The following is a 72,089-nucleotide window of genomic DNA, read 5'->3' on the forward strand; positions in this document are numbered from 1 at the left end:
TAGACATGACATACAATATACTTACAAAATTATAGTAAAGTTGTAGTATAATTGTATGTAAATTGTATTATGTTGTAGTTATATATATATTTTTTATTTGAATGTTATATGGAAGTTGAAAAATAGTTGTATAATGTATGAATCGTTGTATAAAATTTGTATTTAAGTTATCAATACAATCTCTTTACATAAAGTTATTGATAAATATATCTAAATTGTATTAAAAGAGAAAGTTTTGATTAGAATTTTAGAGCGGAAGAAACACACACCACATATAAAATATATACAAATTAGATACAAAATATACAAAAAGACATTGTATAAAATTTGTATGGATATTGTATTTAAGTTGTATGATATTGTAGATGTATTTTAACTGGATAAAAATAATATATGAAAGTTGTAGATAAGTTGTAACTAAGTGAATACTATATAATTAGTTATATGAAATTTATTTTTTGTATGTATGTTGTTGTAGATATATCAATTTGTATTAAATTTGTACGAAATTTATTTTTAAATTTGTATATTATTGTACCATCAAATTGTATAATATTAATTGTAAGTACGATATATCCATTTTAATGCTGATTTAAATAGGTTTCGTTAATTTGTGATAGATTAGTGTATTGGGTAAGTTAATCAATCAAGTGAAGCAGAATACTTTACTAGCCCCACGCGATAGTTACTAACCTCGTAATATTTTTGGACAAATTTTGATACATATCAACAACTTTATGCAAAAAGATAGTATTGATAACTTAAATACAAATTTTATACAACGATTCATATATTATACAACTATTTTTTAACTTTCATACAACATTCAAATAAAAAAATATATATAACTACAACATAATATAATAATACTACAACTTTACTACAATTTCGTAAGTATATGGTATGTCATGTGTTCTTCTTCTTCTTCGAGTTTCAATCTGAAATTTAGCCAAAATCAAGTCTAATCCTCACTAAATACTCTCAAAATTGAGATATAAACTCCAAATAATATTCTCAATTATTTTGCAACAATATTCAATCCAAACAAATAATGGTTTTTGAAAACCCAAATTCGAATTCAAAGCTTCAAAACTTTTTAATGTATGTCAATGGTGGAGAGTCAAACACCTGAATACTAAAAACTCTTTACTGCTTATCGTCAATGGGGATTTTCATCCAACTCATTTCATCCAACTTTGGACATTAGTACAATGCTTCAACAGAGCCATTCAATGACAAAACCAATCACCTTCAAAGAGTTCAATACCAAATTTCGCTTATCACTTGTACATACAATTTCTTGAAATATTTGGAGATGTGGTAAATATTCTCATCAATGTCTTCTTTCTTTTTTCAATTTTTTCTATATTTCTTGAAAGGGGAACAGGCTGCTAGTCAAAATCTATTAGTAGATTTTATCTCATATGGTTCTCGCGGTCCTATGTTTGATTGAATTTAGAAAGGAAAATGCTTATTGAAAGAGGTGCGAAAAGAAAATAGGAAATAATGTAACTAAATCCCATAATTTAAGGCATTAATAATGGATTGTATATAATTTGTAAGTAGTCCTTATTTAGGGCGGGTAATATACAAAGTTAGGATAATTTTGGTAAATAAGTTTCAAAGATTGTATATGAAGGAAAAATCCCTAAAGAAAAAACCAAAGCCACACAAAAGCTAAAGCCCACATCTTGGATCATCAAAGCAAACCTAACCATGCCCTTTCATAAATCAAGCCCAAACCAATGACTAGAAGGTCCGAAACATCAGCCCAAATCAATTTACGTTTTCATTTGGAATAGTTCAAATCTACAACTCCCTCCTCTATTTGTGCAATTTGAACTTTCATCATCTTTTATTAAAATAAAACTGGAAAAGAAAGAAAGTGAAAAGTTCATGATTAAATTAGTTGATTTAAATTTGCATCCTACAACCTCGTTGTAGATTTAAATCATAATCTCAAAAGTAATAAGTTATGCTCGATCTGGAGCTCTCCTTCTATCTTAAGATGAAATGTATATTCTCTCATTTTTAATGTCCTATATGTCTTTCTTCCACCAGATGAAAAGGATGTGTATAGAAAAAGGAGGGAAAAAAAAATAATGGACACATCAAAATCTAAATCTTTGTGTATTTTATTTGGGTTTTTTTTCACTTTTAGTCCGCGCCAGAAACTATTTACATTTGATAGCCGAAAAAGTGTATAAATTTTGTATAATTTTTGTATATAACATACATAATGTATATATATATACAAAAAAATATACCAAAAATATATATATATATATATATTCGACTATTATTTTAAGAGTAATTATACAATGTAATTTTCTTTTTTATTTTTGGGGTGTTTCTGGTCTGGCCTAATTATATGGAGTATGATGTACTAAAAGAGTAGCAGATCTCAAACAGATTTCATAAAACTTAAGTGGTTGTTACCTGTAAAAGTGCTACTAGTGAACTGGCCTGTTGAATTATTTAATATTTTTTGTTTGGTGTACTTGTTTTATGGTGATTATATAAAATTAAAAAAAATTCTGCTATACTAACTCCAACTTTTGTCATATTTGAAGCACCTCTTGATCACCGACCATACGCCTACCTATCACTTAATTTATTCACCTTATAATAAAGTCTGAGGTCTAGAGGTGAATGCAGTATTAGTGTTTAGAACGAGTATGATTTTATTAGAAGTATATATTTAGGTTTTTTAGGAAATTTATACAGTATGGTTGTCCTTCAGTAATAGCCGATGAATATATATTTTTTGTATGTTAATATATAATATACATATGTAATACATATTTTATACAAAAACAATATATATTTTTTGTATATTTGAATAGAGACTCTAATTATTTTTTATCGACCGACTAAATATGGTAAAAGTCCTTTTTGGATATGTGTGTAGTTCAAACCAAAAACAATGGATTCAGTTGGGTTGTTGCAAACTCAAAGGGACTCTTCCCAGTCGCCTCGCTGCGTTGCAAATTGTAAGAGAATTGAGTTATGTCTAGTAGCTTAGCCCAGTCTCTTTGATTGGCATTGACATAATGCCTCAAATAGCATTCAAGCAAGGCATTAATCCTTTCCGTTTGTCCATCTGTTTGCGGATGAAAACTTATTGAGAAGAGCAATTGAGTTCCCAACAAGCTGAACAATTCTTCTAGAAGGCACCGGTTGCATAACTCATTCTAGACCCACCTCTGATCTTAGAAACTATACACAGTCTTTTGTTCAACTAAAATATAAAATTTTGTTTTCATACATGAATGTTTTTTTTTTGTTCCTATGACACTCATTTTAGGTATTCCAAATATAAAGTCATAAAAACTTGAGTGTATTGCAGATTTGTATCAAACAATCACTGTTACCCTTAGCCCCACGGTGGGCGCCAAACTGTTTACCCGAAAAATCGGATAACGTTAGATTTATGTATGGTTCTAAGGATATGCGATACAATTTGATATAAATCGTGTAGATAAATAGAAATATGTGTATTCTTGACTATGAGAATGAGAATAGTGAGCAAAAAGAATGAATAAGATAAAGTAAAGCAAGCACAATGAGATATCTTTCAATATGAGAAGTGATCTTTTGTTACAGTGTATGAGCTGCCCATATGTTTACAAGGATTCCCCCTTTTATAGTAGATGGATCCTACTTTATTTATAATAAAACAAAACATATAGTGGAGGACCCATGATGAATTGTCTCTTCCTCGATTTTCGCCAAGATTCTCTCCCTTAGTGCAGTTATAACGGCTCTTGTCTGCGAGCTCGATACTGGCTCGAACTCGTTATTGGGTCGAGCCCTCGGCTTTGGCTTGAGTTTGACCTTCAGGATGGGTGTAGCGTATTTCCGACCACCCTCACGTTGCCTTGCGGGTCGATTTGGTCATAGGCTCGATAATAGTATCGAGCCGACTCCTCGATCAGTCTTCGGAACTCGAGGCTCGTTTGTACTGTCTTCGGGACTCATCCCAAAATCCACTCCGGTTGCTTACCATTCGAACTCGATCGAATGTAGGAAGGCCGAAATCTATTTCGACCGTATATAGATAGTCCCCTCGTTTCTCGAAAAAGGATGTGGTGAGAAACGATATGATTTTTCAATAGCTCGATCAGATATATACTGACGTTTTCATCGATCCCGACTATGACGTATGTGATAGTTGTTCCATCAGTTCGGTTTTACCAAGGCATTTAATGTGTCAGACGATGGTCGGTCACCTCTGATATTGAACCGTGATTGCTTCAATCTATAAATAGCCTTTCCTTCCACCATTCATCACTTTTACGTCTTCAATCTTCTAAAATTTCCAAGTTCTTTTTCGTCTTTTCTGAGTTTTCTGTCTGTAAATCTGTGAGTTTTACTGCAAACTCTTTCTTAGAACACCAAATACTTCCGTTCTTTGTTCACGAAATTTTAAATGGCAAAAACGTCTAAAACGGTTCCGCAAAAAGAGACAGCTTCTTCATCTCGACCTGCTGGTGGCGAGGATGTGGAATAGCCCCGCCCTGAGGAATTCGTTCCGGTAGGGTGTTTGACTGTAGGCGATTTTAAAATTGAAAAGCCTTCTCCGATACCGGGTCAGTGTGAGCCGATGTCGAGGTACCAATGTTCAATTACCGAAAAAGTTCTTGATAAAGTCATACAAGAATGCAACTGGATAATAAACTCGTAGTAATCCCATCGCCTGATGAATCAATTACTACCCACGTCGAAGGGTTCTTAAGTGTTTACACTTATCTTTTCACGTTGGGTCCCCTAGACCCTATCATCGTTGCCTTTTGTAAGAGGTACGATGTGACCCTCGGCCAAATCCACCATTTTCCTTTTGGAGGATAGTGATTCTTCTTCGATTTTTCTCGAGCAAGGTCGAGGGGCGTATCTTCACCCTCGATCATCTTATGCGCCTTTATAGTCCCCGACTTTATCGATGAGGGTTGATCAAGCTTGCTCGCCGAGCAACCAAAGCGCCATTCTCGAACATAGACGAGACCCGGGATCGGGGTTGGATGAGCCGTTTTGTTCGAATCAAAACCTCGGACCTGATCCCTGCCGGTGACTTGCCATTTCCCGAGAAATAGAATATGACCCGTGAGTAAACGTTTCTCTTTGCCCGTCTTGATTTTGTGATTGCCTTCTATTTTGTTGATCCATTTTTCCTTATCACAGCTGTAGCTCGAATGCCGGAACCGATCCCGGATCTTAGACAATGGGTCGAAAGTCTGGTGTTGTAGAGACCGTACTCCGAGCGTGCTTGGGTCGAATTATCAAAGGGTCGATGAGAGGCCCGCAGTCATGGTAAATCTTTTTGTCGACTTGTCTCTTCATCGGTTTGTGTGGTAAATCTCCCTCTTCCCTTTTTAGGACTTGGGAAAGATGTAGTCATGAGGCCCCCATCTGGTGGAGAATAAGTTCCTGTCCTGAAGCAGATAAAAGAAAGGAAGAGAAAAGACGTATCGGGTTCCCCGAGCTCGGAAAAGAAGAAACCGGCTAAGAGATCCCGAAAGCTGAAGGGGGGGTCTGGTGTTATGTCTTCGAAAATGGTCCGCCATTTAAGGGATGAGCCCGAAGAAGGAGATGAGAATTTAGTGTGCGTACGGGCTAATGTTGTGATTCAACAGTCTTCCAATTTGGTGGAAGCATATCATGGAACCTTGTCCATAATCCCAGAACAAGAAAAAGCCGAGATTATCCCTTCTCGAGCTAAGATGATTGAAAGGGATACCGAGGGTGGATCTTCTCGGGCAGTAGAAGATATTTCAAGGGATGGGTTCGGGATAGTTGACATTGGCGGATCCCCTCAGATTTCGGATGCCATGATTTGAGAGGTCGTCATGTTGGAGGATCGGTCCTATGAGGGTATTTAGGAGTCAGCCGATATCCATGGTTTTCTGGAGAGGTTTGATTCATGTGCCTTGGAGGAGGTTACCGATTTTGGTGGAATGCCGGTACCCAAAAAAGCGTCGTGGTCGATTTCTACCGAGCCTTCGTCGATTCATAAACTGGTGGACCGATTTTCGGCCCCGAGTATCGATCCCGACCGAAGGCGGAAGATAGTGCTCTCCGTACCTGCGGATACCCGAATTTTTTCTTCCCCTGTGGGGATTGCCAGTTACCTTCGGCCCTTGGTGACCGAAGAAGATCAATCAGTGATGAATGCGGTAGGGCTCGCCTGTCTCTTCAACGAGACCCAACATGCTTTGAATCGGGTAACTCTGATGGCGTTTTCGCCGCTTCTTTTACGCATAGAGTTGTAGGTAATTCTAATGTTTCTCCTTTTGTTTGCAGGCTTCGGTGTTACATCACGAGGCCTTTATTCGAATCTGGGAGGAGCATGATGGCGAGGTTCGGAGCCTCACTGAGAAGAGTGGACGGCTTAACTCACAGGTAGATGTTACTTGCCGAGGCAGAAGAATTTAAAAAGTGTGTGGATATCCTTGCCTCGAAAAAGGAAACCGTCGAAGCTCAGTTGGAGCTGTCTGATGCCCAACTTCGATTTGCGAAATAAAATGCTTTGGGGCTAATCGAAAAGATGAAAGAGCTTCGGCATCGGTTGGATTTGGCCACTTCAGATAAAGCAAATTTGGCCAAAGAACTTGAAGTGGCCAGATGTGAGGTGATCGAGGCCAATAAAAGAGCTAATGCCAAAGTGGCTCAGTTCAGAATCGATGTCGAGGTTAACCAAGACAAAGCTGAGAGCATGGTCGAACATGCAAAATGGCAAGCTCGGAGAGAGGCTCTCGAGGAGGTCAGAGCTCAGGGCTTCGATATTGGGGCCGAGATTGAAGTCGCCAAGGCGGAGGAGAACAAAGCTCAGAGGTTGGCCTTTCCTGAGGAGGACTCCGATGACTCGGGGGAGTCTGAAGATGAGGACGATGCCGAGAATACGGCCTCCGATGAAGATTGAGTCATTTAGGGCCTTAGGTCTTTTGCTGCGTTCTTTTGATACCGCTTTCGATTTTTGTATAAAGAACTTCCTTTGGGTAGAGTAGCCACCTCTGTACAAAAAATTTGTAAAAATAAATCTTTCTTCCTTTTGAAGCAAAATAGCCTTTCAAACTAAATAGATAGTTTGAATTTTAATCTCTGTTGCCTTCGGGCCTTGTGGGTAGTTCCCTTTGCTTTATCGGGCTCGAACATCCTTCAGCTTAAATAGTCAAGTGTTCGTTTGAATCCTAAGAAATGAGTAGTTTTGCTCGAAATAATGTAGCCCGTAGGCGTAATGGTCGAGTGAGTGCTTGCTCGAATTCAAAATAAAAGTATCCCGTAGGCTTAGTAGTCGAGTGAATGATTCAAACTTGAAATAATATAACCCGTAGGCGTAATGGTCAAAGTAGCTCGTAGGCTTAATGGTCGAGTGAGTGATTGTTCGAACTCGAAATAAAAGTAGCCCGTAGGCTTAGTAGTCGAGTGAATGATTCAAACTCGAAATAAAAGTAGCCCGCATGCTTAGTAGTCGAGTGAATGATTCGAACTCGAAATAATGTAGCCCGTAGGCGTAATAGTCAAAGTAGCCCGTAGGCTTAGTAGTCGAGTGAATGACTCAAACTCTAAATAAAAGTAGCCCATAGGCTTAGTAGTTGAGTGAATGATTCAAACTCGAAATAATGTAGCCCGTAGGCATAATAGTCAAAGTGGCCCGTAGTCTTAGTAGTTGAGTGAATGATTCGAACTCGAAATAAAAGTAGCCCGTAGGCTTAGTGGTTGAGTGAGCGCTTGCTCGAACTCGATCCTGTTTGCATAATAAACCTTGAACATAGAATATCGGTAAAGAATAGGGTTTTCTTTGCAAGTCATTATACATGTGTTCATGTTTTGCGTCAGGGCTCGGGCCAACTACATAAGCATGGTTTGTTTTGACCATTTGGCTCTTACAACGTTTCCTGTTGAGACACTGTTGTCATGAAATAACGAAGTAACTTCCTGTGCACCGAACTTGATAATCATCACAAATGCGTTTAATGATAAAGCCCCCAGTATACAAGGTTGATTTTAAAGAGGCCTCACATACTCAACAATAGTATCGTTTCCACTATATGGTTGGTATCGATCTCTGGTCGACTTTTGCTTTTTCGTAACGGGCCTAGAAATCAACTGGTCATCTTCGACTCTTATTTTGGATTGATATCGATTGTGCACATCGGTCCAAATAATAGCTGGGTACTCGATCAGATTTTGCTTCAGCCGCCGTGAAACCATCGAGCTCCGCTCATTTAGACCTCGAGTGAAAGCTTGAACAGCCCAATCGTCAGTGACTGGTGGCAGATCCATTCGTTCCATTTGAAAACGAGTTAAGAACTCCCTTAGCATCTCGTTATCCTTTTGTATTACCTTGAACATGTCCGACTTTCTGGTTTCGACCTTCATGGCTCCGGCATGTGCTTTTACGAAGTAATCTGCAAGCATAGCAAAAAGAATCAATAGAGTTAGAGTAAATTATGATACCATATCATTTCCCCCTTTGACAGGGTTTCACCGAATTTTTTCAATAATACAGATACGATCTCATAATCTTCCAGATCATTGCCCTTGATGGCATACGTGTAAGAAGTGACGTGCTCGTTGGGGTCGGTCGTTTCGTTATATTTGGGTATTTCGGGCATACAGAATTTTCTGGGGATTGGTTTTGGGGTTGCACTTGAGGGAAAAGGATTTTGAATAAATTTTTTCAAATCTAGCCCTTTTATCATTGGTGGAGCTCCCAGGATATGATCGACCCTGGAATTATATGTTTCTACTTTTTTATCGTTGGCTTCGACTCGTTTTGTGAGTTCCTCGAGCAATTTAGTAATTTCGGGAGTAGTCCTCGATTCTTGCTCATTTGACTTCACTATGGTTGGTTCCGTTATGTGGGTGATTTCTCGAAGCGGATTGGGATCCGACCTGCTTTGTACCTGAGTTTGGCTCTGCAACTGAGCTATCGCTATTTGCTGGGCTTGTAACATCTCGAAGATCATCCGTAAGCTGACTCCGATCTCCTCCACGTTATGCGTGTCTCGAGCTACAGATTGAGTACCGCCCTAAATGTTTTTTTCCGGTTCGGAACGTTGGTTCGCCTCAAGAGCCACTTATGAATTGACATCTAGCGGTACATCGACTCGAGCTTCGGTGACATTGTTAATTCCCCTTCCGGCCCTGGGTGTCAAGTTGTTAGTTTCATCTTTAAGGCCGACTTCGTGGTCGATAGGTAAAGCCATCAATCGAGGGTTTGCCATTGTTGATTTGAAGTTGTAAACTTGAGTGTATTGCAGATTTGTATCAAACAACCACTGTTACCCTTAGCCCCACGGTGGGCGCCAAACTGTATACCCGAAAAATCGGACAACGTTAGATTTGTGTATGGTTCTAAGGATATGCGATACAATTTGATATAAATCGTGTAGATAAATAGAAATATGTGTATTCTTGACTATGGGAATGAGAATAATGAGCAAAAAGAATGAATAAGATAAAGTAAAGCAAGCACAAGGAAATATCTTTCAATATGAGAAGTGATCTATTGTTACAGTGTATGAGCTGCCCGTATGTTTATAAGGATTCCCCCTTTTATAGTAGAGGGATCCTACTTTATTTACAATAAAATAAAATATATAGTGGAGGACCCATGATGAATTGTTTCTTCCTCGATTCCCGCCAAGATTCTCTCTTAGTGCAGTTGTAACGGCTCTTGTCTGCGAGCTCGATACTGGCTCGAACTCGTTATTAGGTCGAGCCCTCGACTTTGGCTTGAGTTCGACCTTCGGGGTGGGTGTAGCGTATTTCCGACCACCCTCACGTTGCCTTGCGGGTCGATTTGGTCATGGGCTCGATAATAGTATCGAGCCGGCTCCTCGATCAGTTTTCAGAACTCGAGGCTCGTTTATATTGTCTTCGGGACTCATCCCAAAATCCCACTCCGATTGCTTACCATTCGAATTCGATCGAACGTAGGAAGGCCGAAATCTATTTCTACCGTATACATGACTAATAATGATTAGAAACCAAGTTACATAACAAGTAAATTGCAATTTCTCCACCTAACTCAAATAACTTGGTAAATATCTTGAAAGAAATATGTCATCTAACACTATATACATTTTTTAAAAAAAAGCAGCGACAGTTAATAAATTTCACGTTATTTTTCTTGTTTTTCGATCCTAATTAGTGCACCACATTGAAGCAAATTGCTTCTATAGTTGAGAGTATGATCTTGAAAGAAATATCTTATCTGCGGCCACATTTAAAGCTCAAGTAAGTCTTTTAAGTGTGTCTACTTTCTAGTTTCTTCCTTAAAAATACTTGAGATTTTAGTAAATTGTATTTTATACTTTGTTATCTAAATGATAGTAATGACTAATCAATTTTAGTCCAATTAAAAGTTTGAAGGATACATAAAATAATCCTTAATAAGAAAATATGTGGATAGGGGTGTTCATAAAAACCCGAAAAAACGAACCAAATCGAAAACCGACAAAAAAAAAAACGATACTTTTTAGGTTTGGTTTGGTTTTGGTTTTGAATTTTAAAAATCGATCAAATTTGGTTTGGGCTTGATTTTAATAAAAAAATAATCGAAAAAAACCGAACCAAACCGACTATATATATATATATATATATATATATATATATATATATATATATATATATATATATATATATATATATATATATATATAAAGTCTCTAAAATGTTATGGTACATATTAATCATTTGTATTTTAAGTCTAATTCTTTGCCTTTACATTCTAGTTTGATTGGTAGTTTGCTTTTGCTAAGTACAAGAATTATTTCATGTTAAAAATAATCGATTTTTAATTGAGTACTTAAATTATTCATCACTATTTGATTCAATTATCATCAATATATATGATAGATTTCTCATAGTCGCCGGAATATGTGTTTGGTAGTGTATGTCTTATATTTAAGAAAAAATCGAAAAAACCGAAAAACCGAATCCCTAAAAAATCGACTTAATTGGTTTGATTTGGTTCCAACATTTAAAAAATCGAATTACTTGGTTTGGTTTCTTTTTACAAAAAAATAAATCCATACCGAACCATGAATCAAATGTGGAGAGGGTGAACTAAAGAGGACCATCATAAATCAAATGTGTGGGTATTTGATGCGTCCTTTTTCTATCATTCAGTAATAGCAACAGCATTGAAAATGGTCTGATTTAGACCCCATATCCTTTCCGGCGAATCGTCGGTTTCGAGATTGCTAGACACGCGCCGACATCTGGGTTCCTCTTTTAGCTGTACTGACAAAGGTTTTATTAGCATAGATCTAGGGAGTTATACAATCTGCTCATCTCACTGCCACGTGGCAGTCAGAAACTTTATTCTTTAGACTGATTAAAAAGAAAGAAAAACATTTACTAATATTGAACAATAGCAATAATTCGAAAGAAAAAAGATGCAACTGATGAGTTTTCATAATACGAAATTATTGTTACGAATCAATGATTATTCAAACAAGACGCAAAGAATTGCCAGTTGTCAAGTGAAATTTTGTTGAAGCTGTGAAGTGCAGCGAATCCCCCTCCCCCAACCTAACTATACTTTGTGAGGGTTCACTCTATACATATATAAAGAGAGAAGACGAAAAAAGGGTTGGTTTTGTTTGATTTAATAGAGAGAGAAGATGGAGGAAGAAGGGAAGAGAGAAGAGGAGGTGGTAATTGGATCAAGGTTGACAATGGAGAAAGTAGCTGCTGCTAAGCAATTTATTGAGAATCACTACAAGACCCACATCAACACTATTCAACAACGCAAACAGAGGTAAGGTTACTTCTTTTTAAGAAGCATCTTTTGTTTATTTCATTAATTTGATGGTCTTGTTTATTTCTGCTTGTTTTTCATTGGCTTCTGATGTGCTTCGAAGCTGGAATTAGATAAAAACAACAGTTATAGGTTTTTTGTGGGATTCATCATTCTTTCTTGTTTGGACCAATTTGACTTAATTTAGTTATACTCAGTTGGATCAGCTGGTTGAACTGAGGGAGTATTTTTGTGATAAATAATTGGGGCATTTCGGTGGTCACCTGTGACGAGGTTGATGATGCATTAATTATGAGTAGTGTAATGAAACGGGTCCAAATGAAGATGAACGGAGTAACGGACATTGAGGATTCATTTAGTCGATCCAACTAGGATTGAGGCACAGTTATTGTTGTAGTACTATGTGTGAAGGTATCACTCGTCTCCGGCTCTTTAGTACCGGGTTCATTTGAACCCAGTACTTTCAACACGGAACATAAAAATATGCGTAAAAGTGTACTAAAATTGCAACAAATAGTTGATAACTTTAACAATATAATGAATTCAATGCTAAAAATCTTAAAGGTGGAACCCATAAAGTTTAAATCCTGAATCTGCCTCTGCTTGAGTTAAGAAGCTTACACTATGATGGTCACATTATCGTTCTCCAGGATAAGCATTTGGTTTCGATGTCACTGGGAAGCATTGAAATCTGTATACTGAAAGCCCCACTTTTAAGCTGGGTGTTTGTGGATCTCATAGTTCTAAAGATTCCGATTTGAGTAGTTTGTTTTCTTTGGTCAGAGGACCAGCTGGCAAAGTGGCAAAATCACAAATGCCAACTTCGGAACCCGTTAGAGAGAGCAGTTTTGTGCCTTCTTTCCCATGGGTATGGAAGTTTGTAATAAAATCTGAAAATCTATCAGTTTAAATTGTAGAGCTTGTCAAGAGTTAATAGGGCGCAAATTTGGTTCATGTAAGCGTAATATGTCCAACCTCAAAAGTTAAGATATAAATGGTGATTACAATTTTATCCAACAAGGAATGTAGCTTAATGTAATTTTCGAAGGATATAAAAGGTGATCAGCATTTTCTTTCCCATGGGTATGCCAGTTATAAAAGATTGGGCGCTATTTGTAGAAAATCATGTATTCTACGATATTATTTACTTATCTTACATTTTTATTTTTTTCTGATTGGTAAATAATGTAGTAAATAGATATCAGCATCAAGTGAGTGCTGAGGAATATGTACAATATAGCATCGGTACAGGTTTTGTAATTTGGTAAAAAAATCCAACATGACTTCTACATCGTTAAAAGAAGCCATATTTACTTTTGTTCCGTCTTGTATGCAGGGTTTTTCTCAATCACATTACTTAATCAAAAAATAAACAGATAGCAATTTAAACTTTAAGAAAAAAATTTACTTGATCTTTTTCTAGAGTTCACTTGTGAATCTCGACTTTTTTTTGACTATATTTCACTAAGAATAATAACATCTCAATGTGACTGATTGAAAAATAAAGAAAAAGAAAGAATAGCATCTCAGTATGCCACTTACTCCCCTTCAGCCTCTCCCGCTAAAAAAGGAGAGAGAAGTAAAAGGCGCTTAGCATGCTGTGTGTACTGGCATATTAATTTTTAAGAATACATTATAAATATACTATATGTTCCTATTAAAAAAAATTTATATATGTATGTGTGTGTATGCATATTATATGTACATATATATATAATACACACACATAAACATGCAATTAGGATGTGTAAGTACCACTATGAATGTTAATTTCCTGTAATTATGTAATCTTGATACTCCTTCCTATTTATAATATGTACATCACTATTTAAACACACAATAGCTTGAGGGTATAATTGAGGTAAGCTTCTCTAGATCTCTTCCTCATCTCTTATTTGTTATAATATTGTTTAAAAATAGGCGTTGGATTCTAGAAAGAAAGTTAGCATCTTCGGATGTGCCTAAAGAAGAGCAAATGCATCTGATCAAAGATCTAGAGCAAAAGGAGACAGAGTATATGAGACTAAGGAGGCACAAAATATGCGTGGATGATTTTGAACTTCTTACAATTATTGGCAGAGGAGCCTATGGCGAGGTCAGTATTATCCCTTTAAGGTCTGTTTTTTGTTTTGTTCTGGTTGCAAGTAAATGATTTTGTTTCATAATTTTCTGGTTCCATTTCTACTGTATTTGCATTATGTTCATGCAAATGCTTGGATATGGACAAATTGATAGTAGAAAGTAGTAATCTATTCCTTCCATTTATGACACTTTGTATTTTGGTAAATGCCAAAAGGTTTGACATTTCTATTTATAATATTTTTTTATGCAACTTTCACAGATTGCAATAGTTCACATTGTCCCTTCGGGTTCCTTTGGGGACATCCGACAAAAAAAGTTCAAATTCATTTAATATTTTAATCTTATTTATAATGATTTCTTTATCAAACAAATTTTTCTCAGCTTGTACAGTATTAATCTCCATCACCCTTGACATAGTACAAAAGTCAAAATAAATATTTTAAATTTCGTACTCTGCAAAATTCATCTAATAAAATTGATGGAGGGAGTAGAAAGTACATTCTATTTTGAGCCCTCACTTTAGACTCTTCTCCTGGTATACCATACAAATCTTGAGGAATAGTACAAGGCCATATATCAAGAAGGTTTCTCATTTTATAAGCCTACCAGGTGTGTAAGATGGTGATCCTGATCCCTAATTTGGTTGGTCTAATTTTTTTTTTTTTTTTTAAAAATTGTGAACAATTGAACATAAGAGTACCATGTTAAGATGTTGAGTAGACGCCAGCTTCTGCATTTGATTTATTGGGCGCGCAGCCTTCATTTTTATTATACCAATCAAGTCTTCCCTGGTCTCCAGCCTTTGATAACTCATTCCAACTGCCTAGGTGTGTCAGATGCAACACTTGAACCCAGAAGTTGTCTGAACCTATTCAGTTTGATATGCGAATTATAAACTAAGTTAACTTTTTTGTATGGATTTCACTTTTTTTGAAATGCAATTAGGTCTACTTCCCATGGGTGCCGCTGAACAAGTTATAAAACACAAACCACATATAATTTCTCATATGCTGAATCAAGCCTCTCATGTGCCGAATCAAAACAAACTCAAAGCATTGGACTTTAAATAAAGATTAATGCCGTGTAGTTGGTCTGTTTAGGACCAAAAAAGTTAGAAACCAGGTCTGTCCCTCCCAAGAACACCAGAACAAAAGGAAAAGTTAATTGAAGCAAAATACAGAAAACATTAGTTAATAAGATTATGCATTTACTTATCATAAGGCAGATAGAAATTTAAAAGTTTGATCACCAAGCGTGGGTCGAATGTCCCAGTACATAAAAGATTGAAATGCAAGTATGACCTTTAAGAAGATTCCAGGTGCTTACAAAGATGAACTTATGTCTTTATGAGGAGAATCAACCTAGAGGGAACTGGGACCAAGAACACCAATTATAATTAGAGAAACAACCTTGCAGATCACGAAATATGGATCTGGCTTCAGATTGAGATTAGGGTTTTGGATTAACTTGGTCAAGATCTTGGAGAACCCTCTTGATAGTAGGTTCAGCAGGGAAACCCGAAAAGAACGATAATTTAGATTATTTGTGGTCTCTGTGTAGGAAGAAGTGAGAGGACATTAAATTTTTGTTACTCTATTGTTCTATTGCATATAGGATACTGTGAGTATTGTGGAACATGTTTGGAGTTGACTGGGTCACAACCAGTAAGATAGACGCTTGAGATGGAAATCTACAAGGAAGAAGCAGGGAAGAAGAGCCTTAGTTGTAACTCCTTTGGATCTCATGTGGATGCAAAGGAATAGGGATTGTTATGTGGTGAATAATGTTCTATGGATTATCTGCTTTAAAGGCATTTTTGTCTTTAGATACTTTTATCTCTATATTGCTAATAGACAATTTTTTTTTTAATGTGGTGTTCGGGCCAGCTTGTGCGCACTCAACCATCCACGTGGTACTTACTACGTCTCATCAACACAGGATGTATTCTCACTTATCCAAAAAAATCTCTATATTGCTAATACATGTATTTGTATCCACATTTTATCCCGATAAAATAGTACATAAATTCCTGCATAACTTAATGCGGGTATTATTTAAGACCAACCAAAAACGGTCCAATGGAGAAACATGAGGATTCATATAGCCGGCCCCAAGTTGTTTGAGACTAAGGCATAGTAGTTGTTGTTATGACCAATCAAATGCTGCATAACTTATGGAGAGATTATTTTTCTGAATCGTTCTAGCAAAAAATAGTTTTGCAAGATTTTATGCTGGGATATCTTTTCAACCCCTCCAACCAAATGGCCTCTAAGGCTATGTATTGTTGTCTCCTCGTATCGTTTTAGGGAATCCTCATCCGATGAGCTAGTTTTTTGGTGTTTGGGCCCAAGGTCCATTTTCTTTAACGCGTTTCTTGTAAGATGTCGCATATTGAAGTACAGACAAAAATCAGCCTAAAGCCTAGCCAGAACAAAGATTGCATGGAATTTCCAAAAATCAGAGAGATCTCTTTTAAAAAGGCTGCTGTTCAACAGAGTGCACAAGAACGAAGTTTGAATGGATTAATTGCACCTCATGTCCCAGAAAGAACTATCTATTCTATTTTAGGGAAGAGTGGAGACTATAATGACTAGCACCTGTTGGACCATGAAGATTTTCTCTATCTGATCCAATACCTATGTTACCAATGCTCTCAGTTGGCTTCCATTGTTCAAGTTCAGTCAGTATTTTATTATCTTTGGAGGAGAAAATCAGGATTGTCTATCTTATTCTTTACCAATATCTTCCTCTTCCATGTACGTGGTTGTGTTGCTATAATTGAACGTATCTTTTTACTGATCATTCCTGATTCTAGAATGTGGATACTTGTGTTCTGCAGGTAAGATTATGCAGGGAGAAGAAATCTGGCAACATTTATGCCATGAAGAAGTTAAAGAAATCTGAAATGCTCATCAAAGGACAGGTGAGAAGAGGAATATTGCCTCCATTATTTTTCCATTGAGTTGTCATTATACGCCTAGTTTAGCAATTTTCCTGCTACTCTTTAGTAGAGTATGTTATTATGATGCTAAGAAACCTCAGAGTTGAACCCTCAGGGGTTGGCCTGGTGGCAATTGACTTGAGCCTTGGGGTTTGCTCCCTTTCAAGGTCTCAAGTTCGAAACCCACTGGGTGCAAACAATTTCTGAGGGCCATCGGACTGGGTAAAACCTGAATTAACCGTGGTGCACTTGCGGGAAACTCCTTGCCGAGGGCCTGTGCACCCCCGGGATTAGTCGGGGCTCAAACAGACTCGGACACCCGGTGCAAATCAAAAAAAAAAAAGAAACCTCAGAGCTGGAAATTGACTGCCTATATGCATTGACATACCACTGGTGATGGTGATATACTGCCAAGCTGTTTTGCCCAATTCAGCATATATCCTGCCGCTCTTACTTTTTATTTATGTTTTCTATGTCCATTATTTCTAAATTTCATCTCTATTTCCTTTTCTACTTGCTCGCTATTTTTCTTTTTCCTTTCCCTTGGGAGGATGGGGGGAATGGCAATGGGTTGTCTTTGGGTGATCGAAGAACATTTTCAGAGGATCTTGCATTTTGATTGTAATGACCTTAACATTTGGTGCACCACTCGAATAAAATAAGATGAAAGAAAAGCCGAATATTACTTTGATGCAATGACTTCTCCTTACAGGAATTACTTAATTTGCTTTCTAAAAGACCTGCTTTTGAAGGAAGATAGGTCTTATTTTCTTCTATGTTTAGCTGCTATTGCACAATAAATACCTTCAAGTAACTAGTCGTATAAATTAGATAACATTTACTCCTACTATCCCTTTTATACAGTTTTATTATTTCCTGGAAAGTAAGACTTTTTCTTCAACTATGAGTCTCGGAACATTATTAAAAAAATTTAATTTCTTGAATGTCATTTATAGAACTTTTTTTTATGCAATGATTTCTCCTTACATGAATTACTTAATTTGTTTTCTGAAAGACCTGCTTTTGAAGGAAGATAGGTCTTATTTTCTTCTATGTTTAGCTGCTATTGCACAATAAATACCTTCAAGTAATTAGTCGTAAATTAGATAACATTTACTCTTACTATCCCATTTTATACAGTTCTTATTATTACTTGGAAAGTAAGACTTTTTCTTCAACTATGAGTCTCGGGAACATTATTAAAAAAAATTAATTTCTTGAATGTCATTTATAGAACTTCTTCTCAAGTTTCCGAATATGTAAATTTAATTTCCAAAAGGTGGAGAAATTGATATCCAAAATCAGCCCAAAAGATTACATAGTTTAACCTTTGTATTCTGAATCTTATCATTCATTTTTGAGACATATTAAGAGGTTTTACTTCTTGGGATATCCCGCAGTAACATTCTAGTCCAGTTACTGTCACCTTTCATCTTTAAACATATTAATCTTTTTATTTTTATATTCTGCAAAGATCTAAGAATGTTCAAAGAAGACTTTTTATGAAAAGCTTTTGACTATTGACGAGGTCGCTTTTCCTCATACTAATGTGTGGATCCTTGGGATACCGAGGAAGGTATGTTGCCTCACTTAGCTAGCAGCAAAGGGGTGATTTTGATGGCCGAGAACTTGAGGAAGAGGAAGGGCACTTATGTTTGTGCATTATGTATAAGGAGTCAGGGGAAGATGTATAGCACCTTCTTCTACATTGTCGGGTTGCCTCGAGGTTATGGTGGGAAATCCTAACATAGTTTGGAACCTATTGGGTGATGCCAGGTACTGCGAAGGGTTTAATGTTCAGTTGAAGCTGTGGAGGAATAAGGAGAAGACACAAGGCTTGGAGTGTTGCCCTGCTTGCAATCATGTAGGTTGTTTGGAGAGAAAGAAATAGGAGAGCTTTTGAGGGCATAGAGATGAATTTTGTACATTTGAGGGATATCCTTTTATCCCTTATTTCCTTTTGGTGCACCCATGAGATTCCTTGTAGTCTAGAAGATTGGGTGACTTTCTTAGAGAACCATCTCTTTTTGTAGGTTTACTACTTTTTGGTATACCTCTTGTATAGGGGCTTTTGCCGTTTCTATTAATGAAATTTATTTACCTTATCACAAAAAAGACCAAACTAACGAGCAGACTCTAGAGCTAATAATTTTGTTCTGACAAACTCCCATTTAACCTACAATCTCTTAGTATTAATGAGGATTTAATTAAGTGTGGTTTACGAAAAGCAAGGATCCATATATGCAGTACCGACTAGTTGAGATTAAGGTTTAGTTATTGTTGTTACACTTGCGCATGTCCAGAAAGGGACAATTGCGAGATTAAGAGAACTTCCCGTGTCAGGAAAATCTGTATTTTGACTTAAAAGACAAATTGATTACCAATATTAGAGTGATATGTTCACCAAGGGTGTGGTCTAGTGGTCAATAAAGCGGGTGGACAACCATGCGGTCTCAAGTTCAAATTCCAACAAAGACAAAAAAACCTAGGTGATATCTTCCCTTGTATCTAAGCCTTAGTGAGCAGAGATGACGGATATCAGTGCTGTTGGGAGTAGCAGGTACCCGGTGGAATAGTCGAGGTACGGGCAAGCTGGCCCAAATACCACTGTCATAAAAGAAAAATATTGGAGCGATATGAATGGTAATAGAGCAGATATATAAAGGATTGTCACGGACCTCGACTAGTTTGGGGTTGACGACACATAGTTGGTTAATTGATTCTGCCATGCAACCTTCCCTTGAACACCTTAACATCAAAACATGTAAAAGGGAGTAAAGAAGGCTTCTTAATAAATCCCGGAGTGACAGTGTTTTAGTACTCTGCTCTGATTCAAATTTCATCACTGGACGTGCAAAAAGACCAGTTTGAGAATCATTCCAAATGCATGTGATAGCTAGTTCTTATATCCTGCATGGTGCATGATTGCTTGAGCTGTTGTGTAACCATACTTTCAAGTATTTCTGCATTGTTCTTTTGCTAGGTAGAAATGGCTGAAATTATACAGTACATTTCATAGTTACGTTATCTCATTAACTTTCACTAAGATTTTGAATTTAGAACAGAAATTAGGAATACTTCAAAATTGGAATTTAACAATAAAAAAAATACTTCAAAATTGGAATTTTCCTCATTATGCTCAATTTTCTAGGTTTCTTTGTGATTTAAAGCTAAAGGTTTTCCCCTTAGTCCTCCATAATTGTATCCTAATACCCTATCTCTTCACTATGAGAAACAAGGTTCGTCTCATTAGGTGTTTTATTTATTCATCTATCTTAACATGTGATGCTAGATTATATTATCAATTTATCACCCCATTTGCTCCAACTTTAGTGGATAGGATTATTTTGGCCACTTGTGCTTTTGGGATGGACAGGTTGTCTAGTGGATTAGTCGAGGTGCTTGTTGGCTTGACCAAACAACGAACATCGAAATAAAAAACTAATCACTAGAAACAGTTATAGATCTCTTGTTCAATTTTCTTTATCTTTTAAATATGAGTGTATCATGGGAATTTTCAGAGAATTCATAGCATGCTCTTTAGGGCTATATCTTATTTGCATGTTTAATGGGGAGACTGGTCTTTCTCCTCATTTTCCCGGACAGCTTTTATTTTGAAACTTAACCGAGTTAACCTTTTTCGGGAGCCCCTTCTCATGTAGCTTCTGCAATGATTCTTTCGATAAAGAACCTTATTGCCTTAGAGAACAGAAATGATCGAGTATCATACCAAGTTCATTTATTCCCCTTATGAAATGAAATGATCGAGTATCATACCAAGTTCATTTATTCCCCTTATGAAATGAAATGATCGAATGGCATATTAAGACTGTTTTTACTGGCTCCAGTGTATGAATGATTAAGACTTTTGGTTGGTGTACTGCAGAGCTTAACATAGCCCATGCATTCTCTATTTAATAGGAAGTTGGAGGGGCGGGGTCTGTGTCATGTTTGCATGTAACATCTTCTTCTTTATGATGTGTTCAAATGTAATATGTCCCCAAATGCGTATTCCCTGTGACAAATTGATTTTTGCAGGTGGAGCATGTGAGAGCGGAAAGAAATTTATTGGCGGAAGTGGCCAGCCATTGCATTGTAAAATTATACTACTCATTCCAAGATGCTGAATATCTTTATCTTATCATGGAGTATCTTCCTGGCGGTGACATGATGACTCTGCTCATTAGAGAAGACACATTGTCTGAAAGTGTAGCTAAATTTTATATTGCGCAGACTGTCCTAGCTATAGAGTCCATTCACAAGCATAATTACATTCACAGGTATATGCTTGCATCAACTTCCGATTTGTGAAAGTTATTGTTGTGAGATGATTTAGACGTGAGATAATTTATTTGTATGTTATTGGATGCAAATATGCAATAGATTTCTTGAGGCATATTTCTTTTGACGGGGAGACTGTTTGGTGTTCATATTTTCCATTCTCTTTTTCAGAGATATCAAACCTGACAACCTTCTTTTGGACAAAAATGGTCACATGAAGCTCTCTGATTTTGGTCTCTGTAAGCCTCTTGATTGTAGAACTTTATCCACGTTGAAAGAAAATGAAACTATGGATGATGAGAATAGAGATGATCCTATGGATATAGATAGCAGCTTCCCAGATTCCCGTGACGGAAGTAAGTGGAAAAGTCCCCGTGAACAACTTCATCATTGGCAGATGAACAGGAGGAAATTGGTATGTTATATTACTGATATATGTTTTTTTTTCCTTTGGGTTGTGTGAGGATTGTGTCATAAGGCTTACAGTTATACTGTTATTGATGCAAAAATTGGAAGCAAACGCTCCTAAAATGAGAGAGTTTCCCCAAGAGCACACTTGATTAGTGAAGGCGCCGTCAGCTTTGTTGTTACTATACTCATTATTGCTGACACAGAAACTCAATAAAAGGAAACTATTTATTGCAGACACTAGGACCTTCCAAATCATGAAAGATACTCTGATTTGGTCATTTTATTTTCCTACTTCAAGTCAAATAATCTGTTTTAGCATAATTTCTGTCACCATTTAACTTGCGTGTCAAATCCACCATTTCGCACTGCAACTTCAAACCTATTTTTAACTTCAAATTCGGGCTAATACCAGAATAATACCAAAACTATTTTAGAGTACAATAGACCATTCTGAGACCGAAAATTTGAAAGAACTTATTTCGGAGTTCAATTTAAATCTTTTGAACTAATCGAGAACAAGAACGACAAGAATAGTGGTAGACGCACACCACGGATTCAAACTTTTTGGGTGAACCAACTCTGATATCTAAGTGGAGAAAGGTAGAGGAATTGGTCCATGATCCATCGAGTGTTGAAGCTATAAGTAGGTGATTTCATGGTTATCAACAAAATACAACGCAAGGTGGCAACACAGTTGTAGTGGAATTGGTTGGTGTACAATGGATGATGTCGGGTATAGTGAAGGAAGCTTGTTTCAACTTGGCCTGTGAAAGAAGGAAGAGAAAACGCAAAGCATAGGATGTTGCCCCACTAGCTCTTATGTGGGCCCTGCTGGCGTAGAGAATAATTTTGTGTATATGAAGAATAACCTCTTATTTCTAGTTTCCCCTTTATCACCCATTAGGTTCCAGTCTGTATAGAAAACTGGATACTTTGTAGAGAACCATATTTTGTTGTAGGCTATCAACTTGGTGGCATATTCTTGTATACAGAGATTTCCCATATAAATAATATTATTTTACCTTGTAAAAAGTAAAATGGACCAAAAAGTGAATAATTGAATTAGTTCACAAAAATTTGACAGCCAAATTTGCCCAAAGATGTCGAAATCATAGGACATCAATTGTGAAGCAGGGAGTCTCTTCTATTTCATTTAAACAATAAAAGATCTATGTTTTAACAAAGGTTTGGTTAATGGTACTCCAGCTGAAATAATATCCATTTGAATACGATTCGAATCTATTGTTATGCCCTTTGAAACCTAACTATTTGATGTGTGTAAGATGCAATTTGCTGCATTATAATTGAACTAGGTTTTGTCGTGCTCCCAAACATATGCACTTATACAAAGCCAGATCATGGCAGGAACCAGAAGTTGTATGGGCTTGTATTTCTGTCCATGGAATAATGCTTTTCTTGCATATGACAATAACTGTCATATAACCGAAATATTCGCTTTTGTAGACCACCATAGTTCTTTGTTATTCAGCAGTATTAAATTTTATATGTACTTGAAACTAATTTTTGCCTTCATTATCTAAAAGGCATTTTCAACAGTCGGTACGCCAGACTATATTGCTCCTGAGGTACTATTGAAGAAGGGATATGGGATGGAATGCGATTGGTTAGTGTTTATTCTGAAATTATACTAAGCTTTTTTGCGATAGATCACCAAGATATCTTGGATTCTCTGCTCATACATGTCAGTGCTGTGCATGACTCTATTTGACAAATATCTATAGTGAGACCCTGTTCAATTGGTGCATAAATCTGACAAGAGGACTTTACCGATCATTTAACTAATTGATGGATTTCCCTCCCAATAAATTGCCTACTATGCTTCTCTCTTCATTAGTTTGCTTTCCAACATATGTGGTGGCATGTATTTACTGATAATGATAATTAAAAACAGTATTCTCTATGTTTTATTTTATAAAATACTCTTTCCTTTTCAGTCTGCTCCATAAAGATTGACATACTTCTATATTTGGAAGTCTCCATAATAAAATGAAGCAGTGGCAGAAAATATTTGTGGTACCTCTATGTCCATCTTAACAAAATTCAATCTAGCAAATACCAATTAGCGGCGAACGATGAAATATAGCCAAAAAAAAAAAAAAGACCTACTAGACGAGGAGTGGAATGGTTAAATAACCTCACTAACTGAGAAAGCAGTCTAAGGTTATCTGTTTTTTATGGGCAGCTTGCTTATGTTGGGGAAGGCGAAGGAGAAGTAGGGAGGAACAAGGACATCAGTGTAAGTAGGGGAGGGTGCTGCATCAGGTAATGGGAATAGGAGAGGGATGGGAGAAGAAGGAAAGATTTTGGTGCAGGTGCAAAGGGGGCTAGCGGAAGAGTTCACTGTGGGAGGAGAGAGCACGTTAAGTTGAAGGGAAAGGGAATAGAGAGTTTCTAGATGCTGGGCCATGGAAGGGGTAAGGAAGAAGGGAGTTGAAAAATCAGTGAAGGGTTTGTCCTTCGTCCTTTTATGTTAAGTGTATAACTGTCAATTCAGTGCTTAACCTACCTACCTCCCCCCTCATACCTTAACCACTCTGGGGATGATATAGGGGCTGGAATTGGCAGATAGTTTGGGCTTGGCAGGATATCTGATACTACCACATCCAGTCCCTCATCTGGCTATCAGTGAAGTTTGGGATTCCGTGGAACTTCACTGATAGCCAGACCATTTCCACAGATGTAGTCCCTATGTTTTCACTTTAGTTTGATGAGTACTGCAGGAAATGCTTTTGTTTTCTAACCCATTGTATAGTATCTACTCGTTATTTTCTATAAATAAATAAAAAATGTACCATGCTGTGCTTTATCTGTTTCTCATCTTTTATCTGCTATACTGCATGCAGGTGGTCCCTTGGTGCAATTTTGTACGAAATGCTCATTGGTTACCCTCCATTCTACGCTGATGATCCAATAACTACTTGCAGAAAGGTAGCATCTTTGCTTCTGTATTTTTACTTCTTGCATTTCTTCATGTATGTTTTTTTCCTCTTTGGATGATAAGGATATCTGCTGCTGCTGAGATAACAAAAAGTGCCCTGCTGCTTTCACTGTTAAAATCTTTGGAGATTAAGAGAAAAGTTTAATGCTAAGAACTTGTTGCAAAATGTCCACAGAGAAAGAACTAGAATTCGTATATGTAATTTCGTCCAAGTAAGAACCAACTTTCGTTTTTGTGTTATGGAAGACAACTTGCACAGTTGATACCTGAGACCTTTCCACTTGGTACTTAACCGCATAGATTAGCCTGTGTTGTTTGGGTCAAATGGTTCAATTTTTCTACCTTTTTGCCCTAGAAGTCTCAGCAGATGTATTGCATTCACACTGATATGCTTGCCACTGCTACAATCAATGTTTACTATGAGATGTGTAGCATTAGTGACACCCATTTCTGTATTATCCACAATGTACTGGTTGCCTTCATGTTGAAACTAACCTTCTTTTAGGATTCTCCTGTTAATCGCCAAATCTATCAGATTTTGACTCCATGTGTGTGCTTGCCAGATAGTTCACTGGAGAAATCAGCTAAAATTTCCTGAAGAGGCCAAACTCTCCCACGAGGCAAAGGATCTTATCTGCAGGTTACTATGTGATGTTGAACATAGACTGGGCACTGGAGGTTCAAACCAAATAAAGGTACTATTTAAATCATTTACATTCAATTGCTTTCACTGGAACTTTCATGTTTGCTCTGTTAAATTTATTCCAAGTGGTTGGTATCAGGCTCATCCTTGGTTCAAGCATATTGTATGGGATAAGCTGTATGAAATGGAAGCAGCCTTCAAGCCAGAAGTTAATGGAGAGCTGGACACCCAGAATTTTATGAAGTTTGATGAGGTATTTCACAAAAGTCAAGACTCATTTTTTTTAATTAGGAAAAGTCATTACCAGTGATGTACACCCTTTTAATCCTTTTAAATCTCTAATATGTATTTTTAACACCTATAGTATTTTTCTTATATGCTTTTATCAGTACTATTTTTCTTATTTTACTTGTGCATTACTGTCCCACCATCTGCATTAACTCACAAAATGGACGACAACATGTGTTTTCTTTTCACTGTCTGCTTAGAATATTGGTAATGTGTGAATTGCCTCATCCAAAAGGTTAAGTTTTCTGCATCACACCCTCTCACATGCGGGTTTGATTCTTTTTCTTGGTCAGAGTACGTAAAAATATTTTTTTGATTGGCGTTGGTGAAACTTGAATAAGGATATGTGCTTCCTATGTAACCATGTGAAGTGTGCAGACCCCCTCATCTGAGAGATCTATTCCTTTATGTAGGTTGCCCTTCAGAAGATACAAGTCACATAGTAGGCATTGCGTATAACCTTTTACAATGGCAGCTTCTTGAAGCGCTATTTTTTCTCAAACAAATAACACCAACCCATGATTGGTTATTCTCGTACTCAGCGGCGTGTGTTTCCTCAATTGTGCATTCTTTTTTTTTCTTGATTTGGATAGATACGTCTTTTGTCGACGAGTTGCTGAAGTTTGAACTCGATAGCTATGGGCATGCACTGAAGTTAGGTTTAAAAGGGGCAAAGACACGGGAAATGTGTGATTCTGCAGAAATGAAGGAGTTAGGAAAACAATAAGAGAGATTGATGCTAAAGAATTGGTACTGGTTTCAGATAAACAATTTTCCAGAGTTCTCCATGAATAATAGATATAAAAAATGTGTGTTAGAAGGGAAGGTCCTCTGAAACCAAGAATGATTCTCAGAATCAATTTGCCTCTCTACTTTGGTGCAACTTCATTTTCACAGAGACAGGCACATTTCCACATTTCTACATATTTTTCTTTACTCGAAAATTAGTTGGCAGACTCTCTCTCTCTCTCTCTCTCTCTGTATATATACTACAACAACAAACCCAGTGTAATTAATCTCATAAATGGGGTCTGGGGTCTCTCTTTATATATATAAATATATATATAATTTATTTTTTACTTTCTTATTGGCCCTTTTTCAATCCTAATTTCATCTGATAGCCACAGTTCTCTCGTTCGAATGTCAACAACTTGTCGACTACCTTGAATATTATCCATTCAACCCCAGAATTAATGAACAGTACAGTTGAGGGAACACACTAAGTTGTGTACAACAATAACCATCATGGGATTTTTACTATTTGTTCGAGTAAGATAACGCTCTTCAAGAAACCGTCATTGCAACAGCTTGCAATCATATCTACTGTTTGACTTGTATCTTTAGATAGGCAACCTAATAGAAAGGAACCGACATGCCATTTTCTTTGGGTGTACTTTTTTTCTTAGGCCAAGCACACAGAATTTTGTTGATGTGTAATATTCAGACTCAAATCTAGGATCTCTGTTTACTTTGGTACAGTGTTGAAGTGTGAATCGCATCATTTCTCGAGGTTTAAATTATTAGAGAGGGTGCACTTTTGTTTATTTATTTATATCTGCAACACGTCCCCTAATGACCATATAATGGAAAAATTCTTCTCTTCTTCCGTTCTCTTTTCACAAAGAAACTGGAGGGGTTTCTTATAAAGCAATTTGTTTCCTTCCTAGTCATCTCACTTTTTAAAGTTAGTCATTAAGAGATGCTTTGTATGACTCCATGAGTAGCTTATTCTTTTCTACTAGTTAACTTTATGCCGAAATCTGAATGTTATTCTTACTGCTATACGTGTGTTAGGTTAGTCAAGCTTTCTCCTTATTTCTGTTTCTAGTCAAACTTTGTCAACTCGATGGTGCGCATGAACTATAGTTCTGGCATCTTTTAAAGGCAACTCCTGGTGAGGATTTTGGGTTTGATTTACCTATTTGCAGGAATATGCTTGATTCACAGTTTATGCTTCCATAACTAAAGTTGGATTATTATACTTTGTCTCCGATCTTATTCTAGTTCAAATATAGTCTTCTAGTGGTTTATTTATCTTGTACATGTCTTTCTCCTTGTAAGTAACTTTGTTCTTGCCTTCTGGACTTCTTCTTAGATGGTTACTACATCATCAGCAAGATCCGGTTCGGGACCTTCTCGGAAGGTTAGTAACCAAGTGTTTCTTTTCTGTATCTATTTCAGCACCTTATGAATATGGTAGAATGTTATGGCCAATAATCTGATAAAGTATGTGCATCCTTAACCCACCACTTGCCTGAAATTCTGCAGCAACGAGCAAAAGAGTGAAGCTTAGAAGGGTTTACTACTCAGAATATACTATCGAATCGTGTTTTGGTTCCATTTTAAAAAAAAAACTATCTGAATATGTTTTCATCAACTCTTATCCAAAATATATATGCAAGCTATGTTGAATATTGCAAACAATTGCTCTTAAATTATGCATATATACTGCTGAGGCCTGTAGATTTTTTATATATTTTCTATATCTTTCTTTTTTTGAGAAGGATATATCTTTTTTCTTCTTTAGTAATAGATATATAGATCCAATTGACACCACATAATTGCATACAGACATTGGGTAAAACTTATCCGTCTGGACATGTATAACATGCTTTATGAATCGTCAGTAAAGTAGATCTTTTTACTCATATCTCTACTACCAAAAAGAAAAGAAAAAAAGTGAAGTGGATCTTTTATTTTGATCTTTTTGTTTTGTTTCTTATACATCAGCTTGCATTAGTCCTCCTAAAAGTCATGACATTTCGCATTCAGAATACATGTCCATTTCCTGGGATTCCTGTCCTTACATGATAAAATAATGAAACAAAGCTAGATGCAATTTAAAAGTGGATATAAAAGTGTCTGTGCAAGTGTTATAGAAACGCGGGTTTGAGCATAACTTTGCAAGTGTTCTGAAAGGATGGTAATTTTTCCTTAAGTGTTCCTGGTGCAGCCTGCATGATTTGTGGTACATCTAGAAATTTATGTGTCAGTAGTCCCATTTATCTTAGTATTCTTGTACCTAACCAATAAGAAGATTACCAATATTTCAAGTTAAAATAATCGATGCAAAATAAGGTCCTACTAATTTTTCTTTGCAGCCTCTGGAAGTTAGTTATCTGACTTTGGGTTTCATGTTTATAGATGTTATTAACTCCCAAAGATTTAAGTTTTGTGGGCTATACATACAAAAACTTCGACGCTGTCAAGGCACTACGCAACTCTCCTGGTAAGTCATTTGTTCCCCTTTCAAGGCCTTCTACCACTGAGTAATATACTCTAGTTTTCATGTTTCTGTTTGCTTTATGAAATGGAAAAAGTTGGTTGTATCCTTGTCTACTTCTAACTGCAGAGAGTGATGTCATCCTTATTTCATTTTTTCCCAGATCTTACAAGGGACACATCACCTAGACGACCATCTATTGATTCCATATTCAGTAAGTGTTATGACCTTGAATGTTGTTTAATACCGAACTTGTTTTTCTACTAGTCTAATTAATATGTCTGCAGGTGATTCTACGGACTATCCTGCAAGAAAAGGAAGAGCTGGAGATCTAGATACGGAGATGATAACATCTACTGGTAATGCAATATCTCCATGATATTGCCAATGTTTAATTGGAAAAGAAAAGGGAACTACAAGGGGAGGTAGTATACACCTGTTTTATTTGATCAGGTTGCTCACCCCTTCATCAGCATTCAAGATGGTTCCCTCTGCATTTTGCAGAAATATCGTGCAAGTGTACAGTAGTGTTTGAGAAACTTCGTTGATTTGTAGGACATGGAAAACTGTTTGTATGGAAGATTTGTGCAATAGAAACTTAGGCTGATTGGTGTATATTGCCCTGGCTGCCCAGGTTGGCAATCAAATGCTTTCTCTTGTGGCAGATTCTGGTCATATAAATTTTAATTAATGGGAATAAGCATAAAGTCTTCGACTTTTGGGGTCAATCATACTGTTTTTTATTTGTTTTTTTTCATATACTGGCAAAACTCTGCATCTGCCTGTGAGGTTTCAACTTAGTATTTTCATGTTTTCATCTGTAGCAGACCAGAAAATATTGATATCCTGTTCCATCTTCTCTCTTGGTTATTCCTTCTCCCTTTCTTGTGAGGCTTTTCCATTATTGAGGACCGTGATATGCTAGACCTTTATTGCAGAAGCATTGAGACATGGCAAAGTAGCTTCCTTGAGAGCATTTCCAAAGTCCAAAACATAGTATTGCATGCAAAAGATAACATGCCATCATTATTTTTATATGTATATATAAAAGTGGTATCTAGATCATCTTGTGACCACTTCGACTACTCCACCCAATACCAAGTACAAACTAAAGGTGTCAAACGGGTGGACCGGGCCGGGCCAGGTTCAGAAAAAAAGTGACCGGCCGGTCACCAATCCGGGCAGGGTTCCGGGTTCGACAAACCGGGCTTAACTGGTCCGGCCCCATACGGTCAAAAATGGAACCGGAACAGTTCCGGGCCTACCAGTCCGGGCCGGGTTTGTATATATATATATATAATAACGAAAGTAAAAATATAAAATAAAAAAACAATCTTATAAAAAGAGTGTTTGAATAAAGGATGCAAAGACTTTAAAATTCTTATATTTGAATATTTCATTAAGAATTTAAGATAATATAAATACAATGAAGATGGAAAAAAATCGCACTTATAATTTGAAAGTTCTTTTTTTATTTCAAACTTGCAAATTAAAGTTTACATTTAAAAACTAAATTAACGAAAAAAGAGTAAATTCAAAGTTTAATTATTAAATATTATTAGAAGTTCAAAGGTTTTGCATTGCCTTAGTAAGTTCTTCATAATCAATATGAACTTCTTGGCCATCTTCTGGAGTGTTAAATTCAGATGGGTGACCATGTGTTAATATATCTCCAAGTTTCTCGTCTTCCGGTTTATCAACATCTTCACGTCCCTGATTTCTTCGTTCTGATCTAATCCAATCTCTGAAACATACTAAAACTTCCAAAGCATTGCATCCCAATGAGTGACGGGTGTCTCCTAGTTGTTGTCTTGCTTGACTAAATGCACTCTCTGATGCAACAGTTGAAATTGACTCATTCAGCACGTCACGAGCCATAGCGGAAAGAACAGGAAATTGCTTTTCATTGTCATGCCACCATCCCAACGGTGAAAATTCCTTATTGCGAGGCTCTGATTGCTTTTGCAAGTAGAATTGAAGTTCATCAATGTTCCTGCTACTGGTTTGAGTGGAAGGAAACGTAGCCCAAATATTATAACCATCAAGACTTTCATCTTCATTCATATTAGCAGATGCAGTAGTAGTACAATGCATAGTGGGATTAACATTGCCTATATTAATATTAGCACCATCAATTATATTTGCATAATAATTATATAATTGTTGTAGATAATTATTTAGCTTGTTCATACAACAATATATATTTGGGGTTTCAGTTGGTCCAATCTCCATTTAACTATATAAAGCATTGATTAATTGATGACAATTAGACATCTTTATAGAAGGATTTAAAACAGAACCAATTAAGTAAATCGGAGGAATTCGAAAAATCGGAGGAATTGGAAAGAAATATTTTTTGAATTTGGCTTGCATTTTTTCAACAGCATCCTTATATTTTTCTTTCTTCTTAAATTCAGAGAGTAGAAAAGAAATTTCAGCTATATGTACTAAAGCCATAGTAACAGTAAGGTAATATGCTCTAGAAAACTCAACAGTAGCTGTATAAAATTTATGTAAAAATTGAACAACATCATTAATGGCCTCCCAAGTATTAGTTGTTAACATACGGTTTGGATCAGTACAATGCGCATTAGCAACCTTATTACAAACTCTTTTTGCAACATTAAACATATTGTGAAAATTTAACTACTAACAAAAATTAAATATGCAAATAAAATAGTAAATAAGAGAAAGAGTTGGAGGGAGTGCACCGAATTCCGAAATAACTTGAACACTTGATGATTTTCGCAACTCCAATGTTACCACGAAGAAACGTCAATTGTTCAAAGTTCAAAGTTCAAACTTCAAATAATACGATAAATTAAATTCCCAAAAAAAATGAGAGCCAAATACTTGATTGCAATTTAGGTGAAGAATGAGAGAATCACAATTGAGATTGAGTTTGAGAAATGAGAGATGAGTGAAGAAATGAAGAAGAGGGGGAGTGTATTTATAGTTTTTCAAATGGCTAAATTACTAATTACTAAAAGTGTTATTTTTATAAAATAATTGCCCAAAAAAGGGTCATTCTTGCAATAATTCCGTTGGGCAACGGTCAAATTTGAAGCTGACCGTTGCCAACGGTCAAATTCGATTTTAAAAATAAAATAAAATAAAATATCAAAAATAGTCGTTGAATCGGGTCGGGCCGGTTAATCGGTTCAACAGAGAATTTATTAAACCGGTTTAGATCGGTCCGGTTAACCGATTTTTTTTTTTACGGACCAACCCCTAACCCAGCCCACCCGACCCCCTAACTACCAAACCGGGCCGGGCCGGGTTAATACCGGTCCGGTCCAGTACAAACTACTTCCTACTACCATATGCATCGGATTGTAGCCCATAAAGAGTTGGAAAAAATTACCCGCCTCTCTTTATCAGCCTGCACTAGATATTGAACATTAACCCAAGTTTTTCACCACTTTATTGATGGCTAAGCCACATTCTTGGGCTGTTAAAATGCTGTCCTCGTAATTCCCATTCATCCAATGCCTTCTAAGAATCTGGCTCGTGTCTATTGAACCTTTGGTAGGTAAACAGGGAACTAAAAGGAATGGTTTGTAAAGTCAAGAATGTAAAAGAATTGTTTTCTTTCATTTAAGACGAAGAGAAACAAAGCGCTCCTTTGCTTCAACGTTAAAATTCCCTGCAGATTCACCTCCTGAAACAAAGTTTTAAAAGGCCATTCAGAAAATAATTAATTCACCTTTCAACTTTCTCCTTTTGAAAAAACCCCAAAAATGACGAAAGTTAAGTTCCTAATCCCTTCCCCACTTTCCAAACAAAGGAGAAATCACATAAAACTATACCACGAAATAACCTTAGTACAGCACTAAGGTTTTGACTCATGTTTCTCTTATACTGGGTGGTGTACCCTGTGAACCAAAATTTCAAACTCACAATCAATAAGTACAAGAAGACATCAAAGACCATTAAAACAAGAAACTGCACTCGACTCCAGAACCCAATTAAAATCCAAACCACCACAAAGACCAACAAATAAGACCACAAGACACATTGCTTATATCTATCATATCTATAGGATCAGACAGAAACAATGAATACTATAAACCTTTCAAAAAAGAAAACCCTGACTGACAAATACAAACAATTTAATTCTTCTCAACAGCATTCTCTTCATTCTTATCTTCCTTTTCCTCTGTAGGTGCAGGGGCTTCTTTGTCTTCAGCCTTGTTTTCTTTATCTTTGCTTTCAACACTAAGTTTTTCAATAAGTTCAGTAGCAGCAGCAGCAGCTCCTTCACTTTCTTCAGATTTCGTCTGTTGAGATTCAGCAATTTCTTCAACCTTTTCTTTGAAAGATTTGCAATCTGAGAGACAAGATAAAAACTATGTTATACTATGGTTTTGAAGGACCCAGAGGTAATGTGAAGAATCGCTCCAATTATCTCATATAACTCTAGTCTACAAATCTTGGTAATATCAGACAGTTGTGCAGTGTTGATTTAAGATGAGTTGCAGCTTTACAACCCATGATGTTATCAAGTTTAATGAATGTACTCAAGGAGGTTGGAGCCATTAATCAGTAATCACTATAATGTGGAATGGACTCAGAAAATTGCGATTTACAAGTCAAGAATATCCCAGAAAATTCATTTCTGATACTAGATTCATCAACCTCAAAATCAAATTAGTGAATAAACATTACTTAATTACCATAATTCATCGGCAAACTCTAATCAGTACCTAAACCCGTAGAAGTACCAATTCCCAAACACCATTCCTTAGTATGAGCTATCATAGACGTGTAGAACCTATATTTATATGCTGATAATGCTCATCTTTCGTCATATTGTTAATATCATACTCATTCCAAGCTAGTTCGACAAAATTATGATATCTCACTCTTTTTTGAGAATGGTTATGCTATTTCACTCTTCAAACCATATCCCAGTCTATCTCCAAATAACAGAAGATATAAACTACACACATTGGTCTCTACCAGACATAATTCTCCTGGTACTATCATGTAATACACCCTTACATTTGGACATTCAATGCAAAAATCTGTTCGCATTAGAAAGTAGAAAATCATGGTTTTACACTTGCTCCTGCTTTCTCTCTTTTATAAGTAATCTCACTCTAGATTTGCTCCAAAGTTGTTGCAAAAATAGGAGGTAGCATAGAATAACTACTAACACATCAAACTCAAACTAGCTGGACTCATCAATAGGAATCCTCTATATCCATTCCATTTGGAACCATTTTAATTCATTACTAATAATGTCTTTAAATACAAATTAGGGCACTCTACACTAGAGGTTCCCCAATCTCAACGCCTACAAAAGGAGGTTGCATTTGATTTAACTGGTGACCCAGTCTGTGTTTAACTTATTTCATTTTTCATCTGGCACTTGATAAATCAAGTTTTGACATAGAACACGTAAAATAGCATATGGCTATCCTATCCAAAGCACTTTCGCGTGGTTGGCAGACATCAAATACAAAGAAGAAAATTACGCGAAAAGCATCTTTTAGCTAAAAGCAGAACAATAAAATCCAAAAGATGCATAAACAGAGTACTCACTCTCAATTGAAGCAAAACGGATGCAAAAAGTCTCCTCTTTTAATTCCCCATCAGCAAAATCAGCAGCATGCCACACGCAAGACTTCTCATTTCCAGCATGTTCTTGAATCGACATAGTAGGAAGGACTACACAAACGATTATCAAACAACACTTCAGAATAAATACAATCACAAACACATAATAGAAAAATAAAACAAAACGAGAAAGAAAGATTCTGACCCAAGTGGTTGGCGCAGATTTTCAGTGTCTTGGATTGTCTCATGACAAGCCTAACCTTTGCAGTTTCCTTGTGCTTGAGAAGCTTCACAGTCCCAGCACCTCTCTCTTTCCATGCATTCCCTTCCTTATCAAATCTGTATAACTTTGATTTCCTACAATACCCACAACCAATCATCATTCTCTCTTTTTGCTTCGCAAAAGGGATAGTTCACCAAATTTTTATGTATAACTCCATCCCTCCCTAAGAATGGGGTTTGGCAAGAATAAACTCAATTCACTTTCCTTGAACTTTTGGAATAAGATTACATACATAAAAATGACATAAAAGGTAGTAATATAATTATGCATTATACTTAAAAATATTTTTTAGTCATGTGGTGGCATGCTTCAACTATTCCACCCGATATTTGCTAACACTCAGCAACATAGGTACGAGATAACTCTACAAAAAGTTTTTTTTTATACTTAAAACAATTTTAAAAAATATTTGAAATCACAATCAAATGAAAGAGTCTAAATGGAGCAACATGATTAGAGATCATCCATATAGCCAACCCCAACTAGATTGGTTATTGAGACACAGTAATATTTTATGCAATCTCGAAGAGCTTAAAGTTTATTTTTGGGGAAAAAATAATAAACAAATCTATATTCTTTAAGTGGGGAGATCAGTGAAATAAAAGATTAGGGGGATACTAACAGATCAAGAAGAACGTCTTCATTTTCTTCACCAGTGGAGACAGTAACTTCTTGCAGCTTCACAATTGGAGCAACTTGAGCACCAGTGTCTTCATCATCTGCAGTAGCACTTGGGTTTTCTTCTTCTACTTCTTTCTTCTCCAATTTAGGCTCTGCACTGCTTGCCATTACTCGATATGATTTTGTTTTTTGCTTCTCTGTGTGTGTGTGTGTGCGCCTTAGAACTTTTTTGCTGTGGAGAGATACGGCGGGGTGAATGGAATGGTAGGGTTTGAAGAAGAATGGAGGAGATCGTAGGGTTTTAGATTGAAGAGAAGTTGCCTTTTTTTTTTTTGTTGCTTTTTTGCTTTTTTGTGGTGGAAATTGTATTGGTAGTCCTCTAGGTTCAATTAAACTACAGATTTGGCCCCTTTTCAACCTTCATTTGTTTCTTTTAAGAAATTTCTTTTTGTATAATTTACAACAACAAGTAAGGTCTGGGATGATAATGTGTAGGGACCTTACCCGTCTTACGAAGTAGAGAGGTTATTTCCGAAGAATTATTCTTGTGTAATTTAAGTATTTCGTTTTCTTGCCTTTACAAATTACATACCAAATCGTTTAAGTAAACTTAATTGGCTCAACATAAGAGAAATCATCTCTTAATTCTTTTAGATCTATATTTATTGTTTCGATTAACGGAGATCAAAAGCATTAATGGACTGTGTTTGGCGAGGAATTGTTATTTGAGAATATTAAAGATATTGAGTGACCCGATCAAAACATGTTTTCAGTCGAAAATTAAATTTATAAATTAAGAAATAACCAGCAAAATACATACTCAACTTGTGATATAAGGGAAAATATTTTCCCGAAGAATAGATAATTATCTTACTTAGTTTTTGATATTTTGTTAGTAAGCAAAAAATATTATCCAAAAAATATTTATATAGAATTTAGGGAAATACTAGGGAAAAAATGATAGGTGGGTGGGTGGTGGGGTTCGTAGGTCGAGGTCATTGTTGGGGCATGGGGTGAGCATGGGAGTGATATACGGAATTGGTGGGGTGTGACAAGGGGGTGGGTAGGTGCGACGGGGATGAGGGAGTTGGTGGATATAGGGGGTGCGATGGGACCACCCAGTCGCACCTACCCACAGCTTAGAAGTGTTGTTTTCCTGGGGCTGAGCCAGAGTCTGTGTGGATCATAATATGGGTTAGAAGTGTTGTTTCCCCCCTCTTGAATTAAAGGATACGAATATCATTTTCCTCATAATCGGGAAAAAAATGAGTTCATACAAAAAAAAAAATCAAATATCTAAACTAACAATACATAGAAAAATTAAAAGACATTTTATGGAAAAAGTTTTCCTCCATACCAAACACACCTTCAATAAAAAAAATTTACGGGAATATGGGAGACAATTATTTTTGTGAAATTGGGTAAAGTTGTTGTCCTGGTGGAAAAATACTTGTCACAAGAAAACGCTAGTTTGTAAACTTTTGCAATCCAATTCATTTCATATTGTCTACATTTTCCCAACTTCTTATATGGATGGATGACACATGTCCCTTTTTTATATTAATGGTTTAGATTTAATTTGCAAAAGTTGAGTCTTAATCATAGTTAGAGTAATATAGTCTATTTCCATTAGCTCCCAATAATTTGGGAAATCCCACAATTCTAGCAAAACAAAAAGGGCTTTAACTATATTTTCAGAATGTATAAGTAATCAAATTATTCTCAGCTGCCATTTTCCCGTTCGTTACTAAGTTTTTCTCTTTTTTATTTTTATTTTATATTACAACTTGCTTTTTTCAAATAGTCAAGACTTTTTTTAAGAAAAATTTCTTCAAAGAAAAGTAAATTCCCATTCGACTTTCAGTCATGAAAGAAGTATATCTCAGTGTTGCAACAGACATATACATGAAAAACAAGACACAATCGTATATGTAATAAATAAATATAAAATTATTTGTTGATAAATGTACAGCTTGTGAATATCTTCTTTATCCTTTTTAATTCATTGATTTTTGAAGTGACCGGTGAAAGACTGGCAATGGAAATAGGGAAGAAGCTAGCTGAAAATTTTAAAAATTATCTTGAGAAATTGATTGCCTTAAAATTGGAGCGCTATGGGATATAATTCCCCGAAATTATTGAATTAATGATGTAAGTGATCTTAAAATGCTCTTTATCTCATTCTTAAACTGATATTACATACGAGTCTTTGCAAGAACCTAGCATGAATAGTCAATTTATTTTCAGCAATAACGAAACTTCATTGTCTAAATTTTTATTCATTGTTGTTTCCTTTTCTAGTGGTCAATTTTAGGGTGTTTTCTTTTTTGGTTGAATTTTGCTCTAACAATGATCTCTCAAAAACGTATTATCCATGGTAAGAATCTGTATAATTGTATGTGTTGCATGATTTTTGGTGCTATTTTTGAAGTAATTTTGGGCACCATTGATATAGTTTGTAGGAAAAAATATTAAAAAAATTAAAAATTATATATTTAATATTATCTATTATTCCAATCATGGTTAAGACTCTTCTTTTGTAAATTAAATCTAAACCATTAATATATAAAAAAAAGGAATATGTGTCATCCATCCAAGCAGGAACTTGGAAAAATGGAGACAATAGGAAATGGATTGGAGAGGAGTTGAATTCGCCAATGATAGCCCGCGATGGAAGAAGTTCAAAGAGAATCCAAATTATCAAAGTAGCCCTTGCAATCTTTACTTTAACAAAGCGCATATTACAGTTACAGCTTGTTTGGATGGTTGTTATAGGTCGTTTCATAATGTATTGTATTGTATTGTATTATATTATATTGTATTGTATTATACTGTATTGTTTTGATTAATACAATGTTTGGATAGATTGTATCGTTTGTTATTGTTTCATGATATCACGCACCAACAATATGAAAAATAAACTTGCAATATTATAGAAAAAAATTATGATACAATTTAAATTTATTATATAAAAAGGTAGAATAAATAATAAAATAAAATTATTTAATTACTATGCAACCACACCAAATCGGTCGTTACGTAATGAAGGATTTAACGATATGATACAATAAAATTTAAGTAACAACCAAAACAAACATCGTATTTAAAGTAACAAGGGCAAAGTTTCAAATATGCCCTTGTATTATACGAAATTGAGCACACTTGCCCTTCGTTAATACTTTAGCTCAAATATGCCCTTACAGTCACATAGTTGGTCTATATATGCCCTTAGAATTACACAGTTGGCCCATATATGCCCTTTTCGAAACGAAATTCACCCAAACTAATTAGCTCTTTCGTTAATTGTATTAAAGTGTATTACAAACACTATTTCCTTTTTATTAGTACTTTTTTTCTTTACCTTTCTCTTTTCTTTCTTCTTTTTTCTTTTCTTCTTTTTTTTTCCCTTTTTCTCTCCCTTATCCGATTTTCTCCATTACTGATGTCTTCTCCATTTTCATCACCAATTTCACTTGACAAAACTCATGAATTTCAATTACTAAGAAAATTCTCCCATAAGGTAATCAAGTTCCAATTACTACTCTATATGTCCGTACTAGATGGGGCTTTCGGTTGTGTCTTGGGACAACACGATAAGACGGGGAGAAAAGAGCATGATATATACTATCTGAGTAAGAAGTTCACACCATACGAGGCACGATATTCTTTGCTAGAACGCACCTGTTGTGCCCTGACATGGATAGCTCAAAAGTTGAGGCACTGTTTCTGTGCCTATACCACGTATCTCATATCAAGGATGGATTCTCTAAAATATATTTTTCAGAAACCCATGCCTACCGGGAAGCTAGCAAAATGGCAGATACTATTGAGTGAATTTGATATCGTCTACGTAACTCAGAAGGTAGTCAAGGGACATGCATTAGCAGATCATCTGGCAGAAAATCTTGTAGGAGGAGAATACGAATAGTTGAAAACGTATTTTCCCGACGAAGAGATATTATTTGTAGGAGAAGAGATCACTGAAACCTACGACGGTTAGAGAATGTTCTTCGATGGGGCTGCAAATTTCAAAGGAGTGGGTATCAGATCTGTTTGGTATAAGAGACAGGTCAACATCACCCGGTATCCGCAAAACTCAGATTTTCGTGCACCAACAATATGGCAGAATATGAGGCTTGCATCTTGGGGCCCAATTTGGCCATTGACATGAACATTCAGGAATTGCTGGTTATTGGTGATTCAGACCTTTTGGTACATCAGGTTCTAGGAAAGTGGGCTACAAAGAATACCAAAATATTACCATATATGTACTATGTGCAAGAGTTGATGAAGAGATTCACAAAGATACAGTTCATACATGTTCCGAGAATCCAGAATGAGATCGCAGACGCATTGGCCACCCTGTCTTCCATGATACAACACCCGGATAAGAATTTCATCGACCCTATTCCACTAAGAATCCATAATCGGCCAGCTTATTGCGCTCATGTTGAAGAAAAAACGGATGGCAATCTGTGGTTTCATGACATCAAAGAATACCTAGCAAAAGAAGAGTACCCGGAGCATGCAAATCATACTCAGAAATGCACACTCCGAAGATTATCCAACCATTTCTTCCAAAGTGGAGGAATTCTATACAGAAGGACTCCAGACTTAGGATTATTACGGTGTGTTGACGCTAAGGAAGCTTCCAAACTGCTCGAAGAGATATTGCCGGAACTTGAAACCACACATGAACAATTTTGTTTTAGCCAAGAAGATATTAAGAGCAGGATATTTTTTGGATGACTATGGAAACAGACTGCATCGGGTATGTTCAAAGGTGTCATCAGTGACAAATACATGCAGATATGATACAAGTGCCACCAAATAAACTCAATGCAACAAGTGTGCCTTGGCCTTTCGTCACTTGGGGAATGGATGTCATCGGTCCGATCGAACCTGCCACTTCAAATGAGCACAGGTTCATTTTAGTGGCCATAGACTACTTCACAAAATAGGTTGAGGCTGCATCTTACAAAGCTGTAACCAAGAAAGTCGTCGCAGATTTTGTTAGGGATTGTATTGTTTGCCGATTCGGGGTGCCAAAATCCATCATCAATGACAATGCCACCAACCTCAACAGTGACTTAATGAAATCTGTGTGTGAAACCTTCAAGATCAAGCATAAGAATTCCACAGCATACAGGCCTCAAATGAATGAAGCCATGGAGGCCGCAAACAAGAACATCAAGAAAATATTGAGAATGATAGTAGACAACCACAAGCAATGGCACGAGAAATTACCATTTGCCTTATTGGGGTATCGTACCACAGTCCGCACATCAACCGGAGCAACCCCCTACTTGCTGGTCTACGGTACTGAAGCTGTCATTCCCGCCGAAGTCGAAATTCCTTCTTTAAGAATTATGCAAGCGGCTGAACTCAGTGACGCATAATGGATACGAAGTTGCTATGAACAATTAGCTCTTATTGATGGGAAAAGAATGAATGCGTTATGCCATGGTCAACTTTACCAAAATAGAATGTCCAGAGCTTTCTACAAAAGGGTCAGGCCTAGACAGTCCACACCGGGGCAGCTGGTGCTGAAGCGGATCTTCCCGCATCAAGATGAAGCCAAAGGGAAAGTTTCACCCAATTGGCAAGGGCCCTACATGGTTCACAGAGTACTAACAGGAGGAGCACTCATACTTGCGGAAATGGACGGAGAAATTTGGCCAAAGTCCATCAACTTAGACGCAGTCAAGAGATACTATGTTTAGATTGTTCGCATTTCTTCTGATGTAACTGAACTACGCTCGACCTAATTCTCGTTTAAGAGAGGATACGTAGGCATCCCTGTGGGTTCAGTTACAACTCAATAAAATCTTCATTTTTACCATGGTCAGAAACTGGGGCAGAATTTTGAGGAGGATCCTCAAAATTCCGGAGCAAGTCCAGCTAACTTTGTCATATGTAGAACGGTCAAAGAATCGCTTATTGAACTGGGGCAGAATTTTGAGGAGGACCCTCAAAATTCTAATGCAAAGAAGTCGCAATGTCTCTAAAAGTGTCACAGTCATTGGTTCATCTAACTTACTTGATATTGCATACTACTATGTTTTTAATTAGCTACATTCATCAAATGCACTCATATTTTCTCAAAAACTTTATTTTTATAAACAACCAGATGCTACCCAGGACAACTCGAACAGGATCTCGAAATAAGAGCAAAGCAAGAAGGTGAAAGCACAGACCAACCTTCCCTGCAAAGCTCACGATTTTTCTTTGGATGCAGGCACAATGAACATAACAGGAATATTCACAAAAATCACTATTTTCATAACGACAAAGTTGCCAAACGCAAACATATCTCCAGCTAAGAAATACTCTACTATCACTCATCGCCCTCTTTTTGCATGAGGCTAAGCATTGCCTTTATTTGCATGAGACTAAGCACTGCCTCTTTTTCCTTGCATGAGGCTAAGCACTGCCTCCCTAATTGCATAAGGCTAAGCTATGCCTTTCCTTTTTTGAGACTAAGCACTCTCTCCTAATTGCATGAGACTAAGCACTGTCTCCTTTTCCTTGCATGAGGCTAAGCACTGCCTCCCTAATTGCATAAGGCTAAGCATTGCCTTTCCTTGCATGAGATTAAGCACTGTCTCCTTTTCTTGCATGAGACTAAGCATTGCCTCCCTAATTGCATAAGGCTAAGCTATGCCTTTCCTTGTATGAGACTAAGCACTGTCTCCTAATTGCATGAGACTAAGCACTGTCTCCTTTTCCTTGCATGAGGCTAAGCACTGCCTCCCTAATTGCATAAGGCTAAGCATCGCCTTATCCTTGCATAATACCAACTGCTACCTCCGTTATGCTACTTGAAATCTAGCACTATTTTCTACTTTCCCGGGGCTAAGCTCTGACCCAATCTTACACAAGACTAAGCTTTGTCTTGTTTCGCTTCGCATATGACCAAGCATCATGTCTTTGCATCTTATGGGCTGAAACATCACCATTTTGTCCAAAGGCGTCATAGTCTGAAGGCATTATCCGTATAGCCGGAAGACACCATGCCATGGCCCGAGGACCTCTCAATATTGCACATCATTATTCAAAGGCGTCATGGTTCAGAGGCACCATTCTCATGACCCGAGAACATCATTTCATGGCCTGTGAATCCTTTATCACTCGATTCATGGCCCAAACATCATGGTCTAAGGACATCATCCTCATCATCCAAAGACAACTTTCATGGTCCAAAGGGAATTTGCATCATGTTTAAATTCTCGCAATAATCCCATATATACTTGCATGCATTGTGTTTAAGTTTTGCAGGTAATCCAGGAGGTAACCGTTCTCTTAACAGGAGCAATCTTCGCTCCGGTTTCTGTTTAATGCTCATATCCTGCAATTATTTCAAACACAATCAACCACCATCAGTTACCCACTTTTACTTGATGACTATTCAGATACTCGTTCTAAGATACATCCGTTCACGATTTCGTATAAACTCATTTGATATTGTCCTATCTAAAAGAGCCTTTCCGAAGCATACAACTATTCTTATAACAACTCCATCGGTTCAGTTCACCGTTGGATCCAGAACTACACACGACCTGATTCCCGTAACACCAGGGATATGTAGGCAACTCAGAAACCAGAGTTCGGCCTCCATTTTTCAAATCATCCCATTCGGTCAAAATCGGTCATCATTTCTTTACCCGACAATTCTTTCATCATTCCCGAGTAAAGAGAGGCAACTGTTGATACCCAATTTTCCCCTCATATTTTCTAAAAATGCATATATACTTTCAAAATGGCATATTTGCATCATCATTTAGTTTACAAACCTATACAAGCATTTTTTATATTTTTTCATAATTTTTAAAGCTCTAAATCAATTTCTTTCTATATTTTTATTATATAAATATCTAATAATTATCCTTTTAATTATTTTGTGATGACTTAATCATCCAAACTTATTATTTACACCAACATGTATATTTTATAATATTTTACTTCATTAATTAATTGCATTTATATTTTTAGGCTAATTGCATATTTTTGCAATAATAGCCTATATTCATGTATAATTACATTATTTGTGCCAAAATAGATTTTTATATTTTTATAATGTTAAGTTATTATTTTCAATTATTCTAGTGCACAAATAATATTTTTTGTTATTTATTAATTACTTTGATAAATTATTTTTGATAAATTTTGGGTATTTAAACAACATTCCAATTTTTAAACAAATTTCGAACCAAATAAATGGCCCAAACACTCAAATACCTAGCCCAATTACCCTAGCCCAAAGACAAAACGACCCATGTCTAATACCCGGTCGCGACCCACTTCTAAACGACCCACCCGTCCAATTTTTTATCTCAGTCATTGATCTCTCAAGATCAACGACCATCGTCTACTCCCCCCTCTTAAATTAACCTAACCCAGAACCCTAGCCGCATCCCCCTTAATTCCCTCTCCTAATCCCACTGATAATAGGATTCGACTACCATTCTCTTGCCATATTCGAATCCTTTTGGTATTGATTGTCCGTCTGTGGTATTACCTAGGTGCTTGCCTAAACATGGCAAGCAATATCTTCCGAAATCAAATCAAAGTGGTTCGAATCTTTGATTTTGAGCACTAGTTTGTCTATATACATTCAATACCATACTGTGTGAGTTCGATTTTGTTTGGATTCTGCTGATTTACACTTTCCCTAAAAAAAAACTAGGGTTTATAGATTTTCTCTCTTAAATTGATTTCAAACATATTTGCATGTTTCCTTTCCTTGTTCGTTGCTTAAATTATTTTGTTTCCTTATATGTTTGCTCAATTTTGACTGCTATATAAACCCCTCCCCCATTCCCTTTTGCACAGACCTTTAATCAAAAAATTTCCACTAAAAAGCTAAAGATCTTCACTCTGTTGTTCGCTTATTCTCTTGTTCTACTTTGGCTCTTGGTCGACTGGAAGCCAAGGCCACTGGAATTTCTATTTTTCTCGGCCTTCCTTGGGTATGGGCATTGCCCTGGGTTCCTTGAAGCCCTTGGAAACTTGACGCATCTAAGGTCCTGGGTTATACTGCTTTGTTGACATTCAAAGTGATTCTATTCTTTTCTTGTTTGTCTACTTGTCAATCAGGAACTGGTGAGTTCTTTAGCCTTTGCAATGTCCATTCTCTTATATTCCTGATTAGCATATTCATGCCTATGAAATTGCATAACCTAATATGTTTTTAGACTATCTCTATGTGTAACTCTGCTTATGATATAAACCTCTCTAGCATTTGCTCATGCCTAAATTGTCAGTTCTAAAATGTATTTGTGTTTAGCTTGAGCAATTTAGACTGTTTGAAGTTCGTTTAGCTTAATGTATTGGTACTTTTAGTGTTTACATTGGTTATATGACATCAGTTTGTTTCCTGCCTTGTCCTGGATTTCAATAGTGATTGATTTGTATCTGTGATATGCCCCAATCCATGCTAAGACCCTCATTCTAGCTATGATTTGCTCCTATGATCATTTTATTCACTTAGTATGTCCTTACCCTACCTAACTTTGTACTCCCTAGCAACTAGTTGGAACCTTTTAGAATAGCTTCTTAACTTGTGTTCCATATAACATTTGATTCTGTTTGCCTTATTGGTGTGAGTTGCACTGTTCAACCCCTGGTTCTTAGCATAATTTGACCCTTAGGCTTGAACCTGTTAGGCTTGAACCTGTTAAGTTAATGTTCTGTTGTTTGTCCTACTTGGCATAATACCTTTCTTATTAATTCCGTAATCCCGGAAGTCATAATCTCCCTTGCTTTCTTGCAAATGTTCCTTGCCTTAATGTGCTAAGTGTGGACTTATGATATTAACATGTCTCTTGAGTTTGTTTACCCTCTATGTTGATATGTTAATTGTGTGATCACTCTTGCAATGCATATTCCTAAAATGCAAATGCACTTCTTCAAACTTTGCTATTTGACTACTACTTTTATTCTAATTGGTTGTTTACCCTATTCTTAACCTATAAATTCTTAGCCGGCTGAAATCCAAGGCCACTAAAGCTTTCTCTATTAACCTCCCTAGTATGAGCACTGCTCGGGATCCATTTTGAGACCCTTGTGAACTCTAACACACTAGGGCCTGAGGTTCTTTGGCCATTTTCCTTACTACTCAGTTCTGTCCTTCTTTCTGCCTGTTGAATGTGCAAATTGACTTGTGTAAGTGATTGTTTCCTAGATCCTATGATCAAACCATGGTTGTTGGGTTTGGTTCGAGTTCTCCTATGGTTTTGGGCTATGTTGAGATCTGCGTGGAGAAAGAACTTAGTTGAAGGCTTGTCAGTGCTGGGTATCTTTTGGGCATGTCTTGGGCCTACTGTTATTGCTTGAACTACTTTGTAATTTATTCATTATTGGGCATGTAATAATTCTGTAATAACAATTGGGGTGATAGTGAAATTGGGAAATGGGTATCTTTTAATATTTGCATGAAAAAGGTTAGAAAGCATGTTTATAGGATTTGTGTGATCTATTTGCTATCTGACTTGTTATATGTGAATTTCTTTGGGCACTATTAGAAATTATGTCATTAGGGGACCACACACTCACATAATTAGTATGTTGTCAATGCATGAGTATTCTATCTATTCTTGTGTCTACTGCTATGTGTTGCTAGACAGCATGCCTATAGGAAATAATTGCTAATGACTGCTCCTTAATCTGCTCAGTAGATATCATGCCCATAGGATTTTAACTAATTAATTCGCTATTGCAATCTCATCGTCCATTTAGAAAGCATGCCTATAGGAGCTAATTGTATGAGAATCAGTTCCAATCGCCAAGCTTTAGAAATCATGCCTATAGGACATCACTACTCGCTTTTCAAACGCTGTTCTATTGTTTATCCATGCGATTATTAGGAAGCGTAATAATTTTGAGCATTTCCGATAAGTTCCGTTGTTCCATATTGTATAAATCACTTAGAAATCATGCATATAGATGTGTCCACTGATAATCTTTAATAAACCACCTAGCAGCATCTGGCATTTACCAATTGGTAATTTGGAAATCCTTTGGTCTAAAAATGGCTTGCGTATCTGAATCAGATCATCTAGAAACCATGCCTATAGAGTTTCACAACTGCAATCCCTTCAATTATGAAAACTGCCTAATATGTAAAATCTGTTTGCGTGCATTTGTTTGCCTAATTACGGAGGCTAATGTGAGCCTTTAATTGGGTCTAATTGCAGTCCTATTTATTTTGAATTGTCGCCTAATTTTAATATTTTTGTGCAGCCTAAGTCAAGTCTAGAACCACCCAAAAATAGAGGTCCAAATGCCTTCTAGACCATAGGCATAGGACTGGTAGTGCACGCATAAGGCACAATTTAGAATCAACTAGTGCGCTTTAGGTAATAACTTAAAGATAGTAATCGAGTAGCAGGAGATGATAGTCTGTTCCCGCTGAATAATACGAGTAACACCCCATCTTGAGGGAGTTACGAAGTATTATTTATGTTGCACGAAGTGATTCTTTAGGCTAAAAAACTTAGGACCCCCATCTTATCTTTGAATCAAGTGTTTGTATTTATTCAAAGTCTTTGATAATCAAACTTCCCAAACTTCTTGTTTTCTCTGTCTTTATCTATCTGACTAATTCATATAATTCAAGTTCGGCCGGGACCCAAAGTTGTGGACCTCGAAGAGTGCCTAACACCTTCTCCTCGAGGTAATTTCGAGCCCTTACCCGATCTTTGGTGATGCAAACTAGTCAAACCCGAGTCATATGTAAATAGGTGCCCTAACGCACCTTAAAACCCATCAGGTGGTGACTCTCCTCTTTTAATACCTCCTTTAAAAGAGTTGTCACATGTCGAGGCTCGATTTCGAGAGAAAACAGGGTGCGACAACCCCTTAGGCATTGAGTCTTATGTGGAAATTGTATAATTAAAAACCATGTACGCGAGGTGACGAGTGCGTACTTGGTTTATATGTGCAAATTATATCGGTTGAAATTCATATATGCCCTTATGTATTAAATTGGAAAATTGTTGGAACTTAGTAAATCTTTGATTTGTCATGCCTCATTCCTTGTTTGTCGAGTTTGTATTTTATATGAAAATTTGGTGTGATTGCCACTTGGATTTTTATTTGAATTTCGTGTGTTTGTTGATTTGATATTTCTTGGAAATAATCATATTATGTATTTTTCATCTATAAATAATTAATTAAATATGTTTAAATTGAGGCGTTTATATATTTATCTAAAATTTGGATTAAAGAAGGTGTTGTCCTATGATGAGTTATTTTCTCATCCTTGTTGTTGTTTTTGAGATTTTATATACATTGTGTTGAGCCGTGGACTATCTGTTATGAAATTAATTGTCTTTGTTGTACCTTTGGAAAGGTTGTGGCCTACGGGCAATTTGTAAATATGAGTTGATGATGCTGTGCTGTTGTGATAATGTTCTGTGTGAATTGTTGTGTGATTTGGGTTACTGTTATGCGGCGTATAAGGGTGGCATTTCATTATAGATATTATGCGGGCATAAGGGTGGCATTTAACTGTTGTTATATGTGTTGGGATATTGTCTGGGCGGAGCGATAAGGGTGGCTATTGATATTGTCAGGGCGGAGGGATAAAGGAGGCTATTATAGGAGTGATAAGGGTGGCTATAGAAGAGATAAGAGTGTCTATTGTCAGAGATGATATGTAATGATATGGGGTTATTGCGTCGGTAGTTTTCATGTGATGTTGTGATTTTCCTTGTGTTTATTTTTATATCTTGTGCAACTTGTCTTATTGTTTCGGTAAACTTGATAATAGTCTGATCTATGTTGAAAATGTGAGCCTGTGGCTATTGCCGAGCGGATTATGTTATTGGCACATAAATTTGTCACGACCCAAAATCCGACTAGTCGTGATGGCACCTAACCCAACCCGCTAGATAAGCCAATTAACCACTAACCAATTCCAATAACAATTAATAAAGTAATTAAGTAAAGAAATATCTAAATCTTATACATTCCCCAAGGACTGGTACTACAAATCATGAGCTTCTAAGAATAGAGTATACAAAGCTGGTATGAAGTAAATACATCATCTGTTTGAAAAGCGCTTAAATAGAGTTTTATGATTCTAAGGCTACCATGAACAAGAGGCAGCAACAACCGGAACACAGGTACACAATCAGATCCAGCTCCCAACGAACATAACAACATCAGCAGCCAACATCTGCACGCAAGGTGCAGAAGTGTAGTATGAGTACAACCGACCTCGTATACTCAATAAGTAACAAAACTAACCTTAGGTTGAAAGTAGTGACGGGCTTGTACCAATGTCGGGTCCAACACCAATAACCAACAACAGTTCATAACAACATAAAGCAAGTAATAAAAAAAAGTAATTCAGAGATAAAATGCTCAGCTTAATCATGATTTCTGAAAATAGTTCTGCCCTTCAAGTACATCAGTGAAAATAACCAAATTGTTTACCAAGTTTCCAAAAATGTGAATGAGTTTGAAAATAGTAATTTTCCCAAAAATCCTTTCAATAATAAATAACATGTTTCATTTCCTTTCCAGATAGCCAGTGTAAAACAAATGCATCACTATGCCCATATGCCAACATGTGCGAGAAGTCATGAATGACGCGATACCGTACAGTATGAGGAAAAATACACCTCTATGCCTGTATGTCATGTGTGCATGTCAATGCAATGTATCTCAGAGATGAACTCATGTACTCACACTCTCAGAGTACTCAATCTCACTTTCTCACACATTCCACTCATCATGCTCAATCACTCGATACTGTATATGGACAATCCGGCCCAGGGAAGATATATCCCGGAATATACATATCAACTGATCATCAGTCACTCAGTACCGAGTAGGGCCAGTCCAGCCCGTGGAGAAGATCCATCTCCAGGTATATAATGCTTCGGACAAGATCCATATCCAGGAAAGATTTATCCCTCAATAATATCAACCGCGCTCACTGGGGGTGTGTAGAATCCGAAGGGACTCCTTCAGCCCAAGAGCTATTATAAATCAGTATAACTACTGCGGCGTGTAGTCCGATCCCATAAATGTCACTCATAATCAGGCACTCGGCCTCACTCAGTCATCAATATCTCCAGTCTCTCTCTCACAGGCTCACAATGTCATGCTACTAGCCCGAAAACAATGATATGATGCATCAATAAATAACAACAGAGACTGAGATATGATATGCATATGAATACGTATGACTGAGTATATTATGCAATGAAAACAGATAACTCAACAACAAAAATGACCTCGGTGGGTCCTAACAGAATAAGCATGTAGCCTAGACATGGCTTCTAATATGAATCATAGCTCGATAACTCTAGTACGTAGAGATTTCATGATTACAGATAAGTTCAGGTAACTACAGAGTACCACAGAATTAACGGAGTCACAGTTTACATGGTGCACGCCCACATGCCCGTCACCTAGCACGTGTGTCACCTAAACACCAACGCACATAACACATATATTCAGGGTTCATACCCTCAGCCCCAAGATTAGAAGATTTACTTACCTCAAACAAGACGAATCCAATGTCGAGCAAGCTAAAAGATGCTCCAAAAATTCTATTATGCGCGTATCATCTTCTGAACGGCTCGAATCTAGTAATAATAAATTTGATTCAGTCCACGCAATTATAGGAATTAATTCCATATCAAAATACTAATATTTTCCACAAAATCCGAAATTACACTCCAAAAATCGCCAGTGGGGCCCACCTATTGGAATCAGACGAAACTCAATAAATTTGACAACCCATCCAATTACAAGTTCAACCATACTATTTTCACTCAATTCTGACTCCAAATCAATGTTCAAAACTAAAAAATTCATATTATGAAACTTTAGGCCAACACCCCCATTTTCCTCTTTAAATTCATCAACCAATTGCTAAAAATGAAGATAGATTCATGGAATATAATCACAAGAGAGTCAAGAACACTTACCCCAAGTTGTGTGGAAAACTTTCTCTCAAAAATCGCACAAACCGAGCTCCAAGGTTCGAAAATGGGTGAAAAATCATGAACCCTCGAACTTAAAGGGTTCTGTCCAGTCATTCTGCATGTGCGGACAAGAGGCCGCATCTGCGACCTTCGTTGCGTCGGACGAAGCTCGCACCTGCGACTGTGGTCGTTTCTGCGGCACGCAAATCGCATTTGCGGTTGCTGTCACAACCCAAAAAATCATAACCGTCGTGATAACGCTTATCTTGATACTAGGCAAGGCAACAACATCAATAACCCACAATTTCTTTTCAATACTGAAAACATAATAATTAATTTAAGGGGAAAACTCCCACCAATACTGAATATAAATTTACTCCCAAAATCCGATTTCACTGAGTACATGAGCATTTATACATTACATATCTGGGAAAACCCGATCTATAATAATCTGAGACCAAATACAATAAACAAAATGATAGGGAAGGAGAGACAAGGTTTGCTAAACATAGCAACTGTAACGAACCGGTCGATCGTTTTGAGTATTACAACCTCGTTCCCCCATTTACTTCTCTATTTGTGCTTTATAGATATATTATGACCTATCAGATTAGTTAGTTCGGGTCAAGAGAGATTTTGGAATGAATTGAGACACTTAGTCTCTTAAATGGAAAACTAAGTTGGAAAATCGACTGGATATCGATTTATATGTAAGCGACCTCGAATTCGAATTCTATTGATTCCAGTAGCTCCGTATGGCAATTTTGGACTTTGGAGCATGTCCTAGAAAATTATTTGTAGGTTTGTAGTGGAATTAAGCTGGAAATGGCGAAAATTGAATTTTTGGGGAGTTTGACCGAGGGGTTGACTTTTTGATATCGGGGTCGGAATCTGATTCTGGAAATTAGAATAGGCCCGTTATGTGGTCTCGGGTTGATTTCGGGTGGTTAACGGACCAAGGTTTGAAGTTGAAGAATTTTTGAAGATTTGCTGGTTTTGGTGTGATCGCACCTGCGGAAAAGGGCTCACAGGTGCGATGGTCGCAGAAGCGACATTACACACGTAGAAGCGAGGGTCTTCGCAGGTGCGGTGCCTGTTGCGCAAAAGCGCGACCGCAAGTGCAGTCCTAGGCATCATAGAAGCAATATGGGCTAGCCAAGCTATTTTCGCAGAAGCGAATTATTTTCCGCAGAAGCGAGGGTCGCAGGTGCAACCTCTTGTCCGTATCTGCGAAAGTGCTGGGCAAAATCTTTTAAGTTCGAGGGTTCATGATTTTTCACCATTTTCGGATTTTGGAGCTCAGTTTGGGCGACTTTGGAGAGAATGTTTTCCATTCAACTTGGGGTAGGTGTTCTTGACTCCCTTGTGATTATATTCCATGAATCTATCTTCATTTTTAGCAATTGGTTGATGAATTTAAAGAGGAAATTGGGGGGTGTTGGCCTAAAGTTCATAAAACGAATTTTTGAGTTTTGAACATCGATTTGGAGTTAGATTTGAGTGAAGTTTGTATGGTTGAACTTGTAATTGGACGGGTTGTCGTATTTTGTGAGTTTCATCGGATTTCGAGACATGGGCCCCATCTGCGATTTTTGGAGTGTAATTTCGGATTTTGTGGGAAAATATTAGTATTTTGATATGGAATTAATTCCTATAAATTGTGCGGACTGAATCAAATTTATTATGACTAGATTCGAGCCGTTCAAGAGTTGATACGCGTAGAATGGGATTTCTGGAGCATTATTTAGCTTGCTCGACTTTGGATTCGTCTTGTTCGAGTTAAGTAACTCTTCTAATCTTGGAGATGAGGGTATGAACCCTGATTATACATGTTATGTATTTGGTGTTGAGGTGACGCACATGTTAGGTGACGGGCATGTGAGCGTGTACCGTGTGAACTGTGACTCCGTTATCTCTGTGGTATTGTGTAGTTATTTGAACTTGTCTGAAATCATGAAATCTCCATGTACTAGAGTTATCAAATGTGATTCATGTTATAAACTATGTTTAGGCTACATGCTCATCCTGTTGGGACCCACCGAGGTCATTTCTGCTATTGAGTTACCTGCTTTCATTGCATTACATACTCAGTCATACGCATTCAGATGCATATCATATCTCAGTCTCTATTATTATTTATTGATGCATCATATCATTATTTTAGGGCTAGTATTATGACATTGTGAGCCCGTGAGAGAGAGACTGGAGAGATTGATGACCGAGTGAAGCCCAGTGGCTGGTTATGACTGACATTTATGGGATCGGGCTGCATGCCACAGTGGTTACATTGATTTATGATAGTGCTTGGGCTGAAGGAGCCCCTCCGAAGTCTGCACACACCCCAGTGAGCGCGGTTGATATTATTGAGGGATGGATCTTGTCCGAAGCATTATATACCTGGAGATGGATCTTCTCTATGGGCTGGATTGGCCCTACTCGATACTGAGTGATTGATGATCAGTTGATATGTATATTCCGGGATGGATCTTCTCTGGGCCGGATTGGCCATATACAGTACTGAGTGATTGAGCATGATGAGTGGAATGTGTGAGAAAGTGAGATTGAGTACTCTGAGAGCGTGAGTGCATATGTTCATCACTGAGATACATTACATTGACATGCATACATGACATACATGCATAGAGATGTATTTTCCTCATGCTGTACGCTATCACGTCATTCATGATTTCTCACACGTGTTGACATATGAGCATAGTGATGCATTTGTTTTACACTGGTTATCTGGAAAGAAAATGAGACACCTTAATTATCATTGGAAGGATTTTTGGGAAAATTATTATTTTCAAACTTACTCATATTTTTTGGCAACTTCAGTAAACGATTTGGGTTTTTATTGATGTACTTGAAAGGCAGAACTATTTTCAGAAATCATGATTTTACTGAGCATTTTTATCTCTGAGTTACTTCTTGTAATATTTGCTTTATGTTGTTATGGACTGTTCTTGGCTATTGGTGTTGGAGCCGACCTTGGTACAAGCTCGTCACTACTTTCAACCTAAGGTTAGGTTTGTTACTTATTGAGTACATGGGATCGGTTATACTCATACTACACTTCTGCACCTTGCGTGCAGATGTTGGCTGCTGATGTTGCTGTGTTCATTGGGAGCTGGATCTGAAGATGTACCTGCGTTCCGGTTGTAGCTGCCTTTTGTTCATGGTAGCCTTAGATTCATAAAACTATGTTTATGTACTATTCGAACAGATGATGTATTTACTTCATACCAGCTTTGTATACTCTATTCTTAGAAGCTCATGATTTGTACTACTAGTTCTTGGGGAAATGTATTGGTTTTAGATATTTTCTTTTAATTAATTGCCTTATTAATTTCATTGGAATTGGATAGTTGGTAATTGGCTTACCTAGCGTGTTGGGTTAGGTGCCATCACGACTAGTTGGATTTTGGGTCGTGACAAGGTGGTATCAGATCTCTAGGTTCATAGGTTCTACAAGTCATGAGTAAATGTCTAGTAGAGTCTTGCATATCGGTTTGATGACGTCTATACTTATCTTCAAGAGTCTAGAAGGCATGTAGGATGATTTTCCATCTTTATTTCATTATCGTGCAAAATTGATTTAGCTTGAGACATAACTCTTTGAATTCCTTCCACGCATTCGTATGCGCACATGAGCGCTCAGTATCAGTTGTGCATCGCCGTCTTGTGATTTCATGAACGAGTTCGAGATGAGTATTCTATGTTTTGGTGATGTGCCAGTATGGAGGACTTGAGGCCAAGGTTAGATCGCAGCTTAAGCTCGGCAGCTTCAATTTGAACTTGTATGTTTGGACTCATATGTACGGTGATGTCCCTATGAATGGAATTTGTGGCTCGATGAGCGGTTGAATGGCTATATGATAAGTATGATGTAATTGCAGGATGTGTTAGGATGGTTTGAATGTGACGAGAAGTGTTTCCTTGAAATGCAAAGAAAGGTCCATTAGGTGCTTGATTTTCATTTTGATGTGACGTACAATCTCGAGTATGAATGTTTTGAAGGATCTTTCACGTTATTAAATTTTGGGACAAATTAAATTCTCATGTCTGGTTAATGAGTTTGGACTCATACAGACTAAGTGATTGCATAGTAATTGTGACTGCAAAAGGGTATAACAAGATACCAATTTGAGGCTAAGTAGGTGGGTTATCCCCTGTAAAGTAATCTACGTAGGTGTGTTCCTTATAATATGAATGGAGAGTTTCTTTGCTACCAGCGGGGCGTAAGTGTTGAGATTTGAATTTGAATCGGGTTGGAAAAGTTGACTTGAGTGTTAAGAGAATGAATGCGAGCTTAACAGATGATTGAGGTATTTATGGTTGACGTTGTATGAGCTTGAGAAGAATTTTTGTTAAACTGACTGAAGTATTATGGAAGTAATAAAGTATGGATATTGTGAGTTATCGAGTGTTTAAATTTATGGCTTTGAGCCAAGTGGGGGAGTCTGCTATTGATAATTCAATTCATGGTTATGTGTCAAATTTTTATTTTGGTCTAAAGTATACTTGGGAATCGGTGATGACTTGCAGAGGTGGAGTTCGAGAATGACTCGAGTAAGGAAATTTCTGGATACGGGTTATGGCACTTTAGGAGTATAGGAAAATCATGGGATAAGTGAGCTGTTATTTTTGAAGGATGTAGTGCGCATAAAGTATGAATTGGATCGGTGGTATTAAGGCAAGGTTATTTCTTTGAATGGTGTTGTGCTAATGAGGCATGTGTCTTTTAGCCCCTTTGGGCGGTGTAATTTTTAGATTTGAGCAAAGTGGGTAACTATCGAGAAAGTTCCAATAGGTCCGAGGTTTATATATAGCAATTGATAATTCCTCCGGACTTGTGTATGGATAAAATCTGAGATTTGCATTTGATGGTGCCTGGACTTGCGGAAATTCTGTATGACTATGGATTCTACATTTTAGTATAAGGAAGGTAAGAAGAAAATTTTTAAATTCACATAAGGTATTTTCAGAGTGAGTGTTACAGTTGTGGTATTTATGGAGGTTCTTAAGAAGAATACAGTTGTTTAAGGGCCGTAGGGCATTGTGGTTCTATGCTAGGGTTCGTGGGGTGAGTTGTGGTTAAAGATCGTGGTGTTTTAGCAAGGAGAAGTATCAATTCGAAGACAAATTCGGAAGGGACTCGGAGAAATAGGACATCATGGTGGTAGGTTGGATCAATATGGTAATGGATATGATCGGTTCTTTGAGTGCTTATGATGTGGGGGTTTTCTACAGGTGCTTTGTGGAAACACTCTTGGGTTTGGTGACTTGCGTGGCTTGATTGAGTTAGAGAGATTCAGTTCTGATGGCTTGATTATGTGCAAATGGATTCCAAAGCATTCTCGAGGATTTCTACCACGATTTGAGATGGATATTTCCTACCGACCTGAGGAACATATTGAGTATTGTGATTTTCTAACTGATGGGATCAAATGGAAGACTTCTGACTGATCGAATATGTATTCTACTTGTGACCCAGAATGATTATGAGGTTCTTGTATTTTTCATATGATGTCATGATAGATGCAGTGTGTTGTGTGGGATTAAGGTTTGCATGTGCAAGATCACGATTTAGTTTTGAAAGGGAGGTCATAAAATCTTAGAGGGAATGAACGGTTTTTGATGTTTAGATGAATGCTATAACTAGTTGATATTGCGTGAGTAGAGTGAACAGTTCAGAAAGTGCACTATGCTTTGAATTATGGATATTTCATAGGTATTGCGACTCTCTCCTGGTTGATCGACTGCTGATTTTAAGATGTTGCTATGTGTCACGAAAGAATGGGAGAAGTATTCCTCATGGGATGATCATGTATGAGAGATGTGTTAGACATTAGGGCTGTAGAGATGGGATCAAAAATGGTGATTCATATGTTCTATGGATTTGGAGACCGGGAGTTGTCAGGAGCAGATTGTTTCATGGTTGCGGACTGTGAAGTCATGGCCGAAGCTAGCTAGATAATAATATGTATTATGACTAAGTCATTGTGGATTTTTGGAGGGTTATTTATTTATTTATTTATGGGTAACCAGAGTTGATTTGGGGGTCCATTGGTAGGCCAAATTCGGATGTGTATTCTACACTGAGTTGGATTGGTTGGCTCCATACTGCTATTGTTGAGGGATGTGCCATTCGATTTATGTTGAGCTTATTTATGTTCTTAAATGATCGGTGAGTTACTCTCCTATGCTACGAAGAGTTGTGATTCATTAGTTATATGCACACATGGTGCGATTCTATTGGAGGCCTTACGACGGAATCTGAGCAAGATGAGTATTTAGGTATTGCATGATCGATTGTGTATTGGTTAGGTTCTTTCAGGTTTTGTGTGGCATTATGTCATTTGCCTCTCCGTGGTTATTGATTTTGAGCAGGGTGACTCGAGGTATATAAAATGGACCATAGTTTGGATGGGGTTACGCATTGCAACGAAGTTATGTTAAGGTATGAACCTTGTTTTAGAATCGTGTGGTGGTTCTACGGTGTGTGATGGATTTTTCAACATTTTGTTGTGGCGGTACTTGTTAATCTTGCGGGGCAGTTCTCTCATTTGAGTCATTTTCCATGACTAAGTACATTTGAATTGTTGCGTATTGGCGCACAGATGGCATGATTTATGGCTTTGAGTTATATTGGTGTGCCATATATGTGGGATAGTTGTGTTTAATAATATAAGTTTATTGGACCTAGAATGGGTACTATCAGGTTTGATTACGGTATATTCGGGAGGATAATATTAAAATTCGACTTAGAAAGTGATTATGGTTCTGGTTGGGGTGAGAGAGCTCCATGACTTGTTGATTTGATAAGGGGTTACGAGATTCTGCATGTTTCTTTCATTATCAGTAGTGTACGAAGATTTTGGGACAAGGTTTTGTTCGATGTGAGGTTAATACTAGTACTTGGTTGATTTTGGAGTAGTTACTATGATCGGGAATGGTGCTACGAGCATGCGAGTTGTGTAATATGTTAGGTGATTATATCTGTGGTTATAGTTATGGCTCGATGCAGCTTGTTCAGACTTATACAATGTGTACTGTAAGATTCGGGCCTTGTAAGAAATTCTGAATGTTGGGAATTTAAATTCAAAGGTTTATGGGCTAATGTTAAATTAATGATTTTCAGTTGTATTGTGTTGCCAAGGATATATAGAATAGAGTGACGTGGGATCATCCCCCGGTACGTGCGTGGTAAGATGGAATAGTGATTTGACGGCTTGGAAACACCCATTGGCACGTTTGAGGGCGAACGTATGTTTAAGTGGGGGAGAATGTAACGTCTCGACCGGTCGTTTTGAGTATTACAACCCCGTTCCCCCATTTACTGCTCTATTTGTGCTTTATAGCTGTATTATGACCTATCAGATTAGTTAGTTCGGATCAGGAGAGATTTCAGAATGAATTGAGATACTTAGTCTCTTAAATGAAAAACTAAGTTGGAAAAGTCGACAGATGTTGATCTATGTGTAAACGACCTCGGATTCGAATTCTGATGATTCCAGTAGCTTAGTATGGTGATTTTGGACATAGGAACGTGTCCGAAAAATTATTTGGAGGTCCGTAGTGGAATTAGGCTTGAAATGGCAAAAATTAAATTTTTGGGGAGTTTGACCGTGGGGTTGACTTTTTGATATCGGGGTCGGAATCCGATTTTGGAAATTGGAATAGGTCCGTTATGTCATTTATGACTTGTGTGCAAAATTTGAGGTCAATCGGATGTGATTTGATATGTTTCGGCGTCGTTTGTAGAAATTGGCAATTTCAAAGTTCATTAGGCTTGAATCCATGTGTAATTCATGTTTTTGATGTTGTTTGAGGTAGTTTGAGGATTCGACTAAGTTCGTATTGGGATATAAGACTTGTTGGTATGTTTGGTCCAGGTCCCGGGGGCCTCGGGTTGATTTTAGGTGGTTAACGGACCAAGGTTCGAAGTTGAAGAATTTCTGAAGATTTGCTGGTTCTGGTGTGATCGCACCTGCGGAAAAGGGCTCGCAGGTACGATGGTCGCAGAAGCGACAGTACACACACAGAAGCGAGGGTCTTCGTAGATGTGGTGCCTGTTGTGCAAAAGCGCGACCGCAGGTGCGATCCTAGGCATCACAAAAGCGATCTGGGCTGGCTAAGGTATTCTCGCAGAAGCGAGTTATTTTCCACAGAAGCGAGGGTCGCAGGTGCGAACTCTTGTCTGCATCAGCGAAAGTGCTAGGCAGAATCCTTTAAGTTTGAGGGTTCGTAATTTTTCACCATTTTCAGATTTTGGAGCTCGGTTTGGGCGACTTTGGAGAGGAATTTTTCCAAACAACTTGGGGTAAGTGTTCTTGATTCCCTTGTTATTATATTCCATGAATCTATCTTCATTTTTAGCAATTGGTTGATGAATTTAAAGAGAAAATTGGGGGCGTTGGCCTAAAGTTCATAATACGAGTTTTTGAGTTTTGAACATCGATTTGGAGTCGGATTGGGTGAAATTTGTATGGTTGAACTTCTAATTGGACGGGTTGTCGGATTTTGTGAGTTTTGTCGGATTCCGAGATGTGAGCCCCACAGGCCATTTTTGGCGTGTAATTTTGGATTTTGTGGGAAAATATTAGTATTTTTATATGGAATTATTTCCTATAAATTGTGTGGACTGAATCAAATTTATTGTTGCTAGATTCGAGCAGTTCAGAAGTTGATACACGCAGAATGGGATTTCTGGAGCATTGTTTAGCTTGCTCGACTTTGGATTCGTCTTGTTCGAGGTAAGTAACTCTTCTAATCTTGGAGCTGAGTGTATGAACCCTGATTATACGTGTTATGTATTTGGTGTTGAGGTGACACACATGCTAGGTGACAGGCGTGTGGGTGTGCATCGTGTGAACTGTAACTCTGTTATCTCTGTGGTACTGTGTAGTTATTTGAACTTGTATGAAATCATGAAATCTCTACGTACTAGAGTTATCAAAAGTGATTCATGCTATAAACTATGTTTAGGCTACATGCTCATCCTGTTGGGACCCATCGAGGTCATTTCTGCTGTTGAGTTATCTGCTTTCATTGCATTACATACTCAGTCATACGCATAATTTCTGCTGTTGAGTTATCTGCTTTCATTGCATTACATACTCAGTCATACGCATTTATATGCATATCATATCTCAGTCTCTATTGTTATTTATTGTGCATCATATCATTATTTTCGGGCTAGTATCATGACATTGTGAGCATGTGAGAGAGAGATTAGAGAGATTGATGACCGAGTGAGGCCGAGTGCCTGGTTATGACTGACATTTATGGGATCGGGCTGCATGCCGCAGTGGTTACATTGATTTATGATAGTGCTTGGGCTGAAGGAGCCCCTCCGAAGTCTGCACACACACCCAGTGAGCGTGATTAATATTATTGAGGGATGGATCTTCCTTGGACATGGATCTTATCCGAAGCATTATATACCTGGAGATGGATCTTCTCCACGGCCTGGATTGACCCTACTCGATACTGAGTGACTGATGATCAGTTGATGTGTATATTCCGAGATGAATCTTCCCTGGGCCGGATTGGCCATATACAGTACCGAGTGATTGAGCATGATGAGTGGAATGTGTGAGAAAGTGAGATTGAGTACTCTGAGAGTGTGAGTACATGTGTTCATCTCTGAGATACATTGCATTGACATGCTCACAAACTCAGCCGCTGCTTGAGCAGCAGAGGTAGCATCCTTAAATTTCATGTTCCAATTCTGCTTGCCAACAGAAAAATTACCATTACCATCTCAAGGAAATGATTGCCCATGTTCCAACCTTTCATCCTTGAAACCTAAGTGGCATGAACTGCCATCATCAACACAATATTTCCTTGAAAGTTCTACAACAGCTCTGGCCGCTAGGCTTGCATGTTCTGCAAACTCAGTCGCTACGTGAGCAGCTGAGGTAGAATCCTCAATTTTCATGTTCCAATTTTGCCTACCAAAAGAAAAATTACCATTACCATCTCCATGAAATGATTGCCCATGTTCCAACCTTTCATCCTTGAAACCTAAGTGGCATGAACCGCCATCATCAACACAATATTTCCTTGAAAGTTATACAACAGCTCTGGCCGCTAGGCTTGCATGATCTGCAAACTTAGTCGCTACTTGAGCAGCTGAGGTAGAATCCTCAATTTTCATGTTCCAATTCTGCTTGCCAATTGAAAACTTACCATTACCATCTCCAGGAAATGATTGCCCATGTTCCAACCTTTCATGCTTGAAACCTAAGTGGCATGAACTACCATCATCAACACAATATTGCCTTGAAACTTCTCCAACAGCTCTGGCAGCTAGGCTTGCATGTTCTCCAAACTCAGCCGTTGCTTGAGCAGCAGAGGTAGCAGCCTTAAATTTCATGTTCCAATACTGCCTACCAAAAGAAAAATTACCATTACCATCTCAAGGAAATGATTGCCCATGTTCCAACATTTCATCCTTGAAACCTAAGTGGCATGAACCGCCATCATCAACACAATATTTCCTTGAAAGTTCTACAACAGCTCTGGCCACTAGGCTTGCATATTCTGCAAACTCAGCCACTGCTTGAGCAGCAGGTGTAGTATCCTTAAATTTCATGTTGCAATTCTGCTTGCCAACAGAAAAATTACCATTACCATCTCTAGGAAATGCTTGCCCATGTTCAAAACTTTCATCATTGAAACCTAAGTGGCATGAACCACCATCATCAATATAATATTGCCTTGAAACTTCTCCAACAGCTCTAGCAGCTAGGCTTGCATGTTCTCCAAACTCAGCCGATGCTTGAGCAGCAGAGGTAGCATCCTTAAATTTCATGTTCCAATACTGCCTACCAATAGAAAAATTAATATTACCATCTCAAGGAAATGATTGCCCATGTTCCAGCCTTTCATCCTTGAAACCTAAGTGGCATGAACCGCCATCATCAACACAATATTTCCTTGAAAGTTCTACAACAGCTCTGGCCGCTAGGCTTGCATGTTCTGCAAACTCAGTCGCTGCTTGAGCAGCTGAGGTAGAATCCTCAAATTTCATGTTCCAATTCTGCTTGCCAATAGAAAACTTACCATTACCATATGTAAAAGTACCTTAAATTGTATGATCTTAACTTTGTTTAACTGTTTTGACTAGAGTATCTCAATGACTCCAATCCTGAGTGAGTTATGTGACATGTGTGTGTGAGGTTTCGTGTATTTTGTGCATTGCATTTGGTGTCTAGAACTTGCCCCGTGTGTTTGCAAAGCGAAATAGTAGTTTTATTCAGTCTTGGAAGTGATATAGGCATTTTTTTGTTGAGCCAGTTATATGTTTTTATCCACCTAATTGTTATGTATCCTAGTTGACCCCTTTGAGACTGTAATCCTATTTCTTTAGCAACCATATTACAAGCCTTACCAAATTATTTGAATTGACCATCTATTTGAACCTTCTTACCTCTCACGAGCACTTGAAATTGTTATGAACTTTGTAAAAGTTAAAGTGTGGGGTGTTGGTTTGGATTTTGAGTAGAACTATTGAAATAAGGAGAAAGGTGCGCTATTTTGAAAAAAAACAATAATAAGAGCCACTTGAATTGAAAAATAAAATGAAAAAAATAGTTGACGATTCCTTGATAGTGGTATTTCTTGATGTAATTGTGCGTAAAGAAGTAGGGAGTTGACATATATTGACGTGAAGGTGGAGTTATGGTTTGACATAAGTATGGAGTTTTAAATGGTTAAATTGTATGTATTAAAGTGATAGGGAGGTGTAGTCACGTTCATATCAAATATATCCTACCTATCCCGCAGCTTACATTACAACCAAATAAAGTCCTACTTGATCCTTGACTGAATGAGCTCAATTAGTAGAGTAGTACATTACGGGCAAGCTTATAGTACATCTTTTGTGGCACATGGATGTTGTTTCTGAGAGTGAGCGAATTATTTCTATCTTAAGTTCCTAATTGTTCTTAAACTTTATTGTGTGTGGAACTACTCTCTAAAGTTGCGTGAGGGCACTTGATTCATGAAGGAAAGGTAATGTCATTGACCTCTCTGTTAGAGTAAGTGAGCATGTTGTGAAAAATGCATGGTGTTGTTGAGTCAATGTCATGACCCAAAATCATACATGCCGTGATGGCGCCTATCTTAATAATAGGCAAGCCGACAACCTCAATAAATCACGATTTCCTTTAAGTTTGAAAACATAATATTTAAATAAAATACAAAAATCTCGCAAATAGCAATACAAACACTCCCAAAACCCGGTGTCACTGAGTACATGAGCATCTAAATGAAAACAAAGTCTGACTGATAAAAACATTGTTTGAAAATATAGAATAATACAAAAACTGGAAGGAGAGAGAGTCAAGGTTTGCGGACGTCAAGCAGCTACCTCGATAGTCTCCAATAGATAAAGCTCCGAAAAACTAGCAATCGCCGTGTCCGGAGCTACCTGGATCTGCACATGCAGTATATGGTGTAGTATGAGTACAACCAACTCAGCAAGTAACAATACTAAATAAAGAGCTGAAGATAGAGACGAGCTCTACAACTAAGTCCAATTACAGTAATTTCCAACATAAGAAGGTAGACATGCTTTCAAGTTCAACATTTAAAACTCAAACAGTAATTTCATATCAAATTCGACTGAATGAGAAGATAATGTCTTTCAGAAATTCCCAAAACAGTGATATACGACAGTTGAAGTGCAACAATAATGAAATCAATGCATCCTCTTAGAGCAACATCCACTCAGTCCTCCTATTCACTCCAACCTCACAGTCACTCTTTCCTCATAGACACCCATTCCTCTCACTCACTCAGCACACGGCATTTGCACTCAATAGATACCTGCACTCACTAGGGGTGTGTACAGACTCCGGAGGGGCTCCTTTAGCCCAAGCGCTATAACAAGCCAATCATGGCATAAATCAATAAAACATGTTGCGGCGTGCATCCCGATCCCATAAATATCCTCACAATAAGGCCCTCGGCCTCACTCAGTCATTAACCTCTCCAGTCTCTCAGGCTCTCGGAAATCATGATAAGCATCCCAATAAGCAATGATATGATGCATCAATAATGAATAATAGAGACTGGGATGTAATATGCAAGTAAAATCGTGACTGAGTACATAATAGTAATTTAAGAGATAATTCAACATGTACACGACCTCTGTGGGTCCCAACAATGTCAACACATGGTTTAATCATGATTTATAGTTCAATTTCTCTATTATGTTGAAAAATATACGGATATCAACAGATTATTCAACTACACGGTTCCATGGAATTGACCAAGTCACAATTCCTACGGTGCACGGCCACACACCTGTCACCTAGTATGTGCGTTACCTCAAAACCAATCACATAACACATAATTCGGGGTTTCATATCCTCAAGACCAAATTTAGAACTGTTACTTACCTCAAACCATGAAATTCTTTATTCTGCTATGCCTTTGCCTCGCGAATCGGCCTCTAAACGCCTCGAATCTAGCCACAAATAATTCGATTCAGTCAATACAAATAATAGGAATTAATTTCATATGAAAATACTAATTTTCCAACAAAATCCAAAATTGCACCCAAAAATTGCCCCTGGGGCCCAGGTCTCGGAACCCGACAAAAATTATAAAATAAGATCATAGAACCCTGGCACAACTGCTCAAACTGCTCGCGCCATGTATCCCAAAGGCTTCGGGGAACAAAACCTCAATAACATCTCTAAAAATTGAGCCCATTCAACCACGAGTCCAACCATATAAAATTTACCAAATCCCGACATCAACTTGACCCTCGAATCTTCAAATTAAACTAAGAGGGGTTTCACAATTTTCCAACTTAAATCACCAATTAAATGTTAAAAACGATAATGGATTCGGGTAATTTGACCAATATTGAGTTAAGAACACTTACCCCATTGTTTTCCTTGAAAATCTCCTGAAAATCACCTCTTCCCGAGCTCCAATTCATCAAAAATGGACCATTTTCAGAACTTAAACTCTCTGCCCAGTCATTTGCTCTACGCGACCGCGAAGCACAGTTTGCCCCTAACCAGTTTTAACCTTACGCGATCGCGGACTGTCTACGCGATTGTGAAGCTCAACTCCACAGACCTACGTGATAGCGGACTCGTCCATGCGATCGCAAAGCACAAACGCGTGACCTCCACTTCTGCTCCATTTCCTCTACGCGAACGCACCCTTAGACGCGCGTTCGCAAATAACAAAATCCCATAGCTACGCGATCACAACCCTCTTCACACGATCGCGAAGAGAAAATTTCCCCACTACCCAGCTAAGCCTACACGATCGCGAACCTTCTCACACGATCGCATAGAAGGAAACCAGACAGTGCATCAGAAAAATTCCAGCAAAATTCAAGGTCCAAAAATTAATCCGTTAACCCTCTGAAACTCACCGAAGCCCCCGGGACCACAACCAACTACACCAACAAGTCCTAAAACATCATACAAACTTAGTCGAAACCTCAAATCACATCAAACAACGCTAAAACCACGTATCATACCCCAATTCTAGCCTAATGAAACTAAGAATTTTTAACTTCTACATTCAATGACGAAACCTATCAAATCAAGTCCGATTGACCTCAAATTTTGCGCACAAGTCATAAATAACATAACGGAGGTATTACAATTTTCATAATTGGATTCTGGTCCCGATATCAAAAAGTCAACTCCCCGGTCAAACTTCCAAACTTAAATTTCTATTTTAGCCATTTCAAGTCTAATTTAACTACGGACTTCCAAATAATTTTCCGGACATGCTCCTAAAGTCCAAAATCACCATACAGAGCTATTGGAATTATCAAAACTCTATTCCGGGGTCGTTTACACATAAGTAGACATCCGGTTACTATTTTAACTTAAGTTTTAAACCTTGAAACTAAGTATTCCAATTCATTGCAAAACATCATCGGACCCGAACCAATCACCTCGGAGAGTCACATAACAATTGTAAAGCATAAATTGAGCAGTAAATGGGGGAACAGGGTTGTAATACTCAAAACGATCGGTCAAGTCGTTACATTCTCCCCCTCTTAAACAATCGTTCATCCTCGAACGAGTTTAGAATTATACCTGGAGCCTCAAATAAGTGTGGATATTTTTTTCGCATCTCCCGCTCAATCTCCCAAGTAGCTTCTCTGACTGTCTGGCCTCTCCACTGCACATTCATTGAAGCTATGTTCTTTTATCTCAACTTTCGAACCTACCGGTCTAAAATGGCCACCGGCTCCACATCGTAAGTCAAATTACCATCCCACTATACTGTGCTGAAATCCAAAACATGAGACGGATCACCGACATACTTCCGGAGCATAGATACATGAAATACTGGATGAACACCCGATAGACTAGGTGGCAAGGCAAGTTCATAAGCCACTTCTCCAATCTTCTTAAGCACCTCGAACGACCCAATATACCAAGGGTTCAACTTGCCCTTCTTTCCGAACCTCAACACACCCTTCGTGGGTGGAACCTTGAGCAAAATCTTCTCCCCAACCATGTAAGAGAAATCACGGACCTTCCTATCGGCATAACACTTCTGTCTAGACTGCGTCGTGCGAAGCCACTCCTGAATCAATTCAACCTTTTTCAAATCATCATGAACCAAATCAATACCCAATAGCCTAGCCTCACCCCGCTCAAACCAACCCACCAAAGACCGACATCGTCTCCCATATAAAGCCTCATAGGGAGCCATCTGAATGCTCGATTAGTAGCTGTTATTGTAAGCAAACTCTGCGAGTGGCAGAAACTGATCCCAAGAACCCCCAAAATCAATTACACAGGCGCGTAGCATATCCTCCAATATCTGAATAGTGCACTCGGATTGTCCGTTCGTCTGAGGGTGAAATGATATACTCAACTGAACCTGAGTACCTAATTCTCGATGCACTGCTCTTCGAAACTCTGATGTAAACTGTGTGCCACGATCCGAAATGATAGACACTGGCACACCGTGAAGGCGAACAATCTCGCAGATATAAATCTCAGCCAACCGCTCCGAAGAATAAGTAGTACCAACTGGAATAAATATGCGGACTTGGTCAATCGATCTACAATCACCCAAACAGCATCGAACTTCCTCAAAGTCCGTGGGAGCCCAACTACGAAGTCCATGGTAATACGCTCCCACTTCCACTCCTGAATTTCAAGTCTCTAAAGTAATCCGCCCGGTCTCTGATGCTCGTACTTCACATGTTAACAATTTAAACACCGAGCTACAAACCCAACTATATATTTCTTCATTCACCTCCACCAATAAAGATGCCTCAAGTCCTGATACATCTTGGCGGCACCTGGATGAATGGAGTACCGCAAACTGTGAGCCTCCCGGAGAATCAACTCACGCAAACCATCTACATTAAGCACATATAGCCTGCCATGCATCCGTAATACATTGTCATCCCCAATAGTGACTTCCTTGGCATCACCGTGATGAACTGTGTCCTTAAAGACAAGCAGATGGGGGTCATCATACTGACGCTCTTTAATGCTATCATAAAGAGAAGACACCGTACAAATAATGCCGCCGAATCTTCAAGGCATGAACAATAGTTGCTAACTCAAGGTCGTGGATCAGATAATTCTTCTCATGTACCTTTAACTGTCTGGACGTATAGGCAATCACCCTACCGTTTTGTATCAGCACTGCGCCGAGACCAATATGCGATGCGTCGCAATACACAGTATAAGACCCTGAACCTGTAGGCAACACCAATACTGGGGTTGTAGTCAAAGCTGTCTTCAGCTTCTGAAAGCTCTCTTCACACTCATCTGACCACCTGAACGAAACACCTTTCTGGATCAATTTAGTCATAGGCGCCGCAATAGACGAGAAACCCTCCACGAAGCGAGGATAATAATCGGTAGAGCCAAGAAAACTCTGAATCTCAGTAACTGAAGATGGCATGGGCCAACTCTGAACTGCCTTTATCTTTTTCGGATCCATCTTAATTCCTTCACTGGACACTATGTGTCCCAAGAATGCCACCGAACTAAGCCAGAACTCACACTTAGAGAGAATTTAGCATAGAGTCTTTCCTCTCTCAGCCTCTACAATACAATACCCAAGTGTTGTGCATGCTCTTTCTGGCTAATTGAGTACACCAGGATTTCATCAATAAATACCACGACAAATGAATCAATATAATGCTGGAATACGCTATTCATCAAGTGTATAAATTTTGCTGGGGTGTTGGTCAGCCCAAAAGACATCACGAGAAATTCATAGTGACCATAACGGGTCCTGAATGTCGTCTTTAGAATATCTGAATCCCGAATTTTCAACTGGTGATACCTGGATCTCAAATCAATTTTGGAGAATACCCTTGCTCCCTGAAGCTGGTCATAAATCATCAATACGCGGCAAAGGATATTTGTTCTTGATTGTAACTTTGTTCAACTGCCTCTAGTCGATGCACATCCGCATCATACGATCTTTCTTTTTCATAAACAGAACCGGTGTACACCAAGGCGACACTCTAAGCCTAATAAACCCCTTATCAAGAAGTTCCTAAAGTTGCTCTTTCAATTCTTTCAACTCGGCTGGTGCCATACGATATGGAGGAATAGAAATGGGTTGAGTGCCCGGCACCAAGTCAATACCGAAATCAATATCCCTATCGGGCGGCATACCCGGCAGGTCTGCAGGAAATACATCCGGAAAGTCTCGCACTACCGGTACTGAATCAATAGTAGGAGTATCTGCATCAACATCTCTCACAAAGGCCAAATATGAAAAACACCCATTCCCAACCATACATTGGGATTTCAAATAAGAAATTACCCTACTGGGAACACAATCTAGAGAACTTCTCCATTCGACCTTCGGCAACCCCGGCATCGCCAATGTCACATTTTTTGCGTGACAATCCAGAATAGAATGACATGGAGACAACCAATCCATAGCAAGGATTACATCAAAATCAACCACACTGAGCAATAAGAGATCAACTCTAGTCTAGTCCTCCAATAGTTACCACACACGATCGATACACATGGTCCACAATAATAGTATCGCCCACTAGCGTAGATACATGAACAGGTCAAACTAAGAACTCACGGGGCATATCCAGATAATGAGTAAAGTACGATGATACATACGAATGAGTGGAACCAGGGCCAAATAATATAGAAGCTTCTATGTGGCACAATGAGACAATACATATGATCACTGCATCTGAAGCAACAACATCTGGTCTGGCAGGAAAAGCATAGAATTGGGCCTGACTACCACTTGATCGGCCTCCTCCTCTTGGGCGACCCCTAGCTGACTGAACCCCACCCCGAGCTGGCTAGGCGGGTGGCAAAGTAACTAGTGCAGAAGTCGTAGTCTGACTCCTCTTCTACACTAGACCTCCCGGGAGACGAGGACACTACCTCTACATATGCCCAAACTCCCCGCACTCAAAGCAACTCCCCGGTACTGGTGGTAGTGAGGACTAAATCGAGCCCCGAGAACCAGAATAACTGCTAGAAGCACCCGGTGCAAATGAACCCTGAACTGAAGGAGCACGAGATGAACTCTGGGCTGGAAGGGCACTGAGAGATGACTGACCCTGATGAGAACTGTATAAACTATGGTTGGATGATGCACCATGGGGAACTGGACGACCCATATGAGCGTGTCTGTAAGGACGACCCATGTTGTGGTAATACTCACCCCTTGAAGGAACACCGCTGAAACCACTCCATCTACGAGCCCTCTTGGCCTCCCTCTCTCCTCTCTCCTGGCTATAGACCACCTCTATCTTCCGAGCAATGTCAACCATCTCATCAAAAGTAGCACCAGATACCCGTTTTCGAGTCATAAGTAACCGCAACTGGTATGTGAGGTTATCAATGGACCTTTTAATCCTCTCCCTATTAGTGGGAACCAACCAAACTATGTGACGAGCCAACTCAAAAAATCTCATCTCATACTGGGTCACAGACATGCCATCCTACTGAAGTTTCTCAAACTGTCTGCACAGCTCCGCCCTGCGAGACTGCTGCACGAACTTCTCCAAAAAGAAAGCAGAGAACTCCTGCCATGCAAGTGGTACTGCACCGGCTGGCCTACGCCTCTCATAAGCCTCCCACCATCTGAAGGAAGCCCTAGAAAACTAAAAAGTAGTGAACAAGACCCCACTGGTCTCCAGAATACCTGTTGTCTGAAGCATCCGCTGGCACTTATCCAAAAAATCCTGAGCATCCTCTGACTCAGCACCGCTAAATGATGGATGTCGAAGCCTCCCAAATCTCTCAAGTATCCTCTGCTGATCATCTGCCATAACGGGTACTACCGGGGCCTGAGCAGCTGCAATTGGCTGAGCTGGTAGTTCCCCCGGTATCTGAAGTCCCTGCACTACCTGCTCTGGAGTACGGGCAATAGGGGTATGAGTACCTCCCCCGACCTGAGAAGTGGTTGGTGCAGCCTGAGCTGAAACCATCTGAGCAAGGCTAGTACAAACTGTCAATATCTGGGCCAAAGTCTGCTGAAGGCCTTGAATCACAATAGGCAGAGCTGGTGCCTGAGCTGGTCCCGCCGGCTCAACTATATCTGGAATCTGCTCCTGAGCTGGAGCAACCGGTGGTACTACAGGTGCTGCTCCAACTGTTGTACGAGCTACACCTCGACCTCTACCTCGGTCCCGGCCTCTACCACGGCCCCTGTCTCTCGCGGCCCTAACTGGTGTCAAGATCCAAAATTATACCTGTCGTGATGACGCCTATCTTAATACTAGGCAAGCTGACAAACTCAATAAATCACGAATTTTCTTTAAGTTTGAAAACATAATATTTAAATACAATACAAAAATCTCGCAAATACCGATACAAACACTCCCAAAACCCGGTGTCACTGAGTACATGAGCATCTAAATAATAACAAAGTGTGACTGATAAAAATAATATCTGAAAATATAGAACAATACAAAAACTGGAAGGAGAAAAAGTCAAGGTTTGCGGACATCAAGCAGCTACCTCGATTATTTCCAATAGATAAAGCTCCAAAAAACTAGCAACCGCCGTGTCCGGAGTACTTGGATCTGCACACGAGGTGCAGGGTGTAGTATGAGTACAACCAACTCAGCAAGTAACAATTCTAAATAAACAGCTGAAGATAGTGACGAGCTTCACAGTTAAGTCCAATTACAGTAATTTCCAACATAAGAAGGTAGGATTGCTTTCACGCAACATTTAAAACTCAAACAATAATTTCATATCAAATTTGACAGAATCAGAAGATAATGTCTTTCAGAAATTCCCAAAATAGTGATATACGACAGCTGAAGTGCAACTGTAACGACCCGACGGTCATTTTGAGCTCCAGCATGTCGTTCGGTGGTTTGAGGCCTTGAGTAGCTTCACTTAAGGCATTATGACTTGTGCGCGGGGTCAGAATTGAATTTCGGGAAGTTCGGAGTTGATTTGGAAAGAAAATTCTAATTTTCGGAAGCTTTTAGTTGGAGGAATTGACTAAAGTGTGATTTTTAAGTAAACAACCTCAGAATCGGGATTTGAAGGTTCCAACAGGTTCGTATGATGATTTTGGACTTGGGCATATGTCCGTATCGGGTTTCGGATGACCCGGGAGCATTTCGGCGCCTATAGTGGAGATTGGCAATTTGGAAGAATTTCATAAGTTTGGGTTGAGGTGCATTTCAATGTTATCAAAGTCCGTTTGGGATTCCGAGTCTGGGAATAGCTCCGTAAGGTGATTCTGGTATTGGAGGCGCGTCCGAATGTGAATTTGGAGGTCCGTAGGTCATTTTGGGGTCATTTGGCGAAAGTTAAAAATTTGAAGGTTTTTGAGAAGTTTGACCGAGAGTGGACTTTTTGATATCGGGGTCGGATTTTGATTCCGGAAGTTAGAGTAGGTTCGTAATGTCGAATGTGACTGCTGTACGAAATTTGAGATCAATCGGATGTGATTTGATGGGTTTCGACATCGAATGTAGAAGTTTAAAGTTCTAAAGTTTATTAAGTTTGAATTGGGGTGCGATTCATGATTTTGATATTGTTTGATATGATTTGGAGGTTTGACTAAATTCGTAATATGATTTGGGACATGTTGGTATAGTTGGTTAAGGTCCCCCGGGGGGCTCGGGTGTATTCCGGAGGGTTAACGGATTGAATTTGGCCTTATGAAGGTGCTGAGGCTGCTATCTTCTAGTGTAACCGCACTTGCGAGGTTAGGGCCGCAAGTGCAGAGCCACAGAAGTGTCCATGAGGGTCGTAGAAACGTCTTTGGCTAGGGAAGGCTGGGACCGCAGATGCAGTCGAGTTCCACAGAATCGGGACCGCACCTGCGCACGTGGAGCCGCATGAGCGAAGGCGCAGAAGCGGATGGGGGCCGCAGAAGTGGAGTTGAGGGGTATGAAGGAGGACCGTAGAAGCGGTAATTTGGCCGCACCTGCGGAACCGCAGAAGCGGTCAAGGGACCGCAGGTGCGAGAGGTCGCTGGGCAGATTATTTTAAAGAGCGAGATTTGGCTCTTCTTCTCTCATTTTCCACTTGGTTGAGGCGATTTTGGAGAGCTTCAAGGAGGGATTTTCATCAAGTAACACAAGGTAAGTGATTCTCACCTATTGCAAGTTAAATACATGATTTGTATAAGGATTTAACATGGAAATTGGTAGAAATATTGGAGTTTTTGGTAGAAAACCTAGAAATTTTATTTTTGGATTTTGACCACGAAATTGGACGTGGAACTTGGAATAAATTATATATTTGAGTTTGTGGTGATATGGATAAGGTTTATCTTTGAAAATTTTGGAATCGGGGCACGTGGGCCCGAGGTGATTTTATCGACTTTTTAAGCGGAGTTAGGAATTGTTATAAACAGGTTTATAATGAGTATTAGAGTATATATTTATGGAATTTCTCATTTATTGACTAGTTTTGGAGCGATGGGCATCGGTGTGAGTCGTTGGAAGGGCTTTGGAGCCAATTATGGAATCTAGGAGCGAGGTAAGTCTCCTCTCTAACCTTGTAAGAGGGAATTAACCCCATAGGTGAACCAAATCATTATGTGTTTCTATTTGTGGGGACTACGTACGCACGAGGTGACGAGAGTCCATGCGCAGCT

The 72,089-nt window shown here is 38.1% G+C and overlaps 3 protein-coding genes across 3 annotated transcripts; 1 reads left to right on the forward strand and 2 right to left on the reverse strand.

Annotated features, from left to right (window-relative positions):
* Window positions 1–11,486: 11,486 nt before the first annotated feature.
* LOC104114078 (uncharacterized) lies at window positions 11,487–29,326 on the forward strand. The gene is made up of 13 exons (XM_033660771.2): window positions 11,487–11,770; window positions 13,691–13,865; window positions 16,692–16,775; window positions 20,832–21,073; window positions 21,246–21,489; window positions 23,030–23,109; window positions 24,350–24,434; window positions 25,008–25,139; window positions 25,227–25,340; window positions 27,471–27,518; window positions 28,520–28,604; window positions 28,762–28,812; window positions 28,886–29,326. Exons 1-13 carry the CDS (start codon window positions 11,634–11,636, stop codon window positions 28,975–28,977), a joined length of 1,569 nt encoding a protein of 522 aa, XP_033516662.1. The 5' UTR covers window positions 11,487–11,633; the 3' UTR covers window positions 28,978–29,326.
* A 3,078-nt stretch (window positions 29,327–32,404) lies between these two features.
* On the reverse strand, window positions 32,405–35,446 carry LOC104114085 (ran-binding protein 1 homolog c-like). The gene is made up of 4 exons (XM_009624449.4): window positions 35,066–35,446; window positions 34,366–34,517; window positions 34,146–34,271; window positions 32,405–32,928 (listed from the first exon to the last, which is right to left on the reverse strand). The coding sequence occupies exons 1-4, from the start codon at window positions 35,230–35,232 to the stop codon at window positions 32,711–32,713; spliced, it is 663 nt and encodes a 220-aa protein (XP_009622744.1). The 5' UTR covers window positions 35,233–35,446; the 3' UTR covers window positions 32,405–32,710.
* A 33,014-nt stretch (window positions 35,447–68,460) lies between these two features.
* LOC138897880 (uncharacterized) lies at window positions 68,461–68,955 on the reverse strand. The gene has a single exon (XM_070183900.1). It carries the CDS (start codon window positions 68,953–68,955, stop codon window positions 68,461–68,463), a length of 495 nt encoding a protein of 164 aa, XP_070040001.1.
* Between the last annotated feature and the right edge of the window lie 3,134 nt (window positions 68,956–72,089).

Source organism: Nicotiana tomentosiformis, chromosome 8 (genome assembly GCF_000390325.3).
Source record: "Nicotiana tomentosiformis chromosome 8, ASM39032v3, whole genome shotgun sequence".
Classification (NCBI taxonomy): Eukaryota; Viridiplantae; Streptophyta; class Magnoliopsida; order Solanales; family Solanaceae; genus Nicotiana; species Nicotiana tomentosiformis.

Coding starts and splice junctions, on each gene's coding strand:
- LOC104114085 (XM_009624449.4), bottom strand. CDS start 35,232: ATGGCAAGCAGTGCAGAGCCTAAATTGGAGAAGAAAGAAGTAGAAGAA. Junction 34,518..35,065: donor GAAGACGTTCTTCTTGATCT/GTTAGTATCCCC, acceptor TGGGTATTGTAG/GAAATCAAAGTTATACAGAT. Junction 32,929..34,145: donor CCGTTTTGCTTCAATTGAGA/GTGAGTACTCTG, acceptor CTTGTCTCTCAG/ATTGCAAATCTTTCAAAGAA.
- LOC104114078 (XM_033660771.2), top strand. CDS start 11,634: ATGGAGGAAGAAGGGAAGAGAGAAGAGGAGGTGGTAATTGGATCAAGG. Junction 11,771..13,690: donor ATTCAACAACGCAAACAGAG/GTAAGGTTACTT, acceptor GTTTAAAAATAG/GCGTTGGATTCTAGAAAGAA. Junction 28,813..28,885: donor ATCTATTGATTCCATATTCA/GTAAGTGTTATG, acceptor ATATGTCTGCAG/GTGATTCTACGGACTATCCT.
- LOC138897880 (XM_070183900.1), bottom strand. CDS start 68,955: ATGTCTGTGACCCAGTATGAGATGAGATTTTTTGAGTTGGCTCGTCAC.